The sequence below is a fragment of the Rhododendron vialii genome, chromosome 2a, assembly GCF_030253575.1.
Source record: "Rhododendron vialii isolate Sample 1 chromosome 2a, ASM3025357v1".
NCBI lineage: Eukaryota > Viridiplantae > Streptophyta > Magnoliopsida > Ericales > Ericaceae > Rhododendron > Rhododendron vialii.
In genome coordinates, this window is record NC_080558.1 from 28,805,808 (window position 1) to 28,877,896 (window position 72,089).

The 72,089-nt window shown below is 39.9% G+C and overlaps 3 protein-coding genes and 2 long non-coding RNA genes across 5 annotated transcripts; 4 read left to right on the top strand and 1 right to left on the bottom strand.

Annotated features, from left to right (window-relative positions):
* Positions 1-9,719: 9,719 nt before the first annotated feature.
* On the top strand, positions 9,720-30,588 carry LOC131316654 (uncharacterized). Its single transcript, XR_009197214.1, has 4 exons — positions 9,720-9,782; positions 24,032-24,091; positions 25,647-25,708; positions 30,315-30,588. It is a non-coding gene; the product is annotated as an uncharacterized LOC131316654 (long non-coding RNA).
* On the top strand, positions 28,983-29,861 carry LOC131316653 (uncharacterized). Its single transcript, XM_058346087.1, has 3 exons — positions 28,983-29,141; positions 29,234-29,339; positions 29,433-29,861. Exons 1-3 carry the CDS (start codon positions 28,999-29,001, stop codon positions 29,844-29,846), a joined length of 663 nt encoding a protein of 220 aa, XP_058202070.1. The 5' UTR covers positions 28,983-28,998; the 3' UTR covers positions 29,847-29,861.
* A 142-nt stretch (positions 30,589-30,730) lies between the features above and the next one.
* LOC131316652 (uncharacterized) lies at positions 30,731-31,996 on the top strand. Its single transcript, XM_058346085.1, has 4 exons — positions 30,731-30,913; positions 31,023-31,115; positions 31,245-31,430; positions 31,514-31,996. Exons 1-4 carry the CDS (start codon positions 30,797-30,799, stop codon positions 31,961-31,963), a joined length of 846 nt encoding a protein of 281 aa, XP_058202068.1. The 5' UTR covers positions 30,731-30,796; the 3' UTR covers positions 31,964-31,996.
* A 106-nt stretch (positions 31,997-32,102) lies between these two features.
* On the top strand, positions 32,103-35,131 carry LOC131316651 (uncharacterized). The gene is made up of 10 exons (XM_058346084.1): positions 32,103-32,318; positions 32,406-32,513; positions 32,606-32,641; positions 32,722-32,936; positions 33,012-33,185; positions 33,276-33,380; positions 33,469-33,535; positions 33,622-33,717; positions 33,796-33,920; positions 34,908-35,131. The coding sequence occupies exons 1-9, from the start codon at positions 32,121-32,123 to the stop codon at positions 33,892-33,894; spliced, it is 1,098 nt and encodes a 365-aa protein (XP_058202067.1). The 5' UTR covers positions 32,103-32,120; the 3' UTR covers positions 33,895-33,920; positions 34,908-35,131.
* A 12,580-nt stretch (positions 35,132-47,711) lies between these two features.
* Positions 47,712-49,853, bottom strand: LOC131316655 (uncharacterized). Its single transcript, XR_009197215.1, has 2 exons — positions 49,611-49,853; positions 47,712-47,916 (listed from the first exon to the last, which is right to left on the bottom strand). It is a non-coding gene; the product is annotated as an uncharacterized LOC131316655 (long non-coding RNA).
* Positions 49,854-72,089: the final 22,236 nt, after the last annotated feature.

Sequence of the window (72,089 nt, forward strand, 5' to 3'; positions counted from 1 at the left end):
CCCAACAAAGATAAGACATATATCTGCTTGACAATATGAGAGGTCCGTCTCCATACGACTTACACAGTAGTGTAAGTGAAGTTCCACTTTGTCTGGATAATAACTTATATGCAATAAGCATGAGGATACCATCACCTCAATAGCTAGGTTTGGCGGTTGAGTTCTACCCGCAACATGGTATCAAAAGCAAAGTACTTAGGGACTAGTTGGTTGGATGTCCCTAGCCTGCACTGCAGCGCATGAGGTAGGGTGTCACATAAAGACCTCATCCCTTGAGTTTGGCAATAATGTGTGCTAGGTAATTGTGAAGGCACCCTCACCTCAATAATTAGCTTTAGGGTTCTACCCAACACTGTAAGCAAGACTAAAGACGGTTATGATCGGATAAGGGATTAATTACAAGAAAGCATGAACAGTTGGAAATATTTTATGTCATGAAGTGGAAGAAGAGCTCGGAGACAAATAGAAAGAGAAAGAAAATCCACAAGCTATCACGCTTGGGTTTGGTCAATCACTCTAAAAGATGCATTAACATTTCACTGATTAGTTCTTATCCTCTTCAGGTTACCTATTTGCATTTGCAGTAAGATTTGGATGGTGGAATCTTGGTGTTGTTCTATTTAATAAACTCAGTACTTCCTGTTGTAGTGATCATACTTTCATTTTTTTCCTAAAAAAGGTTGTATTTCATCTCTTATAAACTAACCACTAAGATATATTGCAGGGAACCTATTGTATAGCATCATGGCGAGGTATAAAAGTTGATGTGTAAAAGCTTGAGGAGGAGGTGACTGCATGATGAAGATAAAGTGTGAGTTGCCTATGATGGTGATTCTGTTCCTTTTCACATTGTTTTGTTGAATTTTTGGTGTCCTTTAGCTTTTGTGCAAGAGGGCTTTCAGAATGAGCTAGCTTTGCTTCAGAAGATACGGCATCCAAATGTGGTTCAATTTTCGGGTGCTGTAACTCAAAGTACTCCAATGATGATCGTAATGGAATATTTACCCATGGTTGTTCTCCTATTTTGATTGCTAGCTTTTTATTTGAATTGTGATTTGATGAACTTAAACGTTTGATGATTTCCAAGTCTTGGATGGCTGATACCCATATTCTTTATATACCTTTGGGCCTACGTGTTATTTCCGTCATGTTTATTTATTCTGGCAAATCCAGCTGGTGAGGTGCTTCATGTTATACATTATTTCCTACACTTTTCTGGAGATACAGGCGATTTGATCTTATATCTCGATCAATAGCTGTTCAATATATGAAACTTAAATCATTATGGTGTATCTAAATTTCTTACCAAGAAGGTTTTCGTGTCATGGATAGCTGTTTTTTCCTTTTCTAAGTTTTCTTGATGTAGGGGGATATAAACAATTGATGCTTTGGATCACCTTGGATTGCAACGGCTTATTCGTGTCTTTTCATCGGAACCCTAATTCGTCGTCGGAACCCTAATCTGCAAAACAGACAAGGAGTGAGTGCACCTTTGCCTCTCGTGGCAAAGGCCCTCCGATGCCAAAGTTAATATCACGTACTAGTCAATAAACCCTAATTATCAGTAGGAGAATATGAGAATGCAATGTATATCGTACCTTTATCTCTAGGTTTACCTCATATTTATAGATTCATGGATGCTTGCTGCCCAAGTATCCGTGTTGCACGAGGTTTCCTACCTCGTATAGGAAACCATAATATCTTGGATTCTCATTCCCTTATCAGTTCATTACCTTAGTCCATTTAGGACTCTTTTCCATAGTTGGTCGAACATCCCACTTTCATTGGGTATCTATTCTAGATCCTATTTCCTCGGGATCTCATTCCTTAACGAAATAACACTGCTTCTGGACCCTTCCAGAGTGTTCTTCCTGCTTTAGCACCTGATTGGAGCTCCTTCCTTGTTCGGCTATCTTATAGCCGAACAAACTGTCTGGACTAGTTTACTTCATACTTTAACTGATCTTTTATCAATCATTTTGGGCTTACGTCTTCTCATGAGCTCTCAATATGTTCGGCCTTTCTCTAAGCCGAACAGACTATTTGGAGCAGTGACTTCGCATGTTACTTCTCATATTAGATCTATATTATGGCACCTCATACCATGTATCTTGATTCTATTTGTTCGGGAATACCTCCCTACACTTGAATATTTTGCTTTTCCATTGGAGAATTGATGTACCTTGACTTAATAAAATCTTTGCATATTAGCAAATGAGAAAATGTACGGAGTTTCTTTTCAGCTAGGATTCACTAGTCTCAACCTAACTTAAAATTTTGTTGATTGTGTTCTCTACTCCTTGCATTGATTCGTGACAACCATAGGATTTTAAAAGTTCACGTACATCCATGGATGTTGCAAAGGTGGTCACTTGTCTTATTGATATTTTGTTCTTTTACTGTACATGCATCTTATAGTCTGTGCTCACTTGTCTTTGTTGTAATCCTTTTTGCTTCTCTATTAAAGTTCTAGGGGATTGGTTTCTAAATGAGAATTCATTGTTGTGTAATAGATATTTGCATGTCAGATTTGAAGATGTTTGTTCTGACTAAGAACTTACCACTTACAATAAGGTTCTCTTATCATTGTGTGCAAATTGTAGGGTGATCTTCGTGCATTCTTAAAGAGAAAGGAGCTCTAAGAACTACTACAACAGTGAGATTTGACCTCAACATTGCAAGGTTCATTTTTCTGTCTATAATCCAGCACAAGAGGATATGGGCGACTCTGGGCGACTGCTGCTCTCTCATATGCTAACAGGCTTCCACCATGGCCGATGGTACTATTTCTATTGCTGATGGGTTGGGTTTCAAAGCCCTAGACTCCAATGAACTTAGGAGGAAACAACAGATGTCTGTCGTTCAAAATCTCCCCAGTTACAAGATTCCTAAAACCCTAACAGCTCGATTCACCTTGGAATGGAGGGCTCGAGTTCTCAGATCCTCTCAACTCCATCAAAAAACCCTTCGAGTTCTCTTCAATCGGAGACTGAAGCACTCAATCTCAACACAATCAAGACCCAAAGCCCTTCACGGAAGCTACAGCAGGCTTTCTTCGAGGAAGGCTTGATATTGGAAGCCGAGGAGCGTGCGGCTCGTGTTCATAGTCACGCCTACCAGTTCACTCGTTAGTCGACTGAGGTATGCAATACTAACCCCAAAATTCTGTACAATGCACGAAGGAATCCCTACGAGGAAGGGGATCCGAATATGGGGTATAGTCCTAGGTCTCTCCAACCCAGATATTCCCAATCTCATGTAAATGCAGTTAGTGACCTGAGCTCAACACACCCAGTAGAGAGTGTTTCTGTTCAGGCTAACCCTGACAGAGGCTTTACCACATCTCCACCCAGGGAGCCTCTCGGGAAAACACATACTCAAATTCGTCCTAAGCAGACCACTTTGAAACCAAGTGGAGGTCAGAACCAACAGAAACCTAAGCCTAAAAGCTGGGCATCACTACTACAGTCACAGAGTCTGTCAATGGACATGAAGCTTGACTATTTCCCAAACCTCCAGTAAGGAAAGGAAGCATAGGTAGAGATTGACATTGAGTTGACTGAAGTAGGAAAATGGAATAGATACCTAATTGGCCACTTCCTTGATGGGAAAATGGCTTACCCTCTCATTTTATCCACTGCCAGGAACCAATGGAAGTACCTATTCGTAGCTATTAAACCGGATGTATCAGGGTTCTACCTATTTAAGTTTAAGGACGAGCAAGCAAATATGCAAATTCTTCAAGGTGGCCCTTACTTCTTTTCTCAGAAGTATCTTGTGCTTAAAGACTAGAATAGGATGATGAAGCCTGCTCAAGAGCAACCTACAAAAACACCAGCTTGGGTGAAGCTTCATGAGTTACCTTTCGAACTTTGGAATCAAGAGTGCTTAAGTAGGGTGGCTAGCACAATTGGGAGACCCTTGCATGTAGATCAAGCTACCGCTAAAACTACAAGGCAGCCAGGTCTTCTCAACCCTAAATCAACAAAAGCAAGAATATGCATTGAGATCAGTGCTGAGCAAGAACTTCCTGACGAGGTCATAGTCACTGTGGAAGGAGAATCTGTGGCAATACATATAGAGCACCAAGTTCTACCTCCAATGTGTAGTAGCTGCAAAGTCTTTGGTCATTCAACAGTTAAATGTGTGAATTCAGCTTCCATTCCTTCACCTCCCCAGCAAAGGCAAGAGTGGGTTCAAGTGAAGAACGGAAAGCAAAAAGTTGTCCAAGATATCTCTAGGTCTGATCCTTGCGTATTCAGCCCAACCATCTCTGGAGCTCTTCCCAGTGTGCCAGTTGACACCACTAATCTCATTGAGTAGGAATAATGTGATTCTGAAGATGAGCTATTGGAGGTTTTAGAGATGGCAGTGAGCTCCATTAAGGTTGCTGATGCACTGAAGGCAAAATCATCACTGGCAGATAGCAAAACACAACAAGTCAGTTGTTCAAATCTAGTCATTCCTCCTAAAGCTGCGGAGGGGGCAAGCAATACCTTACCTGAGACTAAGCCACCTGATTTATCAAATGCAAAGTCCAAGGAGAAAGCTCATGATGTTAAGCAGCCCCTCTCCAAATCAGCTCAAAAGAAAATGAGGAAGCAAATAAAGGAACAAACACTTTGTTCCTTTACCGGTGGAGGATAATAACTCCCTTGTATCCTTTTTGTTAAGGCAGTATTCAAATACTTCCATTTCCTGGCATTTAATTACCTAGTCTGCTTGATCTTATTTTATGTCTATGCAACCTATTAAGTTGGGATTTTGGAACATCAGAGGTCTTAATGACCCTATCAAATAAAAAGAGGCAAAATGTTTTGTGAGTCACAATAAACTCTCCCTTATAGGTTTGCTAGAACATAAAATAAAAGAGGACTCGGCCTCTAGAATAATAAATTATGTGTGTCCTCACTGGAATTTTGTGAACAACTACCCTCAAGCTCCCTATGGTAGAATCTTTGTGTGTTGGGATGCTTCTATTGTTCAGGTTCAGGTCTTGGATCAATCTGACCAATTCATCCACCTTAAGGTGCATCAGAATTATGGAGGGGCCCTTTTTTTGGCAACTTTTGTTTATGGGGCTAGTAATTATTTAGCTAGACAAGCACTTTGGTCTAGTTTGCATAATCTTCAACCCTTCTCCCCATGGATTGTACTTGGGATTTTAATGCTATTAGATATCGTAATGAGAAGTTTGGGGGCAACACTTCCTAGGCCCCCCATATGAATGAGTTCAACCATTGTCTGTATACCTTGGAGCTTGATGACCTTAGGTATACGGGGTGTTTTTTCACCGGGGCCAATAAACAAGATCTCTCTCATTTTGTCACTACCAAGCTAGATTGGATATTAGTTAATGTGCAGTGGATGACAACTTTTAGCTGTTCCTTTGCTCATTTTCTCACTCCTGGGGTTTCTGACCACTCCCCGGCCATTGTGAACATCAATCCTAGTCCTCAGAAATTTAAAAAACCTTTTAAGTTTTTTGATTTCTTAGGTGACCATCCACAATTTTTGAATGTGGTTCAAAAGGTTTGGCAGGGTGTGGTCATTGGAAATCCCATGTTTTGTGTTTATGAGAAGCTCAGGTTGTTGCAACCTGAGTTTAAGCAACTCAATGATAGAGAATTTAGTGATATCTTTAAGAGGGTGATTGATACTAGGCAATTTCTGGAGTCCCTTCAGAAAGAGTTGGGTATCCATCCTTCAGATCCCTCTATTATAACTCAAGAGAGGGCAGTTCATAAAGATCTCCTCACCTTGTTACGAGCAGAGGAAAGCCTGGCTAAGCAAAAGTCTAGAATTCAGTGGCTCAAATTAGGGGATCAGTGCACTTCTTACTTCTTTAAATTTGCGAATAATATTCGTAATAGAAGTAAGATCTCCAGCTTGGTCTTGGAGGATGGGTCTCTCACCCACGACAGTAAGGATATAAATTCTAGCTTTGTCAAGTTCTACACTAATCTGCTAGGTACTGCTCACCCTTCCTCTTATCATGGGCTCTCTAGGATTCAACAAGTCGTTAGATTGCGACTAGCTGATAGTCAAATGATGGCCATGATTGCTAATGTCATCGACTTTGAAATTAGAGACACCCTCTGGTCTCTCAATCCTTCCAAAGCTCCTGGTCCTGATGGCTATAATGCTGGTTTTTTTAGGAAAGCTTGGCCTATCATTGGTCATGAAGTCACTGTAGCTGTGTAATCATTCTTTAGGTCTGGTCAATTACTTAGGAAAGCAAATTCTACTATTGTTGCCCTTGTTCCTAAAGTCCCTAACCCCTCTAGGGTAGGTGACTATAGGCCTATCTCTTGTTGTAATACAGTCTACAAGTGTATCTCTAGGATTCTTGCTAGGAGAATACAGGTAGCCCTCCCTAATTTAATTGATCCTGTGCAATCAGGATTTGTTAAAGGGAGAAGAATTGCTGACAATATTTTTCTGACCCAGGAACTTATGAGAGGTTATCACAAATCATCTGCCTCTCCTAGGTGTGCCATGAAAGTGGATATCATGAAGGCCTATGATAATGTGAGATGGGAATTCCTTTGGGATGTCCTAGCTACCATGAACTTCCATCCTACAATGATTAAATGGCTTCAGGCTTACGTCTCCATTGCTAATTACTCGTTTAGTATTAATGGTGAAGTCACTAGGTACATCCTTGGGAAAAGAGGGCTAAGACAGGGGGACCCTATATCCTCCTATCTATTCGTCATTATGATGGAGGTGCTCACTTGTCTTCTGAAGGAAAAGTCCCTCCTACCTGATTTTCACTTCCATTGGAGATGTGGTAGTACCAAAATTACCAATCTCTGCTTTGCTGATGATTTGATGATCTTTTGCAAAGGGGAACTAACCTCAGTCAAGCACATTCATGATGCTGTCATAGAGTTCCAGGAGTTATCAAGACTTTCCCTTAACTCGGGGAAGAGTAGCATCTACTTCTCCGAAGTCAATAACAGCTCTAGACTAGCCATTCTGAATGTCTTAAAGTTCAAAGAAGGCACATTACCTGTTAGGTACCTTGGTGTACCCCTCATATCCACTAAGCTTAAAGCCTCTGATTGCCAACGTTTAGTGGATAACATCATTACAAAAACCAAATGCTGGACTAACAGGGATTTAACTTGTCACACCCCGCCCTGCAAACGGCACCCAAAGTGGGCCCGAGTCGGCTCGACCACATGGCATTTCACACAGAAGACCAAACCACACCTCACAACCTGTCAGAAATAAATACGCAGCGGAAGACTTATCATCTTAACATAAAAATGAGTCAGCATATTGACCAACCAATCATGACATCACACAACCAAGAAACTACATCTGCATTATAGTACTTTAAAAATTCTATACTTCAACACATCCACCGACGACTTACTTACAACTTGAATAAACCAATTTCTTCATCAACTACCTACAACGAACTCGACTATTCACAACGTCCAAGGCTAACCTCAAATAGAACGCCAGCCATCGACCAAACTTAATTACAACCTGTAAAATTTAAAAGCTTTAACTATCCTTAACTACAACTCCTTACAAATTAAGTTATGCACCAGCTAAAGGACTCCACAACAACATAACCAAAATCCCACCTGACGCTAGCAAAACACCTCAACACGACGACCGGTAGTGGACCACTCTAAGCAACCTGCTACCTAGCAGACCAAAAAGGAAAGCCAGAGTATGTGAGATATAGAAATGCTCAACATAATACCACAATATCCGAAGGAATATCAACATGAATACACATCACCAATGTAACTGAAATACTAGAATGTATACAACGGTTATAACCAACATATCCACCCGACTGAGCAATAATAATCAATGCACAACAATATGAATGTAATCACATTACATGCAATGGCTCGTCTGCCACATCCCATGTACCCAAGATAAGGTGTCCCACATACCATGCTCCCATCCACCGACAATTAGCCGGCATGGCATATGACATGGTATGCCTCACACGCTAACCTTCGGCGGTTCAATCAACACCTATCAGCATGCATTTTCATCAAACATGCATATCACAACCAAATCTTGTGTCCCACACACCATGCTCCCAACCATCGTCCATTGAACGATATGGCTTACGACATGGTGTGCCTCACACGCAAACTTTCACAACATATCAAAAGCTAATCAACAATAGCATGATATATACTCCTCACTACAACATCTCATTAAAAATAACCATATCGAAAGCCACGAATAGCAAGATATACACTCACCACCACAACAATATTATATGGAGAAGAACCATATCAAACACACTCACCTTTGTATCGACCGAGGTACGCCAAAATTACAATTTTGGAACCTCCCCAATTGACTGGATTGTTACCTAGTCACAAGCTAACCATATCAGTTTATTGAACGCTTAATGTTACCACCAACTCCTGAAAATAATCTATAACACTAACAATAGATTAACGATGCTTAACGCATACAAGCATGTCCATCTTAAAGGTTTATAAGTGTTCCTAAACAAGCATAACACTCAAACACTACATCACCCCTACATTTGGTCTGAAATCTACAACCAGCCTGTCGTATTCTGCCTATAACTTCTTATAGAGTTGAAACAAGATCATGAAACCACCACCATTAGAAAGTACACCTCCGGTACATGAATTTTGTAGTACATCGAATCTAACGGTCCAAGTCCGTTGAGGGGCAGGCCAAGACCAAGATAGGCTATTTGCAAGATTACGACACTGATGGCTCAATCAAGCTCGGCAACCTTCCTGAAGAAGTAAGCTCTCAACTGTGGCTTCCTTTAAGTAGACTCTTCAGGTTCCGCCACCCTTTGTATGGCGGCTGCGTTGGACTTCTCACCTCGTGTCGTCCACCAAGGTCGGCGAGACATGGGCTCGGCCACCTGCTGAGTCATGTGCTTTCTCACGTGACGAAGTGGTTACGCCAAGAGATAACGATGGGAGCACATGGCACTACTACAATAATCATAAAATATGACGCCTGAAAAAGTGAAAAGATGTCGCTTTTTGAAAAAACTATAATTAAAAAGATTACAATAAGTTAATAATGTCAGTCATCCAAAAAACTGTGATCAAATATATTTATGATGTCACTTTATAAAAAACTGACATAATTATTATTTCTTTTTAATGTCAGTTTCTCCTAAAGTGTGATCTAATATATTTATGATGTCACTTTATAAAAAACTGACATAATTATTATTTCTTTTTAATGTCAGTTTCTCCTAAAGTGTGATCTAATATATTTATGATGTCACTTTCTAAAAAACTGACAAAATTATTATTTCTTTTTAATGTCAGTTTCTCCTAAAGTGTGATCTAATATATTTATGATGTCACTTTTTAAAAAACTGACATAATTATTCTTTCATTTTAAGTCAATTTTTGCTTACAAGTGATATTGGAAAACGAAAATTTTGTTTTTAGGGGACAGCGCCATAGGCGGAGCGCGCGGTACGTCAACCTAATTAATCCCGCCCAAATTAATACCTCAATCTAATTAATCCCGCCCAAAATAAACCCGCGCGATGAAACCTCTTCACATCCACCTCTTCGCATCCACGATCTCTCTCTCTCTTTCTTGACGATCTGGTACTAGAAACTCCTTATAAGAACAGATCACGTTACTTCCGTAAGGCAAGGCCAATATCTTTCGTTGTAGTCAAGGAGGGGTTTGACATCGTGTGGCGGCGACTGTGATATTTGAAATCTTGGTCACCAGCCACTTGCTCCGCCATTGTTTTGGTCACCGATTGGCTCGAAATCAAACAGGTATACAGACCCACGCCTTTGTTTAGACAGTTAACACAACTTTTTGTCTAATTTTTTCATTGCAGGATTTATGGGTGCTATTTACATGGTTTATGTAACGCCCCGAATTTTGGGTACGTTAAGAAGACAATTTATTGATAAAAATCTATAACGCCCTGAATTTTGGGTACGTTAAAAGGACATTTTATTGATAACATCAAATGGAGTCTGGCTCTTATTACAACAAATACTCTTACAAGAGTTCAATATTTACACAATGAAGGGGGGGTCCTAAGGTTCCTAACTACAGCTCCTCCTTCTTCTCCATCCTAGCCAGCTCCTCGGCTCCAAAAGCTTCCACGGTGAACTGCTTATCCTGATTATCTACAAAATCTGACACATTATACCAGCGTCACCACCGATATAATATGTCAGGGTCACCAAAAAGGCAACACCGTGAGCTACAAAGCTCAGCAGAGTAATCCCATACCCGCTAACCCATACTTACAAACAACAGGAAATAACACATCGATTTCCACATGATAAGTATGAACACAGTTTAATCAATGACACATCCACATTCGTTAATCAACTATCGTTGGTGTCCAAGATTTCAGAGTTTTTCCTACGCGACTCATCGTAGACCGTGTCAACATTTTCATTTACAAAACAACCTTTTAAAATCATTAGCATTGGCTCCGTACCGCGGATAACCAAGCCACACACTTTCAAAATCATTTGCATTGGCTCCGTACCGCGGATAACCAAGCTACACACTTTCAAAATCATTTGCATTGGCTCCGTACCGCGGATAACCAAGCTACACACCCAACCTTGGTTCCGCCGCGCCGGGTTCCCAAGTATCCTCACAATGGTTCCGCCGCGCCGGGTTCCCATTGGCACACAAAAATATTTGCATTGGCTCCGTACCGCGGATAACCAAGCTACACACCCAACCTTGGTTCCGCCGCGCCGGGTTCCCAAGTATCCTCACAATGGTTCCGCCGCGCCGGGTTCCCATTGGCACACAAAAATATTTGCATTGGCTCCGTACCGCGGATGACCAAGCATACACACCCAACCTTGGTTCCGCTGCGCCGGGTTCCCATTGGCACACAAAAATATTTGCATTGGCTCCGTACCGCGGATGACCAAGCTATACCTCACCATGGTTCCGCCGCTCCGGGTTCCCATGGGAACACACACATTTCAAAACCCTCGGTTCCGCCGCTCCGGGTTCCCGAGTCTCCCACAATGGTTCCGCCGCTCCGGGTTCCCAATTGGGGTTTTCGAAATCTAAAAACATCGGTTCCGCCGCTCCGGGTTCCCGAATATCCCCACAATGATTCCGCCGCTCCGGGTTCTCATTGGGTTTTTCAACACACACAACACAATGGGCTACCACGTCCGGCCACATTGCGGTTTTCGAAAATTCAAAACCTTTTCAAAACACATCTTTTACGCGCGCACACAACTCACATAATGCTACCCAAAACCGGTCATTATGTTGTTTCAAAATATTTCCTTCCTTGGAAAACATTTCTTTTAATTAACCACACCCTAGGTGTCATGTTTCTACTTTCTCGGTTCTCGTGTCTCATTTACATTCAAAGACTCCGCGGTAGAACATGAATCTTTCTAACAAGATCATCCAATTCTATATTACTTTAACACGCTCAATCACTACTTATAGCATAACGCCACATATACGGACGCCTTTGGAGTGTATCACTTATGCTTTATTCAAAGCACAACGCCACATGTACGGACGTCTTTGGAGTGAAATCACTTATGCTTTATCACATACCACAAATAATGCAAGCAACTTATATATACATACTCATAATCATCTTTAAAGATCGAAATACAATATTTCTAAACAAACGATAAGTACGTAAATAAAGATAACCTACTTTATACTTGAGTAAGTAAATAAATAGGGAGTAAGTAAGGATTTCCTTACATATACGTTGAGTTTAGTGGTCAAGGGGTTCTACCTTACTTCTTGGCGGTAGTCGGCTACGGAAAGCACGTCGGTGGTCGGGCGGAGTAACTTCCTACTGTGGTCTCCGGTAGCTTTGAAAGAGAAAGGTTTCTCTCGAAACTTCTACTTGACTAATACTACTACTACTTTTGGATCGAGAGGGTGGTCGAGTGGCGGTCTAGTGGTGGCTTAGGATGAGTTTCTTGAAGAACTCAAGAACACTCAAGAACAAAGAAGAACTAAAGAAAGAACAAAGAAAGAACAAGATTTTTCTAGAGAGAAGGAAGAGCAAAGCTTGAAGGTGTGAGTTCAATGCTTGGAATGGGGTGCTATTTATAGGCAAAACCTTGGCTCCTTCTCCCTCTTCATGGCCGGCCCCCCTCTCTCTCTCTCTCTACCTCAAATTTTGACACATGGCAAGCAATCTTTGAAAGATCAAAGCCTAACCCTAGGCTTGCATGGCTAAGATTGTCCTTGGATGGGTTTATGGGAGATTTGGTTGGAAGATTTGGAGACAAAGGTACAAGATTTGTCTTTGAACAAATCCTAGAAGTACAAATGGGAGTTAAGTTTGGTTAGGAGAAAGATTCACCAAGGATTTTGAAAAGATGAGAAAGATCAAGGATGTAACGCCCCTCAATTTTGGTCAATAAAAATTTTCGTTAAATATTTGAATTTTATTTAAATTACTTATTTTCTCTTGAGTGGCTATTTGATTTCTTGCTTTCGTCATAGTTAGACTTTTTAGTGTAACAACTCCGATTTTTCATTCAATAAAAATCTCGTCGTTATTCGAAATTTCTTAATTTCTCGATGATTTTCTTATTTGATTCCTAGTAGTTCGTATTCAAGCAATTGAACACCGTATCACCGTATTCCTCGACTAGAAACTCTAATTGCACTTTAGCCCCTCAAGGATCGTTTCTTGACTTATATGCCCTACTTAGCAAGCCTAGTTAGCTTCTAACCGGCTCGATGGAGTAACCAAACTAGGAAGTCACCTAGTTACGTTTCCCTAACCGAAGATGGACCATTTTGCCCATCTTGAACCTTTTGAACCTTTTGAACCCTAGACTAGAAATGGTTTAATTGTTTTCTTTTATTGTTTTAGTTTTATTCTTTATCCATTGGACAATAAATGTTAGGAGAATTATTACCCATTGGATAAAAGAAACCCATTTCTTTATATTAAAAGGATTTTTGAAAGATTTAAACAAAGTACTATGATTGACATTTATAATTATTTTTGAAAAGTACTTTTCGATTAAATTACTAATAAAAGTACCCAAGTAACTATGGACCATTGGATAATAACCATTAGGGTAATCTTTACCCATTGGACAAAAGCCTTTTCTTTATTTTATTTGGTAAGTACATATATATATATATATATCACATGTGTATTTTCAAAAAGGACATGTAGTCTTTTCCAAAAACTTAGTTTAGTAATTAAAGTACTCGTACCTTATTATCCATTGGACAATAACCGTTAGGGGAATTATTATCCATTGGGTAATAGAGTCATTCTTTCACCAAGTACATGGGTTCATTAAAATAATATTTTTTCTTAAACCCCATGTGATAAAGTACACATTACTTTATTATTAAAGTACTTAGTAGCCTTAATAGCCTTTAAGGCCTAAGATTCTTAAAAGTACCCTTAATATTATTTTGTATTGGGGTTTTGTACCCAATTGGATCTGTTTAAAGGGAGGTGTGATCTACCTAGATTACAAAGTACCCTAGTTTATTTATTTAATCAACATGTGCCTAATTGTATTTCTTTAATAGGATTTTAAATTTGGAAATCTTGTACTTTCTTATTCTTTCTTGTTTATATATATATATATATATATATATATATATATATATATATATATATAAGTGTACTAGGGAGAGAGAGAGAGAGAGAGAGAGAGAGAGAGAGAGAGAGAGGAGGAGGAGGAAAGATAGAAGAAGATGGGATTGTACTTTCATGATCCTTCCTTGATCTTTCTTCATCCTTGGTGAATCTTTCTCCTAGCCAAACATAACTCCCCCATTGTACTTCTAGGATTTGTTCAAAGACTAAATCTTGTACCATTGTCTCCAAATCTTCCAACAAATCTCCCAAAGATCAAATCCAAGGACTAAAACTAGCCATGCAAGCCTACCATTTAGCCATTGATCTTCCAACCAAGCCTTAACTTCACCCATCAAGCTTTCAATCAAGCTTGACATGTGAAGGAAATCAAAGATGTAGAGAGAGAGAGAGAGATTCGGTTGAGAGAGGGAGAGGAGGAGCCTTGGCCTATAAATAGAAGCTCACTCCAAGCTTAAACTCACACCTTCAACCATTGCTCTCACTTCTCTCTAGAAATTTCAAGAGTTCTTGCTTTCAAAAGTTCTAGTTTTCTTATGTTCTTGAGTGTTCTTGAGTGTTCTTGAGAAAAACCACCAAACCACTTTCAAAACCACCTTTAGATCTTTTAAAAGTAGCTTAGTTAAGTTAGGAAGTTGTTTCGAGGAAAAGAAAGTACAACTCTTTTCCTTTCGAAGCAAACCGACGCCGTTACGCCGCCGAAATCCAAAACCGTAGACCGAATCTTTATAACCAACTACTACCGCCAAGAAGCAAGGTAGGATTCCTTATCCCTATTCTTAAGTATAATGTAGGATATCCTTATCTTCCATCCCAAGTAGTTATCTTTACCTATTTTCCCAAATATAGTCTTGTACCCAATTATATGTTCGTTAGGAAGAAACTTTAATAATGTCATTTAAAGTAGATAATGTTATCTTTTGTTGAAAGTATATGAAATGCATGATGTTTGTTATTAAGTGATTCAAGCATGTCAAGTAGTTTTAAAATGGATGATCTTGTTAGTTGGAATAGTATAATGAATGATATCGTATGTGAAAAGTCTCACCGCGGAGTCTATGCATGAGAAACGAGACACGAAAATCAAGAAAGTAGAAACATGACACCTAGGGTGTGGATAATGATGAGATGTGTTTTGAAACCGCAATGTGGCCGGACTTGGTAGCCCATTGTGTGTATGGAAACCCACGATGCGGCCGGACGTGGTAGCCCATCGTGTGGATTGTGAAAACCGCAACGTGGCCGGACTTGGTAGCCCGTTGTGTGTATGAAAACTCGTAATGTGGCCGGACTTGGTAGCCCATTGTGAAGATTGCCAATGCGGCCGGACGTGGTAGCCTCATTGGTAATATGGCTTGGTTATCCGCGGAGAGGAGCCAATGCAAGTTTTGTGTGCCAATGGGAACCCGGCGCGGCGGAACCATTGTGAGGCAACTTGGGAGACCGGCGCGGCGCAACCGAGGTTGGGTGTGTAGCTTGGTTATCCGCGGTACGGAGCCAATGCAAATTGTGTGAGTTAAACAAATGGTTTTTGAAAGGTTGAGTTGTAACTGAAAATGTTGACACGGTCTACGATGAGTTGCGTAGGAGAAACTCAGAGAATCTTGGACACCAACGATAGTGATATAGTAATTGCGGATGTGTTATTAATGTTATCTTTTGTAGCTGTGTATACACATATCATGTGGAAATCGATGTGACGTTATAACCTGTTGTTTGTTAGTTATGGGTTAGCGGGTATAGGATTTTTCTATTGAGCTTTCGTAGCTCACGGTGTTGCCTTTTCGGTGACCCTGACATATTATATCGGTGGCGACGCTGGTATAATGTGTCAGACTTTGTAGATGAACAGGGTGAACGTTACACCTTGGAGGCTTTTGGAGCTGAAGAGCTGGCTCAGATGGAGGAGCAGGCGGAGCTGTAGTTAGGAACCTTAGTTCCCTTCCGTTTGTAATAAAAGTACTCCTTTTAAGTTTCTGTTGTAATAAAGAGCTTGACTCAGTTTATTTTCAATAAAATTACTTATTTAATGCTAGACTCCATTTGATTTTATGAATAAAATGTCTTTTTAACGTACCCAAAATTCGGGGCGTTACAACTTGGTATCAAAGCTTTAGGTTCAAAACCTCGGCCATGGGTAGAATGGGTAGAACCATGAGATAGTTTGACCGTTGCACAAACGTGAATTGAGTTTAAGTTTACCGTCCCAAATTGGGTGGAATTCTGTCAAAAACAATCTTCGGATTAAAGCAAGGCGCGGAAATTGGCAGTACCGCTGAGCTGGGAATTCCCGAACAATTGGATGATGACTTAAATCAAGGATCGAATGTGGAATTTCGAAATTCAAAAAAAAATAATATATATATATATATATATATATATATATATATTTTTGGTAATTAAACCTTTGCCTAAAAACGTTGCTAATTGAGCAAATTTTATTTACTAGTTCGTGGAGGAGCCGTTCTTGAATAAATATTTTAAGGGACGAGAGTGGGAGCCTTGCACCGAGTGGGTGCCGGGCATAGCCCCACTAGGCCGGCAACCCACACTCCCCCCTAAACTTCAAATTTTAAATTTTAACCTCCAAAAGTTCAAATTTCAAACTTCAAACCTTTTCCCTCCTCCACCCACCTTTTCGGCCCCTATATATACCCCACCACCACTTCCATTTTTTTTCATCTCTCTCACCATCATAACTCCCCCAAAATCTCCATCCTATCCTACCGAGCCGAGCCATGGCAACCCGACGACGAGGATTTCCGGAAGACGCCATATTCCGAGAAATCGAGCGAGCCGAAATAGCCATATCAATCCAAACCCTATGGTTGCAACTCTTCGGCCTCGTCTTGTTTTGTGCGGTACTCACAATAGGCATGCCACGGTGGTTCGCCGAGAACAACCGTCTCAACACCTTTTGGTACTGGGCTCTCGCCGTGACCGTCGCACTCGCCGCAGCCATAAAGGAGTACGAACGCCGTTTGCGCCAAGCTTTGGATGAGAGATGGTAGAGAATCTCGAGGATGGGCAAGACCCGAAACCAACGACGCCAATTAAGCATATCTTAGGCCGATTGTAATCCTTCGGGATGTAGGATGCTAAGGATTAGGATTGTTTTCAACTTGTATTAGGAATCTTGTTTTAAGTCTACTTGTTTATAGTAGAACTCTATGTTTATGTTTGCAAATCTATGCCTAAGTTGTATGATGTTCTTATCTATGAAAAACCTGTTTTATTTTTAAAGAGCACCGTTGCATACTATTTGTTAAACTACTTTTTGACCCTTAGTAAGAAGCGCCTTTTTTCTAAAAGGAAATCGATTCGGTAGACTAAACCTCCCCCTTTTTCAATTTCCACTCGTAGATGGTGAACCGACGCAGCGGAATAGGATATGAGACCGGTGACTCCTCTAACCCTAATCCCAACCCCGACCTAGCACAAATCATGCAAGCACTCGTAACCGCCTTGAACGCCAACCGCCAAAACCAAAACCACGACAACGAGCCTATGACCCGAACTCAAGCAATGAACGAGTTCTGCAAATGTCGACCCCCAACCTTCAATGGAGATACTAACCCCACCGTGGCTGAAGCTTGGCTGAAAGAAACCAAGGTGATCCTGGACACCTTGGAGATCACCCGGAACGGAGACCGCGTGGCCTTAGCCACTTACCAGCTGAAAGGAGAAGCCCGTTACTGGTGGGATCTGATGGAGGCGACCCATGATATTACCACCATGACCTTTGCTGGGTTTGAGACTCTGTTCCTCGACAAATACTTCCCTACACCCCTTCGCCTAGCCAAGGAACAGGAATTTATGAACCTGAAACAAGGGACGATGACCGTGACCCAGTACGCGGCCAAATTTGAAGAGCTATCCCGTTACGCCCCAACCGCTGTGGCAACCGAAGGCAGTAAGGCAAGAAGATTCGAGTGGGGGCTGACTACCGCTCGAAGGGCCGTAGTGGCACAGGCCTTTACCACCTATAATGGTGTGGTCCAGTGTGCTCTCCGCCTGGAAAGTGAGGAGGCTGACTTTAAAACCCGATGGAGGAAGGCAACGGGCAACACTGGCGGGCCAATCCAAACCCAACCATCCAATGGCAACCGTGGACCCTACTCCACCAAACCCTTTACCCCGTCTCAAAGCAACCAACCCTGGAAGGCTGCAATCTCCGGAAGTGGCGAGCAGAAGAGAGATGGTCGAGACTTAACGACAGTTCGGTGCTACAACTGTCAGGCTATGGGCCACTACAGTCGCCAATGCCCGCAACCTCAGAAGGAGGATAATGGGAGCTTGGGACAGACAGGTTTTGTGAAGCAAAACCCTGGAGGCTCATCACAGCAGCAGAATGGGCAAAACAAGGGAAAACAGCCCATGGGATACCAGCAAAGCACTGGAGGGCGTATCTTTGCGCTACAAACTAAGGCACAGGAGCAGGATCCCTTTGTGATCCAAGGTACGCTACTATTGTGTAGTACCTGCGTACAAGCTTGAGCATCGCATTCATTTGCATCTACTGCCTGCATAACTGCACTAGCACTAGAAATAGAACCCCTAAGTACGTGTACGAAAGTGACATCACCGTCTGGGGGGAGTATAACTGTTAGTCTAGTGTGTGGAGAGTGCGAACTCAAGGCAGCTAACTTGTGCCTAACTCGCGATCTTAGAGTGATCGGCATGGAGAAATTTGACGTAATTCTAGGATTGGATTGGCAATCTACACGTCGAGCAGTCATAGACTACCATCAAAGGATAAAGACAACCTATACCCTAGAAGGGACTCGATTCCTTTTAAGGGGGATAGACGAACGGTGCGCCCGACGACGAGAAGATCCGAGTGGTAGAATCAACTATTTGGATGGCTCGCTAGTCTTAAATTGGAAGAAGCCGATAGAATGGAAGTGGGATTTCCACATATCGTTGGCGAGTATGCCGATATTTTCCCTGAAGAACTTCCTGACTTGACACCCAATGAGAGATAGACTTCTCTATAGAACTCCAACTGGGAGCAGCACCAATCTCTATGACACCATACCAAATGGCCCTTGTGGAACTAAAGGAGCTCGAGACTCAATTGCAAGAACTATTGGATGAAGTGTTTATCAAGCCAAATACGTCATCAGGAGGGAGCGCCTACGCTGTTCGTGAAGAAGAAAGAAGGATCATGCCTGAAACGTTGTACTTATAGTACTTGCCAAAACCTCTAAGCAGTAGCTGTATAGTGCCAAATTGTCCTTGGTGTTTTATTCGTTCCTTAACCTTACCCCTCGCCTATTCGAAACCTAGCGCGCGCCAATTTCGGGGACGAAATTGTTTTAAGGGGGATAGATTGTAACGCCCCTCAATTTTGGTCAATAAAAATTTTCGTTAAATATTTGAATTTTATTTAAATTACTTATTTTCTCTTGAGTGGCTATTTGATTTCTTGCTTTCGTCATAGTTAGACTTTTTAGTGTAACAACTCCGATTTTTCATTCAATAAAAATCTCGTCGTTATTCGAAATTTCTTAATTTCTCGATGATTTTCTTATTTGATTCCTAGTAGTTCGTATTCAAGCAATTGAACACCGTATCACCGTATTCCTCGACTAGAAACTCTAATTGCACTTTAGCCCCTCAAGGATCGTTTCTTGACTTATATGCCCTACTTAGCAAGCCTAGTTAGCTTCTAACCGGCTCGATGGAGTAACCAAACTAGGAAGTCACCTAGTTACGTTTCCCTAACCGAAGATGGACCATTTTGCCCATCTTGAACCTTTTGAACCTTTTGAACCCTAGAATAGAAATGGTTTAATTGTTTTCTTTTATTGTTTTAGTTTTATTCTTTATCCATTGGACAGTAAATGTTAGGAGAATTATTACCCATTGGATAAAAGAAACCCATTTCTTTATATTAAAAGGATTTTTGAAAGATTTAAACAAAGTACTATGATTGACATTTATAATTATTTTTGAAAAGTACTTTTCGATTAAATTACTAATAAAAGTACCCAAGTAACTATGGACCATTGGATAATAACCATTAGGGTAATCTTTACCCATTGGACAAAAGCCTTTTCTTTATTTTATTTGGTAAGTACATATATATATATATATCACATGTGTATTTTCAAAAAGGACATGTAGTCTTTTCCAAAAACTTAGTTTAGTAATTAAAGTACTCGTACCTTATTATCCATTGGACAATAACCGTTAGGGGAATTATTATCCATTGGGTAATAGAGTCATTCTTTCACCAAGTACATGGGTTCATTAAAATAATATTTTTTCTTAAACCCCATGTGATAAAGTACACATTACTTTATTATTAAAGTACTTAGTAGCCTTAATAGCCTTTAAGGCCTAAGATTCTTAAAAGTACCCTTAATATTATTTTGTATTGGGGTTTTGTACCCAATTGGATATGTTTAAAGGGAGGTGTGATCTACCTAGATTACAAAGTACCCTAGTTTATTTATTTAATCAACATGTGCCTAATTGTATTTCTTTAATAGGATTTTAAATTTGGAAATCTTGTACTTTCTTATTCTTTCTTGTTTATATATATATATATATATATATATATATATATATATATATATATATATAAGTGTACTAGGGAGAGAGAGAGAGAGGGAGAGAGAGAGAATGCCGAGAGAGAGAGAGAGAGAGACCCGAGAGAGAGAGAGAGAGAGAGAGAGAGGAGGAGGAGGAAAGATAGAAGAAGATGGGATTGTACTTTCATGATCCTTCCTTGATCTTTCTTCATCCTTGGTGAATCTTTCTCCTAGCCAAACATAACTCCCCCATTGTACTTCTAGGATTTGTTCAAAGACTAAATCTTGTACCATTGTCTCCAAATCTTCCAACAAATCTCCCAAAGATCAAATCCAAGGACTAAAACTAGCCATGCAAGCCTACCATTTAGCCATTGATCTTCCAACCAAGCCTTGACTTCACCCATCAAGCTTTCAATCAAGCTTGACATGTGAAGGAAATCAAAGATGTAGAGAGAGAGAGAGAGAGATTCGGTTGAGAGAGGGAGAGGAGGAGCCTTGGCCTATAAATAGAAGCTCACTCCAAGCTTAAACTCACACCTTCAACCATTGCTCTCACTTCTCTCTAGAAATTTCAAGAGTTCTTGCTTTCAAAAGTTCTAGTTTTCTTATGTTCTTGAGTGTTCTTGAGAAAAACCACCAAACCACTTTCAAAACCACCTTTAGATCTTTTAAAAGTAGCTTAGTTAAGTTAGGAAGTTGTTTCGAGGAAAAGAAAGTACAACTCTTTTCCTTTCGAAGCAAACCGACGCCGTTACGCCGCCGAAATCCAAAACCGTAGACCGAATCTTTATAACCAACTACTACCGCCAAGAAGCAAGGTAGGATTCCTTATCCCTATTCCTAAGTATAATGTAGGATATCCTTATCTTCCATCCCAAGTAGTTATCTTTACCTATTTTCCCAAATATAGTCTTGTACCCAATTATATGTTCGTTAGGAAGAAACTTTAATAATGTCATTTAAAGTAGATAATGTTATCTTTTGTTGAAAGTATATGAAATGCATGATGTTTGTTATTAAGTGATTCAAGCATGTCAAGTAGTTTTAAAATGGATGATCTTGTTAGTTGGAATAGTATAATGAATGATATCGTATGTGAAAAGTCTCACCGCGGAGTCTATGCATGAGAAACGAGACACGAAAATCAAGAAAGTAGAAACATGACACCTAGGGTGTGGATAATGATGAGATGTGTTTTGAAACCGCAATGTGGCCGGACTTGGTAGCCCATTGTGTGTATGGAAACCCACGATGCGGCCGGACGTGGTAGCCCATCGTGTGGATTGTGAAAACCGCAACGTGGCCGGACTTGGTAGCCCGTTGTGTGTATGAAAACTCGTAATGTGGCCGGACTTGGTAGCCCATTGCGTGGATTGTGAAAACCACAATGTGGCCGGACTTGGTAGCCCATTGTGAAGATTGCCAATGCGGCCGGACGTGGTAGCCTCATTGGTAATATGGCTTGGTTATCCGCGGAGAGGAGCCAATGCAAGTTTTGTGTGCCAATGGGAACCCGGCGCGGCGGAACCATTGTGAGGATACTCGGGAGACCGGCGCGGCGGAACCGAGGTTGGGTGTGTAGCTTGGTTATCCGCGGTACGGAGCCAATGCAAATTGTGTGAGTTAAACAAATGGTTTTTATAAAGGTTGAGTTGTAACTGAAAATGTTGACACGGTCTACGATGAGTTGCGTAGGAGAAACTCAGAGAATCTTGGACACCAACGATAGTGATATAGTAATTGCGGATGTGTTATTAATGTTATCTTTTGTAGCTGTGTATACACATATCATGTGGAAATCGATGTGACGTTATAACCTGTTGTTTGTTAGTTATGGGTAAGCGGGTATAGGATTTTTCTATTGAGCTTTCGTAGCTCACGGTGTTGCCTTTTCGGTGACCCTGACATATTATATCGGTGGCGACGCTGGTATAATGTGTCAGACTTTGTAGATGAACAGGGTGAACGTTACACCTTGGAGGCTTTTGGAGCTGAAGAGCTGGCTCAGATGGAGGAGCAGGCGGAGCTGTAGTTAGGAACCTTAGTTCCCTTCCGTTTGTAATAAAAGTACTCCTTTTAAGTTTCTGTTGTAATAAAGAGCTTGACTCAGTTTATTTTCAATAAAATTACTTATTTAACGCTAGACTCCATTTGATTTTATGAATAAAATGTCTTTTTAACGTACCCAAAATTCGGGGCGTTACAAAGGAAGTACAATCCTATCTTCTACTCTCCTTCCTCCTCTCTCTCTCTCTCTCTCTCTTGGGTTCTCTCTCTCTCTCTCTCGGGTCTCTCTCTCTCTCTCCCTCTCTCTCTCTCCCTAGTACACTACACACATACATGTATATATATATATATATATATAAATGCAAGAAAGAATAAGAAAAGTACAAAGGTACAAGATTTTCTAAATCCAAATCCTATTAAAGAAATCCAATTTAGGCACATGTTGATTAAATAAATAAACTAGGGTACTTTTGTAATCTAGGTAGATCACACCTCCCATTTAAACAAATCCAATTGGGTACAAAATCCCAATACAAAATAATAAAAAAGTACTTAGGAGAATATTAGGCTTTAAAGGCTACATAATAAAATATGGGTACTTCATCACATGGGGTTTAAGAAAATATTATTTTAATGAACCCATGTACTTGGTGAAAGAATAACTCTTTTACCCAATGGACAATAAATCCCCTAACTGTTATCGTCCAATGGATAATAAGGTACGAGTACTTTAAATTATAATTTAAGTCTTTTAAAAGACTACATGTTCTTTTTGAAATTTACCCATGTGTTTATATATATGTACTTAGCCAAATATAATAAAGGAAAAGCTTTTGTCCAATGGGTAAAGATTACCCTAACAATCATTGTCCAATGGACAATAGTTACTAGGGTACTTTTTATAGTGAAATATTCGAAAAGTACTTTTAAAGTAATTATAAAAGTCTACTTCCAAAATATTATAGTACTTTGTTCAAATCTTTCAAAAATCCTTTTAATATAAAGAATTGGGTTTCTATTACCCAATGGATAATAGTTCCCCTAACGTTTATTGTCCAATGGACAAAGAATAAAACCAAATTAATAAAAAGAAATAAATAAGTTATTTTTTTAGGGTTGAAGAAGGTTGATTAGTCAAATCAACTTTATTGGAAGATTCTCTAGTCACATCGGTACTTTATTTGGTCAAAAGACTCTATTATCCAAGGGTTACTAACTTCCCTAGCGGTTATTACCCAATGGATAATAATTTCCCTTGCGGTTAATAACCATTGGACAAAAGAGTACAAGTACCATTTATTTTAAAATAAGATTTTGAAAGACTACATGTACTTTTATAATAAAAAGTTTATTATCCAATGGACAAAAATTACCCTTATGGTTATTATCCAATGGATAATGGAGGGGTGGGAGAATCCCCAATAAACAATGCATATAAGTACTAGCACATGTTTTTATAAACCATTAAAATATTATATCTTTGTACTTATCAAAATATTTTAAAGGAAAGCCTATTGTCCAATGGATAAAAATTACCCTAACCATTATGGACCAAAGGGTAAAGGCAAAGGTTCAAAAGGTCCAAAGGGTTCAAAAGGTCCAACTAGTAACTAGGTAAGTCGGTTGCTTGGTTCCTCCAAGTAATCGGTTGGAATTTAACTAAATTGGTCACGTAGGTTTTTCTAGTCAAGAGTTTAACTAAGGACCAAAATCTAACTACGACGAATATTTAACAAGAAATCATATAACACTCAAGAGAAAATAAGTAATTTAAATAAAATTCAAATTTTTAACGAAATTTTTATAGACCAAAATTCAGGGTCGTTACAGTTTAAAATTTGTTTCAGTGTTGATTGAGTTTTTTTTTTCCCGGTAGTGTTGATTGAATTGCTTGCAGAGGTCTCGTCTCGATTGTCAAGATCAATCATCTAGGTGAGTATCCATTCGCATTGTAGGTGTTTGATAATATGCTCGTGTCAATCTATGTTCTGTACAATCATATATGTGAGTATCCATTCGCATTACCGGTGTTTGATAATATGCTTGTGTCAATCTATACTCTGTAATTGAGCCATAGATTGACACAACATGCCACTCCATTCTGGTCACTACTCAACACCCCCCAACTTCACGCACAAATGCCGATGTCTCTTTACCGTTTACTAACTGTCATCTATCACAAAAAAGAAGGTTGTCCTAAGCTTTAACTAGAGCCAACAATTCTATTCAACAGGCATCACGTTTCTTGTGTGTCCATAGAGTGTTTTAGAGTATCCTGGAGCATCCATGTGAGAAAAGTTTCAATAAGTAGGACACTTGTAATTTAAGTTTCAGGCACATGTCGGAGAGTGCTCGGAGTGTTGGTGTACAACTAGGGTCTGACACCAATATGAGACCTCCACAAAGGTGTTTGTGCTTCATAGTCCGTAAAGATAAATTGAATGCCAAGAATTTCTACAAGTACTGAAACTCTAACGCTCAAAATGAATCTACTTGTTACTTAAGGTTGAGATAAGCTAGAGCCAACGAGAAAAGGAATTGGAATATAACAAAATATACGAGCGTAACTCCTAGTCCAAGCCAATAACAATATGCCTCAGGAAAAAGACCACAGGACTTCAAGACTTGTACTCTTAGTGTCTCCGTTGAAATAGGAGGGATCTGCAAATAATTATTTCCTCAAAATTAGATGATATTACTCAATTTGCCTTCTTATGTTTCTTTATCCAAATTTATGAAAATTGATGCTTAAATTTATGAAAAGCCTATAACATAATAAGTTAGGAAAACCCATGCACCAACTTCTACGAATGTTACTGGGATCTTGAGGAGCCATGTGGGTAAAGCGTTTGCCCAAGCAGGAAAAAAGAGAAAGTCCCTTTGCTTGTAGAAGACGGGAAGTTTCATGACTGTCAGTGAAATTTCTGAGTACCCATCGATCATTATCATCACGAGGGTGAAGAACAAGGCACCCATAAAAATCCCTCCGTCGTCTACTGTTTCCTTAGCATATCAGTTCGTAAAAATACTGTCATCGTTATCAATGCCATAAGAATAAGCTGAAACGAAAGATAACCATTAATCGCCACATCAAAATGTTTAGACAATTCACAACTTTGTGAAAGATTTCACACTTTTGACATGCCACTCACTTGAGTCAACTTGAATGTGTAGACGAAAGAGTTCCTCTTCATGATTAAGTATTCTCTGGACATGCAAGCTTTCAGTAATTCCTTTTCGTCGAATAGAGTTGACGACAGGGAAAGCTTGTACTAATTCCTATCTAGAGTTGAGGACAAAAAGAGTAATGGCCTTTATCAACCCACAAAGTCATGAATTCTTGATTCAAATTTCATGAACAGGGTTGAAGTTGAATGCCCACTAATTAATTTCTCTGTTTTGATTGAACCAAGTTAACCGATTCAACTTTAATTTTCCTGAAGTAGCGATTAGTGAATAACTTTTTCTGTCTTTGTTGTGTTAGTTGGAAGAGAAATATTACAGGTGCTCACTGTTATTGAAGAGCTCCATTCGATCCAAATACACTTCTTGGGTAAGCACAACTATTTTTCTTAGTTATTTTTGTCTAACTTGCTATTTTTTTCACAAACCTTTTCAAATGTAATCGTACTTGAGTGGTGACATTGTGTCTTTCAAGACTTGTTCAGAAATATAACATGACTAGTGGATTGGTCATGTCTAAAGACACTCCCAATATTAATTTGCCACCTTATGCCTCTAAAATTTTCTAGTGGATTAGGAAATGGAACGGAACATTTTATAGTGTGCTTGTTTGTGCTCTCATTGGTCTGGATTGTTCCTTTCTTCTCAATAGAGTGTTTGTGATAGTTTGATTTTTAATAACTGTTTTCCTAATTGCAGTGGTAGGCTGCACTCTGTATAAGACCCTTTTCCACTCACTTGAGAGTCTTTTTAGGTGATTAATTTACCTCTTTTAATAGTGTAAGAGTGCTTCAAAAGGTTAAATGAGAGAATTTTCTGTTCCTCATATGAACACACGCTATAATAGAGGCTAGTAAATCACTGAAACTTATGGTCATTATTATCTCTTCTTCCCACTTGTTAATGTTCATGTGGGCTGTTCTTGATGGTACTTGGACAGTGGGTGGCATTTTTGATCAAATTTGAAGAGCTGCATTACATTTGAGATGTCAGATGAGTGGGTCTAGGGGCGTCAAGCCAAGTAATCGTTATTGCATATGTTATGAGCTTATGACTATAGACTGTAAACAAGAGCACACGAAGCTATAAATCCATAACTAGAGAAGAAAAAATGTGCAGATAGTTTCAAGTTGTTCTTATATTCTGTCTGAGAAAAGTTATTCTTGTTAGATCATTACATAACCTTCGCAGAAAAAGGTGATTTATTATTTGTATGCCTAGACATTTTGGAAAAGTTTGCTCTGTTTATGATATAAGTTTCTAACGTAATTCCTCTTGGATAAGGTTTGTCTTGTTACTAAGGGGACGAAAAATCTACCTAAATAGATAGATCCTGGATGCTCAAGGATCGAAGATCAAAAGACTATGAGAATGGGGTTGAACATTTTTTGAACATTGCTGTGATACATGCGAGTGATCCTCAATCCATCTGATGTCCATGTAGGCTGTGTGGGAATTTGAAATGCCAACCTGTTGAAGAGATTAAAAATCATCTATTTTTCAATGGTATCGACCAAAGTTATCTTACATGGATTTGGCATGGAGAAGCGGCTACCGATAGAGCCTTGCCATTTGTATACACAAAAGATATTCCTGATCAAGAAGTTGACACATCGCCCTTAGTGATGCAGTACAAGCTGTAGAAATGGTTGAAGCTGCATACAATCATTGCACCGTTGATCCTAAGGAGTTCAAAAAATTGATCGAAGATGCAGAAAAACCGTTGTTTCCTAGTTGCAAAAAGTACTTAAAATTATCTTGTTTGGTCAGATTATTTAAATTCAAAGCTAACAATGGGTTGCCTAACAAAGGGTTTTTGGAATTGCTAGAGATAATTGGTGACCTTTTACCAGACAATAATGAGGTACCGCCAACCGTATATGAGGCTATGAAGACCATGACTGTATTGCGAATGGGGTATGAGAAAATACATGCATGTCCTAATGATTGTATACTCTACAGAAAGGAGTTCCAAGATTTAGCTTCATATCCAACATGTAACACATCAAGATGGAAGTCGAAGAAAAAATCAAATGAACCGAGGATTGGTGTGCCATCGAAAGTTTTATGGTATCTCCCACCTATCCCAAGGTTTCAAAGAATGTTTCAGTAGCCAGAAATAGCAAAGAACTTGACATGGTATGATGATCAAAGAGTTTCTATTGGCCAATTACGTCACCCATCAGACTCTTCGTCATGGAAATTAGCCGACCACAAGTGGCCAAATTTTGCTGCGGAGCCTCGAAACCTTCGGCTAGCTCTTTCTGCAGACGGAATAAATCCACATAGTTCCCTTAGTAGTCGCTATAGTTGTTGGCCTGTTATATTGGTTATCTACAATCTTCCGCCTTGGTTGTGCATGAAGAGAAAATTTATGATGTTATCATTGTTCATATCTGGTCCGGCTCAACCTGGTAATGACATTAATGTTTTCCTTGCACCATTGATTGATGACTTGAAAATATTGTGGGGGGTTGGTATTGAAGCTTATGATGCTTTCCGAAAACAACATTTTACATTGAGGGCCGTACTCTTATGGACAATTAACGATTTTCCCGCGCTTGGGAATTTGAGCGGTTGCATAACAAAGTGATATTATGCATGCCCAATTTGTAGCAAAGGAACAGATTCTCAAAGATTAAAGCGTGGTAGGAAGAACATTTATGCGGGCCATAGAAAATTTCTTCCACGCTACCATCCGTATCGAAGGCAAAAGAAAGCATTTAATGGCGAGCAAGAGTTTCGAGAAGCTCCAAAACCATTAAATGGAGAAGAAGTGTTAAAGAAGGTAGAAGGGATTGAAATTCTTTGGGGGAAGAAAAATAAAAAGAAGCCCTCAAATATTGGTACTAGTTGGAAGAAGAAGTCAATTTTTTTTGAGCTTGAATATTGGAAGTATTTGTATATCCGACACATTTTAGATGTTATGCATATAGAGAAGAATCTGTTGGAGAGCATCATTGGTACACTACTTAATATTCCAGGCAAAACAAAGGATGGAGTTAATTCTCATCTAGATCTTGTAGATAAGGGCCTACGGGAAGAGTTGGCACCGGTAATTGGAGAGAAGAAAACGTACCTACCTCCCGCATGTATACATTGTCTAGGGAGGAGAAGAAAATATTTTGCACAACATAGTTAGAACTCAAAGTCCCTGATGGGTACTCTTCGAATATTAGAAGTAAGGTCTCGATGCCAGATCTGAAGCTTTATGGTCTCAAGTCACATGACTATCATGTATTGATGCAACAGTTGCTACCTTTGGCACTACGTTCTCTGTTGCCTAAAGAAGTGAGATATGCCATCACAAGATTATGTTTCTTTTTCAATGCTATTTGTAGCAAAGTGGTGGATGTGCCGAAATTAGAAAAACTTCAATCAGATCTTGTGATTACATTATGCTTATTTGAAAAGTACTTTCCGCCATCATTCTTTGATATCATGGTTCATTTGACGGTGCATCTTGTTAGAGAAGTACGACATTGTGGACCTGTTCACTTTCGATGGATGTATCCATTTGAGAGGTACATGAAGGTTTTAAAGGGTTATGTACGTAATCGTAATCGTCCGGAGGGTTGCATTACTGAAAGCTACATTGCAAAAGAAGGTGTTGAGTTTTGCTTTGATTTCTTATCTGGGATGGATTCTATTGGGGTTCCTATGGATAGAAACATGACTTTCGAGGATTCAGCAATTGGAAGGCCTTTACCCGATGGTCGTGTTACTGCCATTGATCGTGAAGAATGGGAGCAAGCTCATCGCTATGTGTTAGAAAACACAAATGAAGTTCAACCATACATTGAGTAAGGACATTCCTCTTTTCTTTTCTTTTTTTCATACAGTTGTATTTAGTTATAGTAGTTTGTGATTTCAAATGATTCCTAATCATTGATAGGGAACATATGGCGTTCTTGAAGGAACATCATCCTCGTCAATCAAAAAGTCAAACGTGGCTACAAATTGAGCACAATAAAACATTTATATATTGGCTCCGTGAAAAGGTAAAATAACCCTTAATATTTGTCAATTCAGTTTTGTATATCATTAACAAACTTACCGTTGACCAACTTGATTAATCATTTAACTGTATGCAGGTTGCTGATGAACTAAATAGCAACAAAAAGCATATTTCAAATACCCTAAAGTGGATAGCACAGGGTCCCCGTTTCGATGTGATCAAATACTCCGGCTACATCATAAATGGTTATCGTTTTCACACAAAAGATCGTGATAATTCACGAGTCACCCAGAATAGTGGTGTTAGCTTGGTGGCAACAGCAATGCAAGTTACTAATAACAAGGATAAGAACCCTGTGTTTGGGGAGATGAATTTTTATGGAGTTATAACTGAGATATGGCAGCTTGATTATCACACGTTCAATATTCCAGTATTTAAGTGCGATTGGGTTGATAACAATAAGGGTATCAAAGTGGATGAGCTTGGTTTTACGCTAGTTGAGCTTGGGAGGATAGGCCACAAATCCGATTGTTTCATTTTGGTTTCTTAGGCCAAGCAAGTTTTCTATGTGGAAGATCAACTTGATTCGAGGTGGTCGATTGTCCTCGAACCTCCTCAGCGTCGATATCCTTTTGATGGGGATGATGAGCTAGATGATTGTTTTGCTGAGAATAATGGAGCTGGTGAAGAATTACCACAAGTTGAACCATTTGATGATGTTACTGATGAGTCTACGTTATCTTGCTTGCAAGGAGATTGTGAGGGAACTTGGATTGATAACTAGCTAAAGAATGACAAATTTTTTTGGGCAGTTCATCTACATTTTACATTGTGGCTTTATTTATTTGGACTTGGAATTTTAAATGATTGTATTGTTCATTCATTGTTGCTTTATTCATGTACATTGTAAATGTTGGTTTTCCATGTAAGCTGATTTGCTCATTCTTTACAGGGGTAACTACTAACTCAATGTATTATTCACTTGTGAGGTCTAATTTTTTTGTAACATTTGATACAGGATGGATTCCTCTAATAACCAAGCTAATAATGAAAAGGATGCACCAGCTTCACCAAGGGATTCACAGGGTAAAAAAAGGAAGGGTAGAGGTTCCACAACTCTACCCGAGATTATAAAAAATAAGAGTGTCGGTATACGAATAGTCGTTCAATATGATGAGGAGGGTCGACTAGTAGGGAAAGATCAACCAAAGTTTATGAGTTATCTTGGAGTTCTGGCTCGAACAATAGTCCCGGTAATTCATAAAGATTGGCATCATGTACCAGATGATTTGAGGGACAAATTGTGGAAAACTGTGCAGGTACCTTGACTTGTGCCTCAACTTTTGATATTTCATTTGATTAGTCAACTGATTCACTACTTTTACAACTTATTTTTTAATTTTTCAGGCGGCATTTCATGTGGATCTGAACAGTATAAAGCAAGTTTTATCTTCGATCTCAGTAAAATGGAGGACATTCAAGCAAACCTTGACGAAGCACATGTGTAGATACAAGTCAGATCCTGAGCTTATTTCAAAACCACCGGGAATCTATTCTTTCCTAGAACAAAATCATTGGGACTCATTTGTCAAAAAGAGAAATTGCAAAGAGTTTGAGGTAACTGTGGTCTCACGTCTATTAGAACGATGGAGACGGCTAACTACTTGAATCTTTCTCTATCATTTTGTGTAGGTAAAGACTTATCTTTCTCTTTATTTTTTTGAAGGCAACAAGTAATGTTCAACGAGAGAGCCGGAGTGCCAATAAATGTAACCATAGACTCAGCCAAAAGGGTTACGCTAAGTTTCAAGTGGAACTAGTAAGTTTTGGTAGAATTTGTAATCGTACAAAAAAAAAATGTGATTAATGTCATCTCATAAAAAGTATCTTTATATGACTTTTCTTTGTTAGTTATTAGTTATAGAATTATTTGCCTGTTTATTTGTAGAAACAAGCTGAAGATCTAGTCAACCGTGCAAAGCCAATCTCTGATCCAAACTTAGCTCCCAATTCAGGGACTCGTACTAAATCAAAAGCCAAGAAATTTGATAGGAGTGTCATGTGGAAGAAGGCACGTCAGAATAAGAATGGCGAGTATGAAGACGAGGAAATCGAGAAGCAAGTGGCGAAAATAGTAATGTTTTTAATAATGCACTTAGCAACTGTAGATGATTTATTTTGATATTGTTCCTTCACATATATTGGTGTGTTATACAGGACAAGATAACCAGACAGGTGGAAGATGGAAGTTTATCTATTGAAGGAGCCAACGATATCCTAACTCTAGCATTGGGTACTCCTGAACATTCCGGGCGACTAAGGGCTGTAGGAGGATTTGTCACGCCAAGCGCCTACTTTCATGTGCCTAAACGAGGAATCCATTCACATTGTGAGGAGAACCAGCAAAACCTTGAGGCAACGGTTTCAGATTTGCAAGTACAGGTCGATGCACTGAAACAAAACTTACCAAATACACCCCATTCTGACTATGCTGGTTCAAACACCTTCAAAAGTGACAATATGGGTAGTCCACAGCTTCATCCAAGTTCAATGGTAAATAAGGTGGTAACTGACGATAATATGGCGCCTTTTGATCCTATTACAATGGAAAATAGGATGATAACCGAGGACAACATGCCCCCAGTCCAGGTCCTCGACAAAAAGTAAAAAAGGTATGGTATTTTAATTTCAAGTGGTAAGTTATTCTTTAGGTTCTCAATGTATTCTCACTTAGTGTTTGATATTTAATTTGTGCAATTTGTCGTAAAGCAAACAATGTAAATTGGCAGTGGGATCCCATGAACACATTGTTGCTCATGGTACAATGTATGAGAGTGTTGGACCACACGAAACAATTCATACAGTTTTGCTTGGCCCGGACAATGTACGTGTGTTTGTTGATTTTGTGATTGTCGAGGATGCCCTTTTTCCTATACCCATCCCAGGAGAAGCAGCCACTGTAGGAGAGGCATTGGGGTATCAATTGGCTTGGCAGAAAAAACTTATATTGGTTGATTACGAGGTAGAACGTTTGTTATAATAGTTGTACTATTGGTTAATTGAATTAATGAGATATATATTTACTATATTTTGGAAATTTTTTCGTCAGGGAAATCTTGAAATTGCTAGCAATAAGGGAAATCTTGGAATTGTTGGCAATAAGGGAAATCTTGGAATTGTTGGCAATAAGGGAAATCTTGGAATTGCTGGCTGTAAGGTATGATGTTCCAAGTGCAAAATCGTTTACTACAATTTCGTTAAATTGGGTGGGTTTACATGTTTTTTTTTTTTTTGGGAACTTTCTATTAGGGAGCCTCAAAAAATCGTGAAGTGGTTGGCAATGAGGTAAATTATCCAATCACAGCTTCATTAGTATTCCTTATTTACGGTCTATATTTGTTAACCCTTAACATTTTTGAACTTAGGCTACATCAAAAAATGTTGCTTGTGAAAAAAATTTGGAGTCCATTCGATCGTTCGCTTCACTTGCCAAGCATCTCTTACCCCTTAAAGCCATAAAAATGAAAGTCGAGAAGGATTTACTTGGCGTGGATGTTGATTATCATCTACAAAAGGTAGACATGGGGTACATATGTGAACTGAAAGAGCTATCCATTCAATGCATTGTGTTGTTTATGGGGTAAGACTAGCAAGTTATGTCATGTTAGTAGATATATGTTTACATGTATTATTGCTAACAACTCTATTTGGTCAGCTATCTGTATGAAGTTATGAAGGCCTCAAACATGCATAGAAGTTTTCTCTTTGTCAACCCATATCTTACAAGTGTAAAAAATAAGCCCGGTGATGACTCAGATGAAGCATTGCTTGCATGTAGACTAGAGGATGCAAAGTCCGCTGAATTGGTTTTCGCTCCTTGTAATATTGGGTAATTTTGTCTTGGTTTTATATTTGTATTATTTCCACATCCATTTGTGAAATGGCTTAATATGCTGGTACTTATGATATGATTATATAGGGCCCATTGGGTGTTGTTAGTCATTGAAGTGTCTACTTCAACTGTATACTATCTTGATTCAATCAACAGTACAGTCCCTTTGAACATTAGAATCCTAATTAGCACGTAAGTATTTTAAATTGTGCAGTATAATTTGACTATTTTTTATTACGTACATTGGTGCTAATTACAAGTATTGATTCCCTTTGTGAAGTGCATTCATAATTTATGAAGGAAACAAGGGAAATAGGAGGAGAAGTCTACACTGGAAAGTAGTTCAGGTATTGATGGGGCTCAATTATTGGGGGTGTTGCCAGTGATGTTGCTTACACGCCTCTTCTTCTGAAAATTGTGTACTTGTGTATAGTGCCCAAAACAACTGAAAGATGTAGAATGCGGGTTCTACGTAATGATGTTCATGCGAGACTTGATTAGAGATCGGGGCATCTTGAGCAAAAATAATGTAAGATATATTTTTAGCTTTCTATTGCTTTTTGAGACCAACTTTTATATGCGTAACTCATAATGATGTGTTATGAAGTTCAATGGAAGGAACACATATACGAAAGCTGAAATTGATGAAGTGCGAGTCGAGTGGATAAACTTCGTCATGACAAAATATGAGCAGCAATTCTTTTAAGCTACACGGAGTACCCCTTATTACCTGTAAGTTAAATTTCTTCTCTCAAAATGTTTTCAAGCATCATATTCTTGCATTCCTGTTTAGTTGGTGTATCTTGCTATACGCACACTCACACGTGAATTGAAAAACATTACACAAATTACTATAGAAGTACACTCTTATATATAGCATATAGTCTTTGTATCAAGAAGCAGCTTTGAGAATTGGTTGCAAATATGGTACAGCATATGATGTGGATTAAAAAGCTTGGTTAATATATTATTTGCCCTATTGAGGGTGTGTTTTTTTTTATGGTAAGTTAAAACTTTATTAAGCAAACAAACCATAATCCCAGGAGAGTGCAGCTCTCACTTACAAACAGAAACAAACCTAGCAAGCTAGGACAGGAAAGCCAAAGTAAGCAACAATTACAATGGACTAAAGATCCTAGAACAAATGTTCCAGGAAGCAACAAAAAGCCTATTTGCATCACTACACTTTGACATTTTCCACGAACAAGAGGGTGTGTGTGTTGATGGAGTGTTCAACTTCCGATGTGGATTATGGGCTAAATTCTGTTACCCGTGTGCGCTAGTTTCTGCACTTATTATGATGGGGGCAATATACTTGATCTTTTTGGCAATATTCGTCTTAGTTAAACAACGTATATCTTGGTTAATGCAAAAGGAACATCTGCTGCTATATTAGTTTGGTTAATTAAGGGACAAGGAATATCTGTTTGATCCTTATATTATGTTGTCGTTTTGAGGGTGTAGTGGGTGAGAGTATTGAATGAGGATTGTTATCTTTTCAGGGGGGTTGTGGCCTTTGCACTCTAGTTCTTTTTTTGTTTTGATCCGCTTCTTTTTTAGTTCATTGTTATCTTTAATTTCTATTCTCATTTGCTCGTTCTTCATGGGGTCATGCTCGCGATCCTTTATCTTTGTAATGTTTTTTTGTAATCTATCAATTAAGTTGTTTTGCCCTTTTAGATCTTGTGTTTTACGAGTTGTATATCGTATTTAATGCAGGATACATGATGAGCAACACAACTTTTTGGATTGAGGAATACAGGCGAGCTGATTCATTTGAACGTACACTAGCTAGCAAGTCGTTATTTATTTGTATTCCGTACATTTTTAATTAGCAATTCGCTTTTGAAAGATGACTGGGAACTTTGTGTACTAGAGAATGATTTTATGTTTTAATTATTAATATATAGACTTTTTTCTGTTAGTGGATGATTTTATTTTTTTGATTGTCTTAACATGATCTTGTCTTGGAACAAGAATGATTGATTCTCTCATTTTCATATCTTTTAGATAATACAGAAAAGTGGCATCTCCTATATATAAAATAAAATTTTAAAAAAAAACACAATGAAGAGATGACAGCTAATAAGTGTGATGTTAGGACATAAAAGATGACAGTTTTAGACCACTTTTAATTAGGGTTTTGTAAATGTAATATTACACATTTAATGATGCTTTATAACTGTTATCTTTTACTTTTTAATTACACTTAAACAGTGTCATCTTTTCAAAAAACTGACAGTTTTAAAGCACTTTAATGACGTTTCAAAATTGTCATCTTCTACTTTCAATTACGTTTAAAAAGCGTCATCTTTATAGATATTGATGACAGTTCCAAACTGTCATTTTAAGCTTCAGACTTTTAATGACAGCTCTAGAGATGACAGTTTCAAAACTGTCATCTTTCACGTTTAATGACGCTTTTAAACTATCATCTTTTACGATTATTATAGTAGTGTGGGGGCTGCCAGCTCATGCCCGAAAACGGTTACCAGATCTACTCAGTGACGTCAAGGCGACATCACCTGACCCGTGCAAGGCACATGCCTGTGCTTGGGAAACAAGTCAAGGAGGCACTATAAATATCAAAGGAAAAACCCTAAAAGGTACAGAGACTATGCTATCTAGAAACCCTATTCTCTTACTCGATTCTCTGCACATTCTCATCCTCTCGCCGGAGGGCCTTGCTGGGCAACCCCAGCCAGGTCTTAGTCGTGCGTTCACTGTGCAGGATTGAGCGAGAAGGCTAGGAAACCCACGAGCCAACAGAGGAGGATCGCAGATCAAAGGATCACGGGCCACACAAATTTTGATAAAAAATTTGTTAAAAACGGAGTCCGAACGACAAAGTTATACTCGTCCGAAATTACACAGTAACCTGTACAAAATCACTGATTCTGCACGTCTATCAACTTCAAATCAAAAACTGATATAACCTACTACAAACTAAGCCACAACTCTCACATATTCCGAAAGACATATGAGTCTAGTTTTAGAATCAAAAACCCGTGTGCAAATTCGATACCCGAGCTAAGAAATATGACCATTTTTCCAAAATGTGTCGGTATAGCAAATACAAAACTCAGCAGGAACACACCAACTTGTAAAATGAGTCAGACTTAGACCATACAACAAAATGACCTGAAATTTGGTAGAGATCATAACAACATCTCAAAATTTATCCCTAATTTTTCTCATATTTTTCACAATAAAGGAACCTAGTCAAATTCACCTCCAAACTCAGAAATTCTGTGCAGCGAAGCACAATTTCCAGCAGAATAGTCTGTGTTCGAAAATTCATTAAAAATAGAATACTTAATACTTTTTAGTAATTTCAACACCAAAACATCCCCAACTTATCAATCTTTAAAACCCATAAGGACCCATAACCAGAAGGGTCGCTTAACTATAAAAAAAAATTGATGAAAGACACAGCTCTGTAAGCTGTTTGCTCAAAAATAGGAATCCAACCATAGCTTGATTTACGATTTTTACCTTTTTTCACACTTCTCAGAAAATTTTGAAACTTTAACACGATATAATAGACACACTAATGAACCTTCAATAAAAATACCAGAAATTTAAAAGCTTTCTAGATACCTTGAATAATTTCGTAAAGAACAGACCATAGTCTCCAGCCTCCTCTTCCTTCTCTTCTGCCGCCTCTCTCTCTCTCTCTCTCCCTCTCTCTCTCTCTCTCTCTCTCTTTACGTAAAAACAAGATACGTATGGAGAAAGATAAATATCCCCAGGATATTTTGCTATATAAGGGCACAGGAAAATTTATCACATGCAAGCGGAACCACGTCCTAACTTATACTCCAATCACAAATTACACACAGGACCCTCACAAATTCTTTTGTTTACAATTTAAACCCCTAAAACACAAAGTTCAATTAAAAGTAATTGAAATACCGAAATATCCAGAGTGGGTATTACATAACTTGTGCTGGTAGGGTCCAGTTGATCAAGAATGTCCTGTTTTCCATGCAAACATATTGGTCCTCCTTGTTTATCATCCCTAAAAAGGTGATTAAAGAGGCGGAGGCTATCCTTAGGGCATTTCTTTGGTCAGGCCCTGATCTTAAGAGATCTGGTGCGAAGGTCTCGTGGGAACATCTATGCTCTCCTAAACAGGAGGGGGGCCTTGGATTTAAGTCCATGCAAGTATGGAATAAAGCAGCCATTGCCAAGCATATTTGGTTTCTCATTTCTGGTGGAGAACAATCCATGTGGTGCCAATGGGTTAAATCCTATTTAATAAAGAGGAAGAATTTTTGGACTTTGAAAATTCCAGGCGATTGCTCTTGGGTATGGAGGAAACTCTTGAATATCAGGCCTTTAGTGCAGCCCTTTATTCTTAGTGTTCTTGGTAGTGGCCATTTCACTTCTCTGTGGTACGATAATTGGCAACCTCTTGGCCCTTTGATAGACAAGGTCGGCCCCAGATTTGCAATTAACTTTGGCATCCCTAGAGATGCTTCAGTGTCCCATATCATCCACAATTCAAATTGGGCTTTTCCCATTACCCGATCTGTGGAGCTCAATGAGATCAGAAGAACATTGCCTCCTCTAATTCCATCCAGATTCAGTGAGCCTGACCGTATTAGATGGACCCTCAATGCTAATGGCTAGTTCACAATTGCCTACCTTTGGAACAAATTGAGAACTCCATTTCCAAAGGTTGTGTGGTGTAAATTGGTGTGGTTTTCAGCCAACATCCCAAAATGTAGCTTTATCACTTGGCTAGCTATTCAGAATAGGTTATCCACTGCAGATAGGCTGACACTTTTTGGCCTTACTCACTCTCAACAGTGCAGCTTCTGCTTTGGGAGTGAAAGCCATGACCATCTTTTCTTCAATTGTTCCTTCACTCAACAGGTGTGGGACACTATCCTATCCAAACTTCATGTTTCCTAGCCCTCTCGAGCTTAGGCTGATTGGGTCAATTTTCTCTTTAACATAAAAGGCAAGTCGATTAAAACAGTCATTACCAAATTGGTATTTACTGCCACTGTTTATCATGTGTGGATCCAGAGGAATATGAGGAAATTTCAAGGTCAATCTTGTTCAAGCGAGCTAGTTGTTCTCAAAATCTATTCCATGGTTAGAGCAAGACTTCTATCCTTATCCAATCTACAATCATTTCAAGTAGATGGGGTTGTGAATGAGTGGAACATTAATGGTTAATTATTCTATTGGTGATTGTTTTTGGTAATTATCTCATGCATATCATTTGTTTACTCTCTGTAAAGTTGGGCAGGATGCAACAGGATTCTTGGCTACTAGTACCACTATGTACAAGGAAGGAAGGTTGGATCCATAATGGCGGGTGCTATGGGTGAATGCAACTGTGGGCTTCCCTTTTCTATGCCTTTTCTCCATTGTTTGTGTGTGCCAGCATATGTGTGAGCCCGTGAGCCCCAAATTTTTTGAGAGTGGAGGTAAAAGTTAGTGTAACGCCCCGAATTTTGGGTACGTTATAGAAGACATTTTATTACAAAAACAAAGTGAGTCTGACTCACTATTACATCATAACTCTCATGAGAGTACTTTTATTACACAAGGGAAGGGAACTAAGGTTCCTAACTACAGCTCCGCCTGCTCCTCCATCTGAGCCAGCTCTTCAGCTCCAAAGGCCTCCAAGGTGTACTGCTCACCTTGATCATCTACAAAGTCTGACACATTATACCAGCGTCGCCACCGATATAATATATCAGGGTCACCAAAGGTAACACCATGAGCTACGAAAGCTCAATAGAAAAATCCTTACCCACCTATCTTAACTTACAAACAATAGGTTATAATAAATCATTGATTTCCACATGATACGTGTATACACAGCTACAAAAAACAATATCAATAACACATCCGCAATCACTATATAACTATCGTTGGTGTCCAAGATTCTCCGAGTTTCTCCTACGCAACTCATCGTAGACCGTGTCTCCATTTTCATATACAAATCAACATTTCCCAAAATCATTTGTTTAACACACCCAACCTCGGTTCCGCCGCGCCGGGTTCTCGAGTATCCTCACAATGGTTTCGCCGCGCCGGGTTCCCATTGGCACACAATTGCATTGGCATTGGCTCCGTACCGCAGATAACCAAGCCACACACCCAACCTCGGTTCCGCCGCGCCGGTCTCCCAAGTATCCTCACAATGGTTCCGCCGCGCCGGGTTCCCATTGGCACACAAACACACAACTCACATTATGCACCAAAACCGGTCATAATGTAGTTTCAAAAATATTTCCTTCCTCGGAATGCATTTCCTTTCATTAACCACACCCTAGGTGCCATGTTTCTACTTTCTCGGTTCTCGTGTCTCGATTCCATGCAAAGACTTCGCGGTAGGACAAAAGTAAGCATGAATCATTCATTGTAATCTAACAAGATCATCCAACTCCATAATATACCACAAGTAATACAATCAATTCATGTATACCATTTCAAACTCCTCGAAATATCAAAATACAAATACTTCGATGCAAATAGTAAAGTTTTAACTTTCGAAAAACTGTTCTTTCTTGGAGATCAAAACAACATACGTTGTACTTGAGATGGAAAGTAAATAAAGATAACCTACTTCCTACTTGGGATGGAAGATAAGGAGATCCTACCTTACTTCTTGGCGATAGTAACGGCTTACGGACGGCAATCGTTGGTCGGACGGAGTAACTTCTTACGGTGGTCTTCCGGTAGCTTCGAAAGAGAAGGTTTCTCTCGAAACTTGATCTTGACTAAACTACTTTAACTTTTTGGATCGAAGGGTGGTCGAGTGGCGGCTTAGTGGCGGCTTTGGATGAGTTTCTTGAAGAACACAAGAAAAACTCAAGAACAAGAAGAACAAAGAAAGAACAAAGGATTTCTAGAGAGAGAAGTTGAAGAATGGAAAGGTGTGAGTTGAATGGCATGGGAATGGCTCTATTTATAGCCAAAACTTGAGCTCCCTCTCTCTCTCTAAGGCCCCCCACCCCCCCCCCCCCCCTCTCTCTCCATACCTCAATTTTTGACACCTGTCATGCAATCTTTGAAAGATCAAAGGCCAACCCTAGGCTTGCATGGCTAGGATTGTACCTTGGATTTGATCTTGGAAGATTTGGAAGATTTGATGGAGGGAAGGCTAGGTTGTACAAGATTTGGTGTTTAAATAATTATAGAAGGACAATGAAAGGATAGATCTTGGCTAGGAAGAATATATGGCCAAGGATTTGAAAGATGTAAGAAGATCATGGTGGTACAACCAAGATCTCCTCTTTCTCTTCTCTCTCTCGGCCAACTCTCTCTCTCTCTCTCTCTCTCTCTCTCCCCTCTCCTCTCTCTCTCTCTCTCCCTCATCTCCTCTCTTGCACAAGTACACACACACACACACACACATATACTATTATGTACAAGAAAGACATAAAAAAATATTATGTACTTTTGGTACTTTGAATCAAAGAGATTTTAAAGCCAAGATTTTCTCATTAAACAAATAAATAAGCACATGTGTACTAAGTCATTACTTAGTCATCCAAGTACACATATTATATATACATAGGTACTTATGTAATCTAGGGAGATCATCTCCCCATTAAATTAATCCAATTGGGTACAAAACCCCAATATAAAAAAAAATACCAAGGTACCTAGGGAATCTTAGGCTTTGAAATTCAAAAGTACCTACATAATATAATATAGGTACCATGTCACATGGAAATTAGGAAAAATGACTAGTTTATTAAACCCTCGTACTAGTTGAAAGAATAACCCTATTACCCAATGGATAATAAAACCCCTAGTATTTATTGTCCAATGGACAAAAGTAATAAGGAAAGTTTTATATTAAAATAACCAAAATGTCCTTCAAAGCATGTGAGCAAATGCCCTATATTTAAATATAGGTGTGGTACCAAGTGTCCCAATTAAATAAAAAGGCTAGGATTCTCCACATTAAATAATAATAGACTACAAGTACTAGTTTAATCAATAAAGTACTTTAGAAATCTAGGATTTAGATATATCCCAATATTTTAATGCATAAAAGTATATGGAAAATCCAAATCTTGATTATTTAAATAAAACCTTGTACCTTGTTGGAAGATTAGTGCTATTACCCAATGGGTAATAGTTTCCCTAGTGGTTAATAACCAAAGGATAATAGAGGGGTGGGAGAATACCCAATAAACAAAGAATAAATGTACTTGCACATGTGTTTAAAACATATATAATATTATATTCATGTACTAATCCACATATTTTAATAGGAGGCCTATTGTCCAATGGACAAAGATTACCCTAACTTCTATTGACCAATGGGTAATGGTAAAACGGTTCAAGAGGTTCAAAAGGTTCATCTAGTAACTAGGTTAGTTTGGTTCCATCAACTAGTTGGTTAGAAACTAACTAAATTGGTCAAGTAGAGTTTCTAGTCGAGAGTTAACAAATGACCAAAATCTAACTATGACGAAAATAAACAAGAAATCATATAGCCACTCAAGAGAAAATAAGTAATTTGACATAACAACGAGATTTTTATTCGATGAAAATCGGAGTTGTTACAGTTAATGGGTGTCATTCGGTAAGGGAGAGTTAAGGGTGTTATGGTTCATGCTGTTGCTTTTAGTTGTTTGGTGGTTTAGGTCTCGAGGGGTTTGTAGGGGAGTAGAAAGAGCAATAATCCTAGTTCAATTCTATCTCATCTGTACTGTTCCTGATGCAGTTCTGTTGTTTGCTGCTATCAGTCCTTCGTCTGAGTATATTATGTTATTGATTACTATAGCTTCCTACTCATGTTGATGTGTACTACGGCTATGATGGGTTTATGTTTATTGCAAGTTCCTGTCCATGATCAGGTTGAGGCTCCAAACGTGATCTCTCAACTTTGTAGCTACAAACTTGATGATGTGATTACTGCTACTACTGCTATCTGCTTGCTGTTGTAGCGGTGTAGCTAAAGTTTTCTTTTGCTAAGCTGTGGTAGTGGTACTAGCTACTTGCTGAGGGTTATGGATGGTTGTGTTCTTACCTGCTGATAGTAGCTGCCTGCTACTGCTTACCTGTTGTTTAGCCTTGCTTTGTAATTGCATTGTGATAATCTGTGCTGTTGTGGCACTTGCTTTGTAATCTATCATTTTGTGCCAGGTTTTCGATTACTTTTGGCCTATCCTTGGGGGAATGTCCCTTGGAATGTTAAAGCTTTTCTGGGGGGCATTTCCCTAGCGGTCCGTGGCTTATTCTGCACCTATTCTCTTCCACTAGTTCTCTGTAACTGTTTGTTATTGGTGGCTTGGTTCTATGGCTGATTCTTAGCTATTTGTTGTAGCTGCAAGCCTCTCCTTATAGCTGATACTTAGCTGATATTTTGTACCGTCGTTGCTATTTTCTATCTGATGTTTTGCTGTTACAGCAGCTGCTACAGTGTTGTTAAATGTAGTTCAATAACTGTTGCTTATGTCCAGTAGCTTGCTGCTACTACTGCTGCTTGCCTATGGCAATTGATGGTTGCCTTGTTGCTTGTATGCTACTCAACTATTGCTGATTCTGCTGGTTCTGAACCTGTCCAGGTGCTATTAGATGCAAGGGTACTACCACAGTTTGCTGCTTCTGGATGCAAGGGTACTACAAGAGTTCAGTTTGTGTTATATTGCTGATTCCGATTGCTACGACTGCACTTACCACATGTTGGCTCCTTCAACTCCTACTCATCTTTAGGCGCTGTTTTCCTTCCCTCTTATTAGATGGATTAGAAACAGTGCATATCATTTAATTCATGTAGCCATTTGGCTTAGCAAATTTTCTTTTTTGTTTTCTTTCTTTTCCTCCTGGGGTATGCTCCTTGTAGGCTGTATATTCGGTTAGCCCCTTTTAATTTCAAGCTGGTTTATCCACACAAACAAATAAAAAAATTGGACATGCAATAAAGCAGTAAGGTGAGTTCTTAGAATTATTAACATGGATGAGGATAGCTTTAAATTTTGTCCATCCTGCATATTTTCCCTCTTCTTGAAAGATTGAAAATATGTTTACTTTATATGAAGAAAATTGTTAACGAAATATAGGGCCACATTGCTTAGGAGTAGAATGATTGATCACTTAATATTATGAGGGACCTCTCCATTCATTGCCAATTTGGCTTTGAGTTGAATATAAAGTTTCTACATGGTCCTATTCCACCCCACATTTTAAAAAAATTCACAATCCACACTCTACAATGACAGACCAGCAAAAATACTGCACAATGATAGACCTAATTAAAAAGAGGCTACACATGATAGATCGCAAGCGTGGCTGCACGCGAGGGGAGATGTTAAGGAAATATAGTCCCAATTTGCTTGGGAAGAGAATGGGTGATCACTTAATAACACAAGAGATCTCTCCACTCATTGCCAATTGGCTTTGAGTTGGATATGAAGTTTCCAAAAAACAATCAAAAAAATTAGAACAGTTGAAGAACTTGGCTTTCAATATGTATTTTCAAACTTGGTGTCACACGAAATGCTAGTTGTAATCATGACATCATAGTCTCTGCCCGTGGCCAAACGTGCATAACTGTTGCATTTGATTTGGCTCTAGAAAATCAAGTCTTTGTAAATCTGGTATAAGGAGTGGAACATCAACCGCGGTCAAAAGTTGTATAAGCTTTTTAAGGTGAGCCCACAATAATAGCAAAACATGCATGCATGTAACATCTCAAGGACTCTTTAAAACCCAGTCACTTTCTGCTAGTTGTAGTGATCGCATGATTAACTATGATTGCGCTAATCGGACAGGTGGAATCAGTCAATACCTACAAATTACGGAGTCACTCATGAGTCATGAAGCCTAGGTTTTGCGCTTGTTTGTCTGGGACTTGTTCAACACCTGTTGGAAAATTCTGAAAATTTGATTTATTATTTGACTGCTTGCAAAAGAGAACTGTCTTACAAGATGCTTATGTATAGTAATGTAAAAGCATTGGAAGTATACAGATAGTTAAGCTCCCCATGGGACTTTTTTTTTTGATAATTCAAAACTACATAGGGTTTCACCAACGACAAACTCAACAAACACTAAGGTTGAGGCTGAAATTAAGAAGACTTCTTTGGTTGAATTCAAATGAAGGAGGCCTACAAATATTGTTCTGTAAAATGGACTTCCTTGATTGGACAGATGTCAAAGCCTCAAAGTTATTGAGATCCTTGATTAATAATGGCAAGTCCGCAAAAGTCGTTTCCTTTTTTCATCTCTCGCTCTCCTCTTATTCATTTGATGTTGAGGAAAACGATGCTTTCGTGAAGGTGGACTTTGAATAGGATTAAATATATGGTTGATAAGCAAAAGCAAAAGTGCTGCAAAACATAGCAATCCAATTGGATAAAAACTAAATGGTAACTTGTAAGTACAGGTGGTGGTTGGCGAAAGTGGTTGGCGAAAGACTTTAGAGGGAGCTCGGTTTTGTTATTAGGGCTCAAGTTACAAAAAATGGATACAGCTTAAGGAACTGGATTTTGATACATTTCAACCAGGGAATTGCTCACGTTTCATCATTTTTGGTAGTGATTTCATACATATTGGAACCCTGGGTGTTAAACGCTGCAAAGTTATTTTTATTTCTGTAGCCTTTTTAAGAGATGAGAAGAAGCAGTAAATGAAAAGTTATGTACTATTCAACTACAATTCAATGAATGTGTGAAATACCTAGCTTATGAGCATTTGAAATTCCATTGGTTCTAACAGGCTTATAAGTTGGATTTGTAATGTCGTGTACTGTAGATGATTGAAGGCAGCCCCCCCTTTTTTGCAAACCAAGAAAATGAAGTCCCTAAAGCATATGTTGCGAAAGAGCGCCCTCCGTTTAGAGCTCCAGTTAAGCGTTATGTTCATGGACTTAAAGAGTACGCCCTCTGTGTTTCTTAACTTAATACTGCTGTACATTCCATATTCCTCGGTATCTTTTTGTTGCTGTTTCAGCGGAAACGAAAACAATGTTGCATGCAAAATCAGCGAAGATCAAAGCATAAAGAAATTGTGGTAATATTGCTGGATGGCTGATGAATCAGCTTTGTCATCAGCTCCGACCTGATCCTGTAAAACAAAGCAAGAGCTTGAGTCACCGGTGTGGTGGCTTGCCAACCACCCTCCGATGCCTAAGTCAATAGAGTATTTGCTATATGGTGAGAGAATTGAGATTCTCGATTATGCCCACCTTTTGTTGGAGTTCTACTGTCATATTTATAGGGATTCCTTATCCGTCTTTGATTATGCATATCACTAGCGCTTTATGCTTATCTTGTCAAAGGCATTCCTTTATCCCTTAGGATTTCGGTTTCTCAGTGTGTGGTCTTTTTATTGGAATAAGTATATTCTATGGATAGTATTACGAATATTATCCTCCTTGCCATAGCTAGGGGCTAGAGCTGGTCCTTGGGCCTTATGACAGCTTCACCTAAAGAGCGGAGCTGGCATGCCCTGACTTTATTCCAGGTAGATTTCTAGAGAGGTTCAGATGAGGCTGGTTTATACTCCCCAGGTCTGTAACTGTCGTAGCGCTGACCACCTTAGGTCTACCATACTTATCAGGTACTCTCTTGTTTCCAAGGTCTAGCTTTTCCTTGAAGGTTGGGAACATAAATTAGACCTAAGTGGCGGTTACCGCTCTTTTTCCTTTATTGAGGGTTTTAAACGTGTGGGTCACATCGTGGGATAGGTGGCGAAATCCTTACTATCCTGGTGTTTTAAAGTGGACGACGAAGATTAAGGAGGATTTCTCGGCATTGGAGTAAGGCTCTTAAGCTTCTTCTTGTTCTAATCATCCTCAAGTAGAGAAACATTTGAATCTACCCAGGTGATTTCCTCCGTGAGGACTTTCTTCATCAATCTTTTTTGTCGTTCTCCTAGAGCCCGTTCTCTTTAGGTACATCCTCATTTTCTGGTTGTTCTTTTTGTTGTTTTTAAGCAGGATTCTCCCCCTAGCGTAGAGATTTCGGGTCCAACGTGGGCCGTTCCAGGGGAGTTCATCTATGCTAGGTTGGTCGGCTTCGTTTCCTTCAACATTTACTCTCCTATCATAGAAGATTTCGCCCCTTATTCTATCGTTCTTCAAAACATGGTCTTTCGGGACCTCTTCTTTCTGTCTGCTAACTTATACCGTAGGTTCTCCATATGTGTAACGCCCCGAATTTCAGAAACGTTAAATAAATATTAAAGGACAATTTTCTCAAAGGATTAATCCGATTTACTGCATCAGTCATTCCAAAAGCATATGTCAAAATATTACAACCATAGAATTTATCATTTGAATATATTAATCATGCGATTAAACTAACATCAAACCGAAAATATTTAACTTAGGGACTTATATTATTATTTCATATTCTCTAAGGTAGTTTTAGAAGCTATTCAAACCCAATGGTGGAATTTACAAGCTAATCTAACTCAAGTGGTTAAACAATAATTATTCTAAAATCTTTTTAATCTTTCCCAGACTGTCTTTCTTTTCCTTCCTTTTCTTTTAAAAAGAAAACAAAAACAGAGGCAGCGGTGTGCTGCCTTTCCAGAGGCTGCACTTCTTCTTTCTTTCTTTTTTTTTTTAAAACAAGAACAAAACGGTGGCAGTGGTGTTTGAATATAATCATACCGAAACATAAAAATCATTACGGACACGTTACATACGTAGGGAGGTGAGTTTCGAACTACCTCTCGTCCAATGAAACGATTTACGAAGGGATTTCGGTGGTGATTCGGAGCGACGGCGGAACCCGGTGGTGCTTGGAGAAGTGAAGTTCGGGTGATGGTGGAAGACTATGGTTGGGAGGTGGAGAATGGAGGCTGCATTTTCTCTCTCTCTCTCTCTCTCTCTCTCTGCCGAAGGGAACTGGAAACAGGAGAATAAAATGGGGATTTATAAGATGGGTTTTGGAATTTATTTTATTTTTTGGAGTGTTGGAGTGGTTGGATGGGATAGGAGGCATGGTGGGAGAGTGGGTTTCTGATTTTTTTGCAGGGGAAGAAGGTGGGATTTTCGGCTGAAAAGAAGAAAGGAGTGGGAGATGTGAGGTGATGGTAGAGTATTGGTTTGGTAATAGTTTGTTTAGGATTCTACTTTAGGATTTAGTTAGGTTAAGGTTTGGGTGAAATGATCCAGTGTACACACACGCACGCAATAAAGAATTAACTCGTCGGGCACACATGCGCACAATCGATTATAGAAATAAAATTGGTGTGATGACATAAATAAATTTTCGCAGTAAATAACTAACGAGCAAAATAATATATATATATATATATATATATATATATATATATATATATTGTAATTATTATTATTTATTAAAAATACATGGTCTTTACAACCTATCCCCCTTAAGACAATTTCGTCCTCGAAATTAAAATGTACCTTCGATTTGAAACAGGTGCGGGTAGTTGGCTCTCATTGTGTCCTCGCGTTCCCAAGTTAATTCCTCTAGTCCTCGGTGTCTCCACAGGACTCTGACTAATTTTGTCACGCCCTCGTTTTTCAACATAAATAACAATACCATTTTAAATACGAATCCTCACAATAGTACATACAATACCCCCAAATACATTACAGTTTCCAAATTCACAAGTATGTCCACCCGATACAGTATTCCAAAAAAAAAATAAAGAAAACAATACAATGCAATTTGTTTTACGAAGATAGACAAGTACTTCCGAAAATAACTTTAGTTTGTGATATCTGCACGCACTCCAAACTCTCCATGACTGCGCCCCTATGATGTACCTGAAATTGATAGATTGAGCTACACTAGCCTAGTAGAAAAATCTATACGCAAGTTATAGGAAAATATGATGAGTTATGCACTTACAGTGAATAACGACAGATAAGCCCGAGTACACAAGACTGTCAACAGCAGGACACTATGATCAGGGATTCTAGACAACCTATGTGAAGGATCTATCTACTCATACGTCAACAAGAACCATCAATATTCCTGCATCATTCCAAGTAAATCAACAACAGCTTTAGTACCGTTTCATTACATCTCATACAATTTCACAATCATTCACATTTTCCCATTTCATCACCAAATCCCATTCCTCATTATCATCGGTCATCAGAATCTCTTTTCATCAACTTCATAAACCAATTTCGTGTCATGTGTCTGAGCCTAAGCTCCTGCCAGGCACTTACTCGAAAACGAGCCTTGAAACCATACAATATGAGCATTTAGCTCCTACCAGGCATTTACTCATTTAAGAGCCCTGAAAGCAAATGATATGAGCATTTAGCTCCTTCCGGGCTAATTATGGGATCCCGATATTCCCTGCTAGGCGCCCACCCGTCGATGGGCCCCGAATGTTCTCGTTGTGTCCGATTGTTATTCACATTTCAATTCGCGTTTCCAAGTTGCAAGCACCAAACCATCCAGTCATTTCTCAATTTAATCAAACAAATACTTCTCTACCAATTACGCACGTCACAATATTTCTTATAGTCTACGATGTTCACAGACTCTTTTACACTACTATAGCCTTTACGACGATACTCCAACTATGCTAACGAAAAATCAATGGCACAGACACGTTCGACGAATCGTACAATACGATCTTTCAAACTTAGGATGATTTTCAGATATTCTGATTTTCAGCAGAGCAGTCCATGTTCAAAATTTTATTAAAAATAGCATACTCAATATTTTTCAATGATTCCAACACCAAAACATCTCCAACTTACCCATCTTTAAAACCTATAAGGACCCATAACCAATAGGGTCGCTCAACCATAACAAACGATGAAAAATGCAGCTCTGTACGCTGCCTAAATTTCCAGATTTCAGTCCAATCTTCTAAAAATCACTATAAATCGAGTTCTTAATATTTTTGAGTGATTCCAATCTCAATAGTTGCGCGATTGAACAAAGCTTATAAGTCACGAAGGAACCCTTGTCAAATATGCACTCCAAGGGCGGTTAAACAGGGGTTTACTGAGGCTACACGAATCTGTCACGCAGCATGACAGATTGACACGCCTCCACTCAAATGATCATAACTTTCCGTGTACTAAGATTTTTTAGACGATTCCGGTGGCAAATGAAAGCTAACTTCAGGACCTTCGAACCGATACAAAGTTTACATAAAACGGACATCGGACGAGGAAGTTATGACCATCCGAAGTGGGCTGAAACCCAGAAAACGAGACAGATTGCAGACCAGAATTCTAAAAATCACCATAAATTCAATTCTCAACGGTTTTGGGTGATTCCAGTGGCATTAGAACGGGCTTTAAGTCTACTCTATTTCATACGAAGGAACCAAAATTCAAATCTAAGTTTAAGAAGGCATAAAACTCCAGAAACGCAGGCCCTGTTCTGCTGATTTTCGGAAATGGAAGGAACAAGCTTAAACAACGAAGCAAGATACGATCTAGGTACATAAACATCGTATAAACGCATAACAAGAGTAAGAAATCCCTACCTCATGGGTTTCGAGCAAAACCCAAACCTTTGACCAAGTCAACCGAGCTCCCACGTTGTCCAATCATGATTTTTCTTGGATGGATAGGAAGCCCGCACTCCGTATAACGACTTTAATTCTTGGGCTTTGTTCGGAATCACGCTCTAAGTAAATGAAATCGAGGAGAGAAGTGGAGGGAGAGTTTCGAAGGGAGAGGGCCGAGAGAATAGGGAGAAAGAAAAAAGAAAAAAAAGTGAAAGGGGAAAATGGGGTTTTCCCCTGTACGTCCATATACATATATATATAGGGCGCTGCTATTCGCAGCCCTCTATTTACTCCCATAGCCCGTTAAAAATTTTCAATTATACTCGACAATTAGTTACCGAAATTGAGATATATTTTCAGCATCCAATTACCGAAATATAATATTTTTTTCAACAGATGTTTACCGAAAATGCATGTTCGGCAGTTGTTTACCGAAAGTTGAACATATTTTCGACATGTAGTTACCGAAATATAATCTTGTTTTCAACAGCAGTTTACCGAAATGTTATTTATGATTTTCAACAATCATTTACCGAAATTTAGTGGGCTACGGGAGTAAATAGAGGGCTGCGAATAGCGGCGCCCTATATATATATACACACTTATCACACTTTCACCCCTGCACTTGCAATTATATCATGTTGATCCCCTAATCTTATAACCATGCCATTATTCGAATTTCCACAATTTACGCCATTACTCGATAATTTTAATATTTTTTTTAAAAAAAAATACGGCCCTAAAATACGGGTCTCTACAAATTTGATTGTTCGTCCTCGGGTAACTTTTTCTCCATGATCCTGGATTTCTACCGGTTGTTCTTCAAAAGTCGTATCCTCGTCCAGTGTTACTTCCTCCCAATTAAGCACGTGGGTGGGATGGGCCATATATTTCCGCAGCATAGAAACGTGAAAGACGTTGTAAACTTTGGCAATCTGCGGTGGTAGAGCAAGGCGATAAGCTACTTCTCCAATTCGCTCTAAGATCCCAAACTGACCAATGTAGCGAGGTGATAACTTCCCTTTCTTGCCAAATCGAATGATCCCACGACGAGGCTTGATTTTTAAGAACACGTGATCTCCCACATTAAACGTCAAAGGCCTTACCCTCTTATCAGCATAACTCTTTTGTCTATTCTGTGCGGTCAAAAGTTGCTCTCTGATCACCTTTACCTTCTCAGTAGTTTCTCGAACTAGCTCAGGTCCAAGTAAAGCATTCTCTCTAACCTCGGTCCAACAGATGGGCGATCGGCATGGTCGTCCATATAGTGCTTCGTAAAGGGCCATCCCCATGCTAGCTTGATAGTTGTTGTTATAGGCAAACTCCACCAGCGGTAGGTGTCTCTCCCAACTTCCTTTAAAATCCAACACACAAGCTCGAAGCATGTCCTCCAAGGTTTGAATCGTCCTCTCAGACTGTCCATTAGTTTGAGGGTGAAAAGCTGTACTCAGGCGGATATCTGTTCCCAGTGCTTTCTGCAAGCTTCCCCAAAAGTTAGAGGTGAAACGAGGGTCTTGATCAGAAACTATAGATACCGGCACTCCATGCAATCGAATGATTTCGTTGATGTAGAGCCTAATGAAAGATTCCATGATATTAGTCATACGAACGGGTAAGAAATGAGCAGATTTGGTTAGTCGATCCATAATTACCCAAACAGCGGTGTTCTTCTTGACTGACCTAGGCAATCCTGTCACAAAGTCCATAGTGATATGCTCCCACTTTCATCCTGTAACGCTCCCAATTTTGGGTACGTTAAATAAACATTTTATTGATAAAACCAAATGGAGTCTGGCTCGTTATTACAACAAAACTCCTACAAGAGTTCAATATTTACACAAATGAAGGAGGTTCTAGGGTTCCTAACTACAGCTCCACCTGCTCCTCAGCTCCAAAAGCCTCCAAGGTGTACTGTTCATCTTGATAATCTACAAGGTCTGACACATTATACCAGCATCTGACACATTATACCAGCGTCGCCACCGATATAATATGTCAGGGTCACCAAAGATAACACCGTGAGCTACAAAAGCTCAGCAGAACAATCCCATACCCGCTAACCCATAACTTACAAACAATAGGTCATAGATATAGCACACAAACTCATGATTGTCACATAACTCATGTATAAATGAATAACAATGACACATCCACATTCGCTATCTTCCTAGCGTTGGTGTCCATGACTTTCTGAGTTTCTCCTACGCGACTCATCGTAGACCGTGACATCATTTTTCATATACCGATCCACATTTCTAAAATCATTTTTCAACACACCCAACCTCGGTTCCGCCATTCCGGGTTCCCGAGTATCCTCACAATGGTTCCGCTGCAACGGGTTCCCATTGGCACACAAAACTTGCATTGGCTCCTCTCCGCGGATAACCAAGCCACATTACCAATGAAGCTACCACGTCCGGCCGCATTGGCAATCTTCACAATGGGCTACCAAGTCCGGCCACATTACGAGTTTTCATACACACAACGGGCTATAAAGTCCGGCCACGTTGCGGTTTTCACAATCCACACGATGGGCTACCAAGTCTGGCCACATCGCGGGTTTCCATGCACACAATGGGCTACCAAGTCCGGCCACATTGCGGTTTTAAAACCCATCTCATCATTATCCACACCCTAGGTGTCATGTTTCTACTTTCTCGATTTTTGTGTCACGTTTTCATGCATAGAATCCACGGTAGGACTTTTCACATACGAATTCATAAATCATTCATTGTAATTTTGAAGCTAAACTAGCAAGATCATCCAACTCTATATTGTTAATCATGCTCAATCAATACTTAAAGCATAACGCCACATGTACGGACGCCTTTGGAGTGAAAATCACTTATGCTTTTACAAGCAATTCATATATGCATGCTCATAATTATCTTAAAGATCAAAATACAAATACTTCTAAACAAACGATAAGTTCTATCCTTCGAAATCCGTTAAGGATAATCTACTTATACTTAGGGAAGTGAGTAGAGGTATTCTACCGTTCTTCTTGGAGGTAGTGACGACTACGAAATGTAAGTTGATAATCGGACGGAGTGACTTCCTACGGTAGGCTTCCGATAGCTTCGAAAGAGAAAGATTTCTCTCGAAACTAGATCTTGACTAAACGACTTAAACTTTTTTTGGATCGAAGGGTGGTTGAGGGGCGGTTTAGTGGCGGTCTTGGATGAGTTTCTTGAAGAACTCAAGAACACCAAGAACAAGGAAGAACAAAGCAAGAACACTAGAAATTCTAGAGAGAGAAGTTGAAGAATGGAAGGTGTGAGTTGAATGGTGAGAAAGAGGTGCTATTTATAGCAAAAGTCTTGGCTATTACCCAATGGATAAAATTTTCCCTAGCAATTATTGTCCAATGGGTAAAGATTTTCCTATTAAACTATTCTAATAAACACATGGTACTTTATAATAAAATAAGTATACCTATATATATTATATATATATATATATATATATATATATATATGTACCCAAAAAAATCTAGGTAGATTTTCAATATCTAATAAAAAATTACAAGATCAAGATTTTCTATTAAAATAATTCAATTTTTGCACATGTTCTTATTAAAATATTAGATTTTGTACTTGGACAAATCTAGGGTATTTATATAATATAGTATATATGTCCAATATTTAAATATGGAAGTACCAAGTATCAAATTAAATAAAAAGGCTAGGATTCTCCCATTAAAATAATCATAAAGTACTAGTACTATAATATTACTAAAAGTACTTAGAATCTAGGATCTAAATTTACCCCAATATTTTGATGCACAAAAATCACATGGGAAAATCCAAATTTTGATTATTTAATAGATCCTTGTACTTAGTTCGAAGATTGGTTTTATTACTCAATGGGTAATAATTTCCCTTGCGGTTAATGACCAATGGATAATGGGGGTGAGGGGATATCCAATTAAAATAATGCCTATTTGTCCTTTAAGCATGAGCATATAAACCTATATATAACTATAGAATTGTACTTAACAAATCTAGTACAAAATATCTTTGATAGAAAATCTAGTTTTCTTATTGTCCAATGGACAATGATTTCCCTAACTTTTATTATCCAATGGGTAAAGGTTAAAAAGGTTCATAAGGCTCAAAGACAGTCAAAAAGGTTCATCTAGGGTTAAGGATTTGTAACTAGGAGAAAATGTAGTTTGGTTCCTCCAACTAATCGGTTGGAAACTAATTTGATTTGCCACGAAGGACTTCTGGTCAAGAGATAAAATTTTAAAGGACTAGAATCAACTGACGACGGATTATTAAAAAAATTTTTGGAAGCAAATCCAAGTAATTAAAAATAAAAATTCAAATTTTTAACGAAATTTTTACTTACCAAAAATCAGGGTTGTTACACATCCTGGAATTGGTAATGGCTGAAGGGTCCCTCCTGGCTTCTGGTGTTCAGCTTTCACTTGCTGGCACGTGAGACACGTGGATACGTACTTGGTTACGTCATTCTTGATTCCTCCCCACCAATATAGTCTACGAAGGTTCTGATACATCTTGTTCCCTCCAGGGTGCACAACAAAGTTTGATTGACGAAACTCCCTCAGAACGGCTTCCCGTAGGTATTCATATCAGGTACAAAAATTCGATCTCAAAATCTGAGGCTCTTAGCGGCGTGGTTTGTCCATCCTGTTGCGGCTTTTCCTGTTGCCAATTGGTACTTGATGAAGTCGCATTCCTGATCGAAAGTCTGCACTATAAGAATCTCTCGGTGCAATGCTGGTGTGGCAACTATGGCAAACAAGCAAGCTCCTCCTTCGCTATTGGCTGGCTGTAATTGAAATTCGTTGAGAGTCTCTACCATCTCTCATTCTTTCATAGATAGTCTAGCTAACTGTCCCCTCGTCTTGCGACTAAGGGCATCTGCCACAACATTGGCCTTACCTGGATGATAAGACAACGTGAAATCATAATCCTCTAAGTATTCCATCCATCTCCTCTATCTCATATTTAGCTCCCTCTGAGTGAATAAGTACTCGAGGCTCTTATGATCTGTGAAAACCTCGAATTGCTCTCCATAGAGGTAGTGGCGCCAGGACTTGAGAGCATAAACAACTGCAGCCAGTTCCAAATCATGCGTCGGGTAGTTCTTCTCGTGCGGTTTCAGCTGTCGTGATCCATAGGCAATAACCTTCCTGTTTTGCATCAACACACATCCCAGACCCTCTTTAGAAGCATCGCAATACACTGTATAACCCACGTTCCTCTCTGACATGATCAATATGGGCGCGCTAGTCAATCTTCTTTTGAGCTCCTGAAACGACTTTTCGCAAGCTTCATTCCAGTCAAACTTGACACCCTTCTGTGCCAGTCTAGTCATCGGCTTGGCTAGCGTGGAAAAGTCCTGAATGAACCTCCTGTAGTATCCGGCTAACCCAAGGAAACTTCGTATCTCGAATACCATTTTCGGTCGCTTCCAATCCATGACTGCTTCCACCTTACTTCTGTCCACCGAAATTTCTTTTTTCGACACAACATGACCAAGGAATTTCACCTCTTTCATCTAGAATTCACATTTACTTGCCTTAGCATACAACTTGTTCTCCCTTAACACCTGCAGAACTATCCTTATGTGCTCCTCGTGGTCTTGCTCCAACGACGAATATACCAATATGTCATCGATGAACACCACAACAAATCGATCGAGGTATGGCGTGAAGATCTTATTCATCAAGCACATAAATACGGCAGGTGCGTTGGTCAATCCAAATGGCATCACAACAAACTCGTAATGTCCGTAGCGAGTTCTGCATGCAGTCTTGTCGATGTCACTATCTCGGACACGCAGCTGATAGTATCCCGAGCGTAAATCAATTTTTGAAAAACAAGTCGATCCTCTCAATTGATCGAACAAATCGTCTATCCTTGGGAGGGGGCATCGATTTTTGATCGTGACTCGATTGAGTTGACGGTAGTCAATACAGAGTTGAAGAGTTCCTTCCTTCTTCTTGACAAAGAGTGCAGGCGCTCCCCATGGCGATGTGCTCGGTCGGATAAAACCTTTCTCTAACAACTCTTCAAGTTGAACCTTCAGTTCCCGCAGTTCCGCAGGTGCCATGCGAAATGGTGCCATGGAGATAGGCACAGTCCCCGGTTGTAGCTCGATGGTAAAATCCAACTCTCTTCGCGGCGGTAGTCCAGGCAACTCGTCAGGAAATACATCTGCGTATTCACAAATGATCCACGGTAGTCCCAATTCCATGCGATCTTCTTCCTTAAGCATGAGGCTCGCCAACCATCCTGATAGCTTATCTTTCCACCTCGATTGTGGTACTGATAAGGCAAGATTCTGTCTATCCCCCTTAAACGGAAACATAGCCCATCTGGAGAGTAGGCTGTTACGATCTTCCGGTGGCAATCAATCACAGCACGATGGGCAGATAACCAATCCATTCCAAAAATTACATCGAAATCCACCATTTCAATAATACGGAGGTCGCAGGTCAAACGTATATCAAACACTTCTATCTCACAAGATCTGCATATCGAACTTATTGGAATCTGACCTCTTAACGGTGAAGTGACTCTCATCGATGACTCTAAATGCTCGGATTCTAATCCTAACGTATTAGCGCAGGCAGCAGATATAAACGAATGTGATGCACCAGAATCAAATAACGCTCGTACACAAGTGTTGAAAAGTAGGAGGTTACCTTGAATGACTGTAGGGTTGTATGCTTCTTCTTCTCCCTGTAGCGCAAACACTCGTCCCCCAACTTGCTGGTTCTGACCTTCCGGTCCCTTCCTCATTCCCTGATTCTGAAACTGGTGCTGTTGTTGTTGTGGGTTCCAACCTAGCTTATCGTGGTTAGGGTTTCCCTGGTACGGATTTCCTTGCCCAGTTGGTCTCCCCTAATACGATTGTTGCTGTTGTCCCCCATATCCTGAGCTTCTAGATCCTACTAGCTGCGGGCAGTGGTGCTTGATGTGTAACAACTCCGATTTTTAGTAAATAAAAATCTCGTTGTTTATTCAATTTCTGAAATTCTTCTTGATTGGCTTATTAATTTTTCCCGTTGATCTCTGTTAATCCATCATACTTAGATTTCATCTCTTGGCTAGTATAGTTAGCTTTTAACCAAATTAGTTAGAGAGACTTAACTACCAAACCATTTAGTTACCTTTGGATCATTACCCATTGGTCAATAAATGTAAGGGTAATCTTTGTCCATTGGACAATAGGCCATTCATTAGAATATTTGATTAGTACATAGATATAGTATTATATTGGAGTATTTTCCCATGTGCAAGGACAAATATGCATTCTTTATTATTTGATATCATTTTCCCCATTACCCATTGGTTATTAACCGCTAGGGAAACTATTACCCATTGAGTAATAGCTCTAATCTTCCTACTAAGTACTAGAATCCTATTAAATATTAAGTGTTGATTTTCCATGTGCTTTTATGCATTAGAATATGTGGGTAAATCTAAACCCTAGATTTTTAGTACCTTTTGTAATGAATTAGTACTAGTACCTATATTATATTTTAATGGGGAAATCTTAAGCCATATATTCTTGGTACTTCTTTATATATTTAAATATATGGACATGTGTACAAATATACAATATTATATATAAATATAGATTTCCACAAGTACTATATCTATTAGTTTAATAGAAACATGTGTCTAATTAGAATTCTTTATTGGGATTTTGATTTTGAAAATCTAGTACTTGTACCCTTGGCTATTATTATATATGCATATATATATATATATATATAGTATACTAGGAGAGAGAGAGAGAGATTGCCGAGAGAGAGGGAGAGAGAGTAGCTGAGAGAAAGAGAGAGAGGGAGAGAGGGAGGAAGAAAGAGAGAAAGATAGGGTTGTACCACCTTGATCTTCTTCATCTTTTCAAAATCCTTGGGTGTATCTTCTTCCTAGCCAAAATCTATCCTTTCATTGTCCTTCTATGTTTGTTTAAAGACTAGATCTTGTACAAACTATCCTTCCTTCCACCAAATCTTTCAAAATCCAATCCAATGTACACAATCTAGCCATGCAAGCCTAGATAGCCCCATGGCCTAACCCATCAAGCTTTCAATCAAGCTTGACATGTGAAAGATTGAGCTAGGGAGAGAGAGAGAGGGGCCAGCCTTTAGAGAGAGAGATGGAGTCCAAGTTTGGCTATAAATAGAGCCACCCTCATGCCATTTCAACTCACACCTTCACTCCTTTGCTCTCACTTCTCTCTAGAAACCAATTCGTTTTTCAAGACAACATACTGTCCCTTCGCAAATCCTCATTTTTCTCCTGCTTAGAGTAGTTTTTAGCACCAACTCCCTTCGGGAAATTTGTTGAGCACTTCAAGACCTTCAAGTTGGACCCAAGAACCATCATATTCGGCCAAAGATTGACCGAGTTACTGCCATCCAAAATTCGGTCCAGATTTGCGAGTTTCATCACCCGTAGGATTTTCCAAATAGCTTATTCGGCCCCGACTAGTTTAGGATCAAGGAAGATTATCCTTATCCCTATCTCTAAGTACATGTAGAATGTCCCTAACCGTTTTCTTTAAGTATATAAGGTGATCTTTCACCTATGATGTTTGAAATGCATGATAATTTACAAACTTATTTTCGCTAAATGGAAGTTGAGCATGTTGGAAAAATTAACTTTTAACTTCGAATAAACATATGTTGTTTTGAACTTCCCACAAAGGAAGAAAGAACAATTTTTGAAAGGTAGAAACTTATCGCTTGTTTAGAAGTATTCATATTTTGATCTTTAGGTTGGTTATGAGCATGCATACATGAATTGCTTGTGGTATAATATTGAGTTGGATGATCTTGTTAGATTAAAGATTACAATGAATGATGTCGTATGTGAAAAGTCCTACCGCGGAGTCGATGCATGAAAACAAGACACGGAAATCGAGAAAGTAGAAACATGACACCTAGGGCGTTGTCAATGAAAGGCGTGTTTTGAAAAAGGGTGCAATATTTTGTAAACCATAATGTGGCCGGACGTGGTATAGCCCATTGTGTGGTGTGTGTTTTGTGTGCCAATGGGAACCCGGGACGGCGGAACCATTGTGAGGATACTCGGGAGACCGGAACGGTGGAACCGAGGTTGGGTGTGTGCTTGGTTATCCGTGGAGAGGAGCCAATGCAATGTTTGCCAATGGGAACCCGGGACGGCGGAACCATTGTGAGGATACTCGGGAACCCGAAACGGCGGAACCGAGGTTGGGTGTGTTAAACAAAGGATTTTTGATTTGTTGATTGGTATGTGAAAATGGTGACACGGTCTACGATGAGTCGCGTAGGAGAAACTCATAACTCTTGGACACCGACGATGATTGAATATCGAATGTGGGTGTGTGATTGTGATGCATTGTTATATACTGTTTGTAAGTTTAAGGTTGGGGTTAAGGATTTTCCTATTGAGCGTTGTAGCTCACGGTGTTGCCTTTTTGGTGACCATGACATATTATATTGGTGGCGACACCGGTATAATATGTTAGACCTCATAGATGAACAGGGTGAACTCTACACCTTGGAGGCCTTTGGAGCCGAAGAACTAGCCCGGATGGAGGAAGAAGCAGAGCAGTAGTTAGGAACCCTAGTTCCCTCCTTGTTTGATTTAAAGTACTCTTGTAAGACTTTGAGATGTAATCATGAGCCAGACTCACCTGTTTTGTAATAAAAAGTCTTATTAACGTACCCAGAATTTGGGGGCGTTACAACTTGGTATCAGAGCTTTAGGTTCAAAACCTCGGCCATGGGTAGAATGGGTAGAACCATGAGATAGTTTGACTGTTGCACAAACGTGAATTGAGTTTAAGTTAACCGTCCCAAATTGGGTGGAATTCTTACAAAACAATCTTCGGACTGAAGCAAGGTGTTGGAAATTGGCAATACCACCGAGCTGGGAATTCCCGAACAATTGGATGATGACTTAAATCAAGGATCGAATGTGGAACTTAGAAACTCGAAAGCATTCTTAGTGTTAGTAAACCTTTGTCCTGAAACGTTACTAATTGAGGTTTAAAACTTTCCTTGTAGATGAATCGCTTGAGTCCCTACCAAGTCAACCTACTAGCGAAAGCCCAACTTGCAAGCACCCTAAGATCAATACAAGCCAACTAGTGGAAGATCCTTATTTTCCTTATGCCTTCCCCTACACTCATGACCATTTCCAAGAGCATGGCACCATTCTACTCCCCGTGAATGAAGAAGAAGAAGATGTAGCCGAAGCGGTACCTGTCTTAGTCCAAATAGCACCCCCTAATGATGTGTTCCTAATTGAGGGTAATGAGGAGGACGATGCTGAAGCAGCCCTCGCCTTAATTCCAATGATACCGCCCGTTAACATGATTGCGGAGGATCCCGAGGAAGACCCTGAAGAGAACCCTGAGGAGTTCAACGACCCTCCAATAAATGAAGCCAACTGGCAGCATATGATGTTAATGCCAAACCCAGACTTACCGCCCGATGACGAGGGAAATTTTGAGGAGAATCCTGAAGAAGATCTCGAGGAAGACTTCGAGGACGAGGAACTTCCCGAAGAAGAACCCATGGAAATTTGGGAAGATGAGGGATGGGAGTCGGAAGAAGAAGCACAAGCATTCCTAGGAGCTGAACCCGAGGTTATAGACATATACTCCGACATCGGAGATGTGCCTCCACCACCTTTCGAGACCGACATAGGTGCTATTAGGATCGAGTTTCCGAACTTTTTCTAGACCAGTTAGGAAAGCTTAGCAAGTATTTGGATCTTTTTGTTGTAATTAGGATGTAGTAGGAAGTTTAGGCTAATATAAGCCATCTATGATGTACTTGTTTATTTGGTAATGAAAAGACTTGTATTTTCCTTTTTGCATATGATCACTGTTTATGTGTACTTGTGTTATGTTCAATTTACTCCATACACCTTTAAGTCTAATATATAATATTTCCTTGTAGATATGGATAGCCGCACTTTTGTTGCCCCGACCACCGTAGCGGATCTGTTATATTACAAGACCTTGCTTGCACCTGAGAGTCTCATTCCCATACCCCACTTGGGAGTTCGCGACCCCGAGACCGGTGACCAGTTGTACGAGCTAGTTGTGATGACACCCTTTACCAGCGAGGACCAGCACATGGCAGTCGACCCTCAGGGCCCTCAGCTTAGGGAGCTAGCTGAGAAGATTCGCCGAGAGGGAGAGCGTTGGCTCGAAATAAGGGAGAAGGAATGGATGGGGCAGCTGAGAGAGTTATTCAGACCCATTCGACAGTAGAGTAGTAGTATTATAATAAGATTCCGATAGCTTGAGTTGCCCTTGAAGCACTAAGGCTAGAAGGACCATGTAGTAGGATCGTCTCAACTTGTATTAGGAATCTTGTTTTAAGTCTACATGTTTTATAGTAGAACTCTATGCTTATGATTGTAATTTTCTGCTTATCTATGAAAAGCTTGCTTTGTTTTAAGAGTACTATTGCATATTATTTGATAAATTGCGTTTACAAAAGGGAAATTTTTAAGTAGACTAAACCACCCCCCTTTACAATTTTTACTCTTAGATGGTGAACCGACGCAGTGGACTAGGATACGAGAATGGTGAATCCTCTAACACTAACCCCGACCTAGCTCAGATCAATGCAAGCACTCGTAACCGCCTTAAACGCTAACCGCCGAAACCAAAACCGTGAGGATGAACCTATGACCCGAACCCGAGCGATGAATGAGTTTTGCAAACGCCGACCTCCAACCTTTAATGGAGATACCAACCCCACTGTGGCTGAGACATGGCTGAAGGAAGTCAATGTGATCCTGGACACCTTGGAGATTACCCGAAATGGAGATCGTGTGGCCTTAGCCACATACCAGCTGAAAGGAGAGGCTCGTTATTGGTGGGATCTGATGGAGGCAACCCATACCATAGCCACCATGACCTTTGACGAGTTCGAAACCCTATTCCTCGACAAGTATTTTCCCACGCCCCTTCGTTTGGCCAAGGAGCAAGAGTTTCTCAACCTGAAGCAAGGAACGATGACCGTCACTCAGTACGCGGCCAAATTCAAGGAGCTGTCTCGTTACGCCCAAACTGCCGTTGCAACGGAGGACAAGAAGGCAAGAAGGTTTGAGTGGGGGCTGACCACTGCTAGAAGGGCTGTGGTAGCTCAGGCCTTTCCCACCTATTCCGGCGTGGTGAAGTGCGCTCTTCAACTGGAGAGTGAGGAGAATGATTTCAAGACCCGATGGAGAAAGGCAACAGGCAACACTGGCGGACCAATCCGAACTCAACCTTCCAACAACAACTGTGGACCCTACCCTGCCAAACCCTTCACCCCGATCCGAAACAACCAACCTTGGAAGATTGCTGCACCAGGACGTGGTGAACCACAGAGGGGTGGCAGAGACGTAGCGACAATACAGTGCTTTAACTATCAGGCTATGGGCCACTACAAACGAGAATGCCCCCAACCCCCGAGGGAGAGAACTGGAAGCTTTGGAGGCCAGAAGGCTCAACAGCCAGGACAAGCCAGATTTGGGAAGCCAAACTCTAGAGGCCCATCACAGCAGCTGAATGGGCAGAACAAGGGGAAACCACCCTTGGGAACCCAGCAGAACACTGGAGGGCGCACCTTCGCACTACAAACTGAGAAGCAGGAACAGGAACAGGATCCCTCGGTGATCCAAGGTACGCTATTATTGTACAGTACCTGCGTTCAAGCATTGTTTGACTCGGGAGCATCGCTTTCATTTATATCTTCTGCCTGCGTAACCGCTCTAGCACTAGAAACAGAACCCCTTAGTACGTGTACTAAAGGAGTATAGCTGTTAATCTAGTATGTAGAGGGTGTGAGATAGAAATAGCCAACCTACGTCTAACCTGCGATCTTAGAGTGATCGATATTGCAGATTTCGACGTTATCCTTGGAATGGACTGGTTATCAGCCCATCGAGCGATCATAGACTGCCATCAGAAGACGGTGACGGCTCATACCTCCGAAGGAACTCGTTTCCGATTTAAGGGGGATAGACAAACGGCAAGCTCGACGACGGAAAGATCCCGGTGGCAGAATCAACTGTTTGGATGGCTAGCTAGTCTCCAAATGGAAGAAACCGACCGGATGGAATTGGGATTACCGCACATCTTGTGTGAGTACGCAGATGTTTTCCCTGAAGAACTTCCGGGCTTACCACCTCAAAGAGAGATAGACTTCTCTATAGAACTCCAACCGGGAACAGCACCAATCTCGATGGCACCATACCGTATGGCCCCTGTAGAACTAAAAGAGCTCAAGACCCAATTGCAGGAGCTGTTGGACAAAGGATTCATCCGACCAAGTACATCGCCGTGGGGAGCACCTGCATTGTTCGTGAAGAAGAAAGAAGAAACACTGCGACTGTGTATTGACTATAGAAAGTTAAACCAGATCACAGTCAAGAACCGATATCTGTTGCCTAGGATCGATGACCTATTTGATCAATTAAGAGGAGCAACTTGCTTTTCTAAGATCGATCTCCGATCAGGCTACCATCAGTTAAGGATTCGGGAGGAGGATATCGCCAAGACAGTTTTTCGCACCCAGTACGGACACTACGAGTTTGTAGTGATGTCGTTCAGATTGACCAACGCTACGGCAGTATTCATGTGTCTCATGAACAAGATTTTCCAACCCTACTTAGACAAATTTGTAGTGGTGTTCATTGACGACATCTTGATATACTCCGCCAATAAGGAGGAGCATGAGGAACACCTTCGAATAACACTACAAGTACTCCGAGATAACCAACTTTACGCCAAGGCAAGTAAATGCGAGTTTTGGCTAGAAGTGGTTAAGTTCTTGGGACACGTAGTATCCAAGGAAGGAATCGCGGTGGACGAAAGCAAAGTCGAAGCAGTGCTAAACTGGAAACAGCCCACCTCAGTATTTGAAATCAGGAGTTTCTTAGGATTGGCGGGATATTACCGGAGATTCATACCAGATTTCTCGACCTTAGCCAAACCCATGACCAGGCTGACTCAAAAAGGAGTGAAACTGGATTGGAATGAAGCCTGCGAGAAATCCTTCCAGGAGCTAAAGAAGAGATTGACCAGTGCACCGATACTCATCATTCCCGAGCAGGGTGTAGATTATACGGTTTACTGCGACGCATCAAGAGATGGCTTGGGATGTGTGCCGATGTAGAACGGAAAGGTTGTAGCCTACGGATCACGACAACTCCGACCCCACGAGAAGAACTATCCCACCCACGACTTAGAATTAGCTGCGGTAGTATTCGCCGTCAAAATCTGGCGTTACTATTTGTGGGGAGAACAATTCGAAGTCTTTACCGACCACAAGAGCCTCAAGTACGTATTCACTCAGAAGGAGTTAAATCTGAGGCAGCGCCGATGGATGGAATACTTGGAGGACTACAAATATACGTTGCAGTATCACCCTAGCAAGGCCAATGTGGTAGCTGATGCTCTAAGCCGAAAGGAGAAGGTGCCAAAGGTCAAAACAGCCATTAAGGAATGGGAGATGGTAGATACTCTCAATGAGTTCAACCTGCGACCGTCGTCAGAAAATGGGAACACTTGATTGTACGCTCTAGTTGCGGAATCAACACTTGACCGAGAAATATTACTGGCCCAAACCTCTGAGCAGGACTGTGAGTTCATCCGGTATCGAATCCGAGAAGGAAAGGCGCTACTAGGATGGACAATCGAGAAGGATAACAGCCTGAGATTCAAGGGAAATGTATTCGTACCTAATATTGGAACCCTTCGAGAAGCTGTACTCCGAGAAGCTCACCATTCGAACTTCGCAATCCACCCTAGCGGTACAAAGATGTATCATGACCTGCGGAGGATATACTGGTGGGAAGGAATGAAGAAGGACGTAGCCCAATTTGTGTTTACCTGTCTAGTGTGCCAGCAAGTCAAGGCTGAACACCAGAAACCCGGAGGAGACCTTCAACCATTACCAATTCCAACCTGGAAATGGGAGCACATCTCAATGGACTTCGTGACTGGACTACCGAGATCTGCCAAATCCAACATTGCAATCTGGGTGATTGTGGATCGACTCACCAAATCTGCGCATTTTCTGCCTGTTAAGATGACAGAGAACGTGGAGCAACTGAGCCTGTTGTACATTCGAGAGATTGTACGCCTTCATGGAGTACCTATCTCGATAGTATCTAACAGGGATCCACGTTTTGTATCACATTTTTGGAAGGGATTGCAAAAAGCTTTGGGGACAGATGTAAGGCTTAGTACAGCCTTCCACCCACAGACAGATGGACAAACGGAGAGGACAATACAGACATTGGAGGACATGCTGAGAGCCTGTGCCTTGGATTTATCCGAAAACTGGGAGCAGCACTTACCATTGGTGGAGTTTGCCTACAACAACAGCTACCAAGCAAGTATTGGGATGGCACCATACGAAGCTCTCTACGGCTGACCTTGTCGATTCCCAGTCTGCTGGACAGATGTTGGAGACACGGGATTGATTGGACCTGACATTGTGCGGGATACCACAGAGAAGATCAAGACCATCCAACAAAGGATCCAAACTCCTCAGAGCCGACAGAAGAGTTATGCGGATAAAAGGAGCCGACCTCTAACCTTTGCAGTAGGAGATCATGTATTCCTGAAGATCAGACCAAAGAAAGGAGTTATCAGATTTGGGAAGAAGGGAAAACTATCCCCACGCTACATCAGACCCTTAGAGAAGATTGGGAAGGTTGCGTATCGTCTAGCCCTGCCACCATAGCTAGACAAAGTTCATAACGTATTTCATGTTTCGATGCTTCGCAAGTACCTCGCCTTGCCCACCCATGTTCTCAATTGGGAAGACATCACTATCGAGGAAGATGCGACGTATGAAGAAGAACCCATAGAGATTCAAGACCAAAGTGAAAAGATAATCCGAAATAAGACCATCAAATTGGTAAGAGTTCTATGGAAGCACCGTGGATCTGGGGAAACCACATGGGAAAGAGAAGAGACCATGAAAGCAAACTACCCTCACCTGTTCGAATCCGAGCGTACACCTAATTTCGAGGACGAAATTGTTTAAGGGGGATAGGTTGTAACAACTCCGATTTTTAGTAAATAAAAATCTCATTGTTTATTCAATTTCTTAAATTCTTGTTGATTGGCTTATTAATTTTTCCCATTGATCTCTGTTAATCCATCATACGTAGATTTCATCTCTTGGCTAGTATAGTTAGCTTTTAACCAAATTAGTTAGAGAGACTTAACTACCAAACCATTTAGTTACCTTTGAATCATTACCCATTGGTCAATAAATGTTAGGGTAATCTTTTTCCATTGGACAATGGCCATTCATTAGAATATTTGATTACTACATAGATATAGTATTATATTGGTGTATTTTCCCATGTGCAAGGAAAAATATGCATTCTTTGTTATTTGATATCATTTTTCCCATTACCCATTGGTTATTAAACGCTAGGGAAACTATTACCCATTGGGTAACCTACTAAGTACTAGAATCCTATTAAATATTCAAGTGTTGATTTTCCATGTGCTTTTATGCATTAGAATATGTGGGTAAATCTAAATCCAAGATTTTTAGTACCTTTTGTAATGAATTAGTACTAGTACCTATATTATATTTTAATGGGGAAATCTTAAGCCATATATTCTTGGTACTTCTTTATATATTTAAATATATGGACATGTGTACAAATATACAATATTATATATAAATATAGATTTCCACAAGTACTATATCTATTAGTTTAATAGAAACATGTGTCTAATTAGAATTCTTTATTGGGATTTTGATATTGAAAATCTAGTACTTGTACCCTTGGCCATTATTATATATGCATATATATATATATATAGTGTACTAGGAGAGAGAGAGGGAGAGAGAGAGAGAGATTGCTGAGAGAGAGGGAGGAAGAAAGAGAGAAAGAAAGAAAGAAAGGGTTGTACTACCTTGATCTTCTTCATCTTTTCAAAATCCTTGGGTGTATCTTCTTCCTAGCCAAAATCTTTCCTCTCATTGTCCTTCTATGTTTGTTTAAAGATTAGATCTTGTACAAACTATCCTTCCTTCCACCAAATCTTCCAAAATCCAATCCAATGTACACAATCTAGCCATGCAAGCCTAGATAGCCCCATGGCCTAACCCATCAAGCTTTCAATCAAGCTTGACATGTGAAAGATTGAGCTAGGGAGAGAGAGAGAGAGGCAAGCCTTTAGAGAGAGAGAGAGGGAGTCCAATTTTGGCTATAAATAGAGCCACCCTCATGCCATTTCAACTCACACCTTCACTCCTTTGCTCTCACTTCTCTCTAGAAACCAATTCATTTTTCCAGACAACATACTGTCCCTTCGTAAATCCTTATTTTTCTCCTGCTTAGAGTAGTTTTTAGCACCAACTCCCTTTAGGAAAGTTGTAGAGCACTTCGAGACCTTCAAGTTGGACCAAAGAATCATCGTATTCGGCCAAAGATTGACCGAGTTACTGCCTACCAAAGTTCGGTCCAGATTTGCGAGTTTCATCACCCGTAGGATTTTCCAACTAGCTTATTCGGCCCCGACTAGTTTCGGATCAAGGTAGATTATCCTTATCCCTATCTCTAAGTATATGTAGAATGTCCCTAACCATTTTCTTTAAGTATATAAGGTGATCTTTCACCTATGACGTTTGGAATGCATGATAATTTACAAACTTATTTTCGCTAAATGGAAGTTGAGCATGTTGGAATAATCAACTTTTAACTTTGAATAAACATATGTTGTTTTGAACTTCCCACACAGGAAGAAAGAACGATTTTTGAAAGGTAGAAACTTATCGCTTGTTTAGAAGTATTCATATTTTGATCTTTAGGTTGGTTATGAGCATGCATACAAGAATTGCTTGTGGTATAATATTGAGTTGGATGATCTTGTTAGATTAAAGATTACAATGAATGATGTCATATGTGAAAAGTCCTACCGCGGAGTCGATGCATGAAAATGAGACACGGAAATCGAGAAAGTAGAAACATGACACCTAGGGCGTTGTCAATGAAAGGCGTGTTTTGAAAAAGGGTGGAATGTTTTGTAAACCGCAATGTGGCTGGACGTGGTATAGCCCATTGTGTGGTGTGTGTTTTGTGTGCCAATGGGAACCCGGGACGGCGGAACCAATTTGAGGATACTCGGGAGACCGGAACGGCGGAACCGAGGTTGGGTGTGTGCTTGGTAATCCGTGGAGAGGAGCCAATGCAATGTGTGCCAATGGGAACCCGGGACGGCGGAACCATTGTGAGGATACTCGGGAACCCGGAACAGCGGAACAAAGGTTAGGTGTGTTAAACAAAGGATTTTTTAATTGTTGATTGGTATGTGAAAATGGTGACACGGTCTACGATGAGTCGCGTAGGAGAAACTCATAACTCTTGGACACCAACGATGATTGAATATCGAATGTGGGTGTGTGATTGTGATGCATTGTTATATACTGTTTGTAAGTTTAAGGTTGGGGTTAAGGACTTTCCTATTGAGCGTTGTAGCTCACGGTGTTGCCTTTTTGTTGACCCTGACATATTATATTGGTGGCGACGCCGGTATAATATGTCAGACCTCATAGATGAACATGGTGAACTCTACACCTTGGAGGCCTTTGGAGCCGAAGAACTAGCCCGGATGGAAGAAGAAGCAGAGCAGTAGTTAGGAGCCGTAGTTCCTTCCTTGTTTGATTTAAAGTACTCTTGTAAGACTTTGAGATGTAATCATGAGCCAGACTCACTTGTTTTATAATAAAAAGTCTTATTAATGTACCCAGAATTTGGGGGCGTTACATGATGTGTCCCTCTTGCTTACAGTGGAAGCACCTTACCCCTCCAGGTGCTTTGTTCTGCTAGTGACTCTGATATGGTCCTTGGTTCGAACCTCGATTCTGGTTATTGCTTCTCCACGGTTGGTTGTTCCGATTGTTATTCTAATTGTATGGCTTGGGTGCGACATACCCCTGACTGTTATTGCGGATTGGCCCTCCAGATGCTGGTGCTGCTTTCCTCTGATTCGAAATCCTGATTGAGTCATTGATCTCTCTTTCATTGATCAATGTGGTCTCTACCACCTATGTGTAAGTCTGCAGTCGCATCCCAACTACTTGAGTTCTGAGAGCATGCTCCAATCCCCATTCAAATCTCCTTGCTCTAGTAGCATCATTGGGAAGGTATTCTGTCGCATAATGGGATAGCTCCTCAAAACGTGTCATGTACTGAGTCACAGTCATGTTTCCTTGTTTTAGTGCCAGAAATTGCTGTGCCATCTCATCCTTCAACGGGGTTGGGAAATACTTGTTCAGAAAAATCGTCTCAAACTGCGTCCAAGTAATGGTCATGAGGTTTAAACTGGGCTTGATGGCCTCCCACCAATAGTCAGCCTCTCCTTCCAGTTGATACGTGGCCAGAGCCACTTGATCAGCTCCTTGCAGAACTCCCATCGTGTCCAACATCTTCTTAACTTGTCGGATCTATGCATTAGCGACAAATGGGTCAGGTGCTCCATGGAAGGTTGGAGGTCTTTGCTTCCTGAACTCAGTGAACAGATGGGTACGGTCCGGGGCTGCTCGAGGCTGAGGACCTCGCGGATTAGCGACAAGATTCTGGAGTATCTGGGTCACATTATCTAGGGCGGTCTCTACATTCTGATTTGTGTCTCCATTGTTGTTGTTCCCACCTGAGTTGTTATTATGGTTGTTATTGTTACCGCCGTTACCATTTCGTGTCCCCACCATCTACATTAGTCGAATTCGAAAGTCAAAAAGGGGTTTCTAGTTGGGTTGCCCGTTTGCATAAAAAATTTATTCAAGGCAAAAAAATACACAATACTGAACTGAAATATCATTCTATTAGTAGTCAAAAAGAGTGCAATCACAGATCTCGACATCATATCAATACATAAAGGAAATCATACTACTAGCACTACCATCATCAAAAGAGTACTACGAGAAATCCTACTACTAGCACTGCTACCATGAACAAAAGAGTGCTACCAAAAGTACAGCGACCTTTCCCTTCTTAGTACTATAACTAGGGTTCGTTGACAAGTACTAAAGTACTCTAGTTTGAATCGTCCATCGGTGGCTCCTCTGGGTCCTCATCCTCTGAGTCCGAAGATATGTCGATATAAATCGGAGGTGCTGACGCGGGTGGTGGGTAAATCTGTCCAGGTGAATCTGGCAATGAAGATGGACCAATGACGTAAGACCCCACACTTTCTGGTGATTGTGGTCGATAAGACACATAAGGCTGAGCTAGGGCCTCTGCCCTCAGGCGCTCATACTGCTCATCGTTGGCAATAATCTTTCGAGCTTCCCTGTACTTCAGGTCGTGGTTCTTGAGGCGATAGTCTACCAGTAGCTTCTGCTTCTCCAGGGAGCAGTTCGGGGAGTCCTCGTGCACTTTTTTGATGTCCCACATAATGATCTTCTCCGCTTGCCATTTGAGTTTTCCCTGAAGCTGATGCGCATCTCGGGGGATGATATGACGTCCTCTCTGCCTCCACCTTCCGTAGGTGTCAAAGCTCAGGTCGTCCGATTCCGACTTTGATGTTGATGAATGGCTTGACATCCTACATTTTAAAATTTAAGTTTTATTAGTAAAATATTAAAAGAAATTGATAATTTCAAAGAAACGTAGCGATAGTGAATATATGGTATGCTTGGCTACCAATACTAAATATCCCCTAGCTTACTTCTACCCATCACTCACGTCCTCGCGATTATCGTTAAACCTAGGCTCTGATACCAAGTTATAACGCCCCGAATTTCGGAAACGTTAAATAAATATTAAAGGACAATTTTCTCAAAGGATTAATCCGATTTACTGCGTCAGTCATTCCAAAAGCATATGTCAAAATATTACAACCATAGAATTTATCATTTGAATATATTAATCATGCAATTAAACTAACATCAAACCGAAAATATTTAACTTAGGGACTTATATTATTATTTCATATTCTCTAGGGTGGTTTTAGAAGCTATTCAAACCCAATGGTGGAATTTACAAGCTAATCTAACTCAAGGGGTTAAACAATAATTATTCTAAAATCTTTTTAATCTTTCCCAGGCTGTCTTTCTTTTCCTTCCTTTTCTTTTAAAAAGAAAACAAAAACAGAGGCAGCGGTGTGCTGCCTTTCCAGAGGCTGCACTTCTTCTTTCTTTTTCTTTTTTTTTTAAAACAAGAACAAAACGGTGGTAGTGGTGTTCAAATATAATCATACCGAAACATAAAAATCATTACGGACACGTTATATATGTTAAGGAATGTGTAAGGAATGTCGCAACAGCAGTAGACTTATGTTAAGGAATGTAGCGCCAGCAGTAGACTTATGGGTAAGGAATGCAAGTTATGCAACAACTAGAGCAGCATAAGTTTTCCACATAAAACCAAATGCATTAGAACTCATAAAGGCCATAGATTCGTAGAAAGAGGAAAAATACTCAACTTAAAAAAAAAATTACTCTTGCAGCCTGTATGGTAGGTGCTTTAATATATAGCAGTGGTAATATCCCACTTCTCCATGTCCTTCAATGGCGCACGTGTGCTAATTCACCAAACCAAGTGGCAATCCTCGTGGCAATTACCCAACTATAGCTCCTACCTCCCAAGAAACCTCTGCAACAAGTTCGGTGCCATCATTAGCAGCAATTAAGCGTTCAATTTTAATTCCACGGGTAGCACCCCGAACATGTGGAGTTTTTTGGTTAGCTCTCAAATAGGATTCTAGAAGATTGGTGGTTTAGGAGCAGCTGCAAGGATCCGTAAATACAAAAAATTGAAGGAGCTCACAATGCATTGAAGACTCCCTTATTTCTTGTGCCATATCCAGCCGTAGTTCCACCTAAGGCCCCTCTTCCATTTCTAGCTATAAAATCTGGTGTATCTCTTTTGTATTTGTGTGGTAGCAATCATTGAGGTTGAGAGAGCAATTTGTTTGAGTGTATGTGAGTTGAGTGATTGTAATCCTCCTACATATAGTGAATACAACGCTGCCCCCATGGATGTACCCAATTTTGGGGAACCACGTAAAATTGTGTCTCTATCTTTCTGTATGTTTGACTCGATTCGTGTGTGTATGTGTGTGTTTGGTTTGCCGATCCTTGTCGCACAACAAAACATGCCTTGAGGAAGAAGATGAACAAATTAAAAGAGTGTATGACTATAACATATAATATGATAGAATTTGCGATGGTTAAGAACATGGTGCAGCTGACAAAGAATATGGTTCAAGCGGTAATTCTTGGATGGGAGTAGGAGCCACTGTAGTACTTAGTTAGGTACTAAAGTATGCCATATAAGGTTATTTTTAGCACAATTAGTGGCCCTTGTGTCAGTTAACATTCAAAGAATCAAAGTTAATTAATCATCCCTACTTGAGCCATGTCACTTTAAATGGCTTATAAATAACTCTCAATGGCAGACAACACAGCGATAGAAAGCCCTGTTTCTTTGCACTCAA

Coding starts and splice junctions, on each gene's coding strand:
- LOC131316653 (XM_058346087.1), top strand. CDS start 28,999: ATGGATAGAAACATGACTTTCGAGGATTCAGCAATTGGAAGGCCTTTA. Junction 29,142..29,233: donor GAAGTTCAACCATACATTGA/GTAAGGACATTC, acceptor AATCATTGATAG/GGAACATATGGCGTTCTTGA. Junction 29,340..29,432: donor TATATTGGCTCCGTGAAAAG/GTAAAATAACCC, acceptor AACTGTATGCAG/GTTGCTGATGAACTAAATAG.
- LOC131316652 (XM_058346085.1), top strand. CDS start 30,797: ATGTGTAGATACAAGTCAGATCCTGAGCTTATTTCAAAACCACCGGGA. Junction 30,914..31,022: donor GAAATTGCAAAGAGTTTGAG/GTAACTGTGGTC, acceptor ATTTTTTTGAAG/GCAACAAGTAATGTTCAACG. Junction 31,431..31,513: donor AGAAGCAAGTGGCGAAAATA/GTAATGTTTTTA, acceptor TGTGTTATACAG/GACAAGATAACCAGACAGGT.
- LOC131316651 (XM_058346084.1), top strand. CDS start 32,121: ATGTATGAGAGTGTTGGACCACACGAAACAATTCATACAGTTTTGCTT. Junction 32,937..33,011: donor TGCATTGTGTTGTTTATGGG/GTAAGACTAGCA, acceptor CTATTTGGTCAG/CTATCTGTATGAAGTTATGA. Junction 33,381..33,468: donor ATTAGAATCCTAATTAGCAC/GTAAGTATTTTA, acceptor CCCTTTGTGAAG/TGCATTCATAATTTATGAAG.